Source organism: Arachis ipaensis, chromosome B03, assembly GCF_000816755.2.
Source record: "Arachis ipaensis cultivar K30076 chromosome B03, Araip1.1, whole genome shotgun sequence".
In the NCBI taxonomy this organism is placed as follows: domain Eukaryota; kingdom Viridiplantae; phylum Streptophyta; class Magnoliopsida; order Fabales; family Fabaceae; genus Arachis; species Arachis ipaensis.
This window is the reverse complement of record NC_029787.2, coordinates 101,784,172-101,835,171: the sequence shown is the minus strand read 5'-3', so window position 1 is coordinate 101,835,171 and position 51,000 is coordinate 101,784,172. Positions and strand designations below refer to the sequence as shown.

At 37.4% G+C, this 51,000-nt stretch overlaps 6 protein-coding genes and 1 pseudogene across 6 annotated transcripts; all 7 read right to left on the bottom strand.

Annotated features, from left to right (window-relative positions):
• Positions 5,912 to 7,185, bottom strand: LOC107633456 (uncharacterized mitochondrial protein AtMg00810-like). The gene is made up of 3 exons (XM_016337082.1): positions 7,056 to 7,185; positions 6,220 to 6,867; positions 5,912 to 6,033 (listed from the first exon to the last, which is right to left on the bottom strand). Exons 1-3 carry the CDS (start codon positions 7,183 to 7,185, stop codon positions 5,912 to 5,914), a joined length of 900 nt encoding a protein of 299 aa, XP_016192568.1.
• On the bottom strand, positions 13,541 to 14,345 carry LOC107634571 (probable E3 ubiquitin-protein ligase RHA1A). The gene has a single exon (XM_016338008.2). It carries the CDS (start codon positions 14,173 to 14,175, stop codon positions 13,726 to 13,728), a length of 450 nt encoding a protein of 149 aa, XP_016193494.1. The 5' UTR covers positions 14,176 to 14,345; the 3' UTR covers positions 13,541 to 13,725.
• On the bottom strand, positions 16,610 to 22,256 carry LOC107633455 (annotated as a pseudogene).
• On the bottom strand, positions 25,805 to 26,260 carry LOC107633454. The gene has a single exon (XM_016337080.1). It carries the CDS (start codon positions 26,258 to 26,260, stop codon positions 25,805 to 25,807), a length of 456 nt encoding a protein of 151 aa, XP_016192566.1.
• Positions 27,002 to 28,758, bottom strand: LOC107633452. Its single transcript, XM_016337079.1, has 4 exons — positions 28,492 to 28,758; positions 27,943 to 28,438; positions 27,319 to 27,402; positions 27,002 to 27,228 (listed from the first exon to the last, which is right to left on the bottom strand). Exons 1-4 carry the CDS (start codon positions 28,756 to 28,758, stop codon positions 27,002 to 27,004), a joined length of 1,074 nt encoding a protein of 357 aa, XP_016192565.1.
• On the bottom strand, positions 36,742 to 38,067 carry LOC107633451. Its single transcript, XM_016337078.1, has one exon. The coding sequence runs from the start codon at positions 38,065 to 38,067 to the stop codon at positions 36,742 to 36,744; it is 1,326 nt and encodes a 441-aa protein (XP_016192564.1).
• On the bottom strand, positions 38,082 to 39,368 carry LOC107633450. The gene has a single exon (XM_016337077.1). The coding sequence runs from the start codon at positions 39,366 to 39,368 to the stop codon at positions 38,082 to 38,084; it is 1,287 nt and encodes a 428-aa protein (XP_016192563.1).

Sequence of the window (51,000 nt, the reverse complement as noted above, 5' to 3'; positions counted from 1 at the left end):
CTTTCAATCCTTGGCTTAAATAGCATCGTAAATGAGTTGGATTGGGCCCACAAGGCTTCTAAAATCGCTGGCCACGTTTGCATTAAGTGGGTCATGTGCCACCATCGGCGCGTTCGCGTACCGTGCGCGTGCGCGCCCCTATGCGCGATGTAACTATGGCAAATCTTATATCGTTTCGAAGCCCCGGATGTTAGCTTTCCAACCCAACTGGAACCGCATCAATTGGACCTCTGTAGCTCAAGTTATGGTCATTTAAGTGCAAAGAGGTCGGCTTGACAGCTTTCCGGTTCTTCCATTTCTTCATGAGTTCTCCAACTTTTCATGCTTTCTTTCTTCATTCCCTTGATCCAATCTTTGCCTCCTAAACCTTAAATCACTTAACAAACATATCAAGGCATCTAATAGAATCAAGGTGAATTAAATTTAGCTATTTTGAGTCCTAAAAAGCATGTTTTCACATTCAAGCACAATTAAAGGAGAATATACAAAACCATGCTATTTCTTGAACAAATATGGGTAAAAGGTGATAAAATCCCCAAAAATCAATACAAAACAAACCGTCAAATTGGGGTTTGTCAACGGTTCATCGTCAAAATGAAGTGGTGATTCAGAGCTATAACTTAGCTGGAGAGTTATTCGTCGTAAGCTCTTCAATGGTAGTTGTTAGTGTCGAACCAAAAATAGATGGGGTGTACTTACAAAAGAAATTCAAATGCTCAAGTCAGTAGATATTTAGAGATATAATAATTCTCTTGTTATATCAAAAATAATATATTCGACAAATTTTTGATGTCGATGAAATACGACATATTTGGTGAAAATAACTCTTAAGTAAGTCAGATTTTGACAAATAAAAAAGGAAAGTAAAGTTATTTAAATTTTCGTAGGTCGATCAAGTTCCAAGTGTAAAAAAAATAATGCCTTGTGTTTTACATGGTCAACAGACAAGAATTAAAAGGAATGGAAGCAGTTACAATTTGCAAGGAAACAACTACTAAAAGTGCAAAGGAGCAGTTCAAGATTAAGATGTTTCACAAAGGGACGATGAGTAGAAGAAATCATTTAGCAATTATTAAACATTTTTATGAGCACCCCTGAAAATCAGACACCAGTCACACCACATAGTAATATTGATCAAGAAAGCATACCTATTGGAGGGGTGATAGTACAACTAGATAACTCACCCTCTTCTACTTTACCCAAAAAAAAAGCTGGTATTACTACGCCAAAACTATATACTGCTATTATGACAGATCTTGAAAATCTTAGACATAATGTGCCAACATCTATCTCACATATGGTTCCTTGTGACCCCTTCTCTTGATTCTAAAATCATAGGTAGTAGATGGATTTTTTTCCATCAAACACAACCCGAATGGTGATATTATGAAATATAAAGCTCGGTTGGTGGCTGAAAGCAATCACCAAATAGATGGCATTGACTTCGATCAAGTCTTTGCCCCTGTGATCAAGCCTACAACAATTAGGGTAGTATTAACAATGGCATTGACATATAAATGGATAATAAGACAATGTAATTTCAACAATGCATTCTTGAATGAGTTGGTTTTAATGTCACAACCTCCAGGCATTAATTCAGGTGATACTACTAAGGTTTGTAAGCTTCATAAATCTCTCTATAGGCTCAAACGGCTTGGTCTATAAAGCTGCATTCCACTCTATCTTCATTTGGATTCTTCAATACAAGGTCTGATCCATCCTTTTTGTAAAACAATCTTGTAATCTTCCTTACATTCTAGTTTATGTAGATGATATTTTAATAACTGGAAATGATGCTAAAACTATTCAATCCAGCATTGATTAGTTACATAGTAGTTTCTCTTTAAAAGATTTGGGTGAATTTAGCTATTTTTTGGACATTGAAGTCACAAAAACATATTCTAATTCTTATCATATATCTCAAAGTAAATACATTAGAGATGTTCTCCATAAGGCTGGAATGCTGGATGTGAAGGGAGTGCCAACTTCTATGATTACTACTTACTACAATCAAACTATCAAAACATGGTGATGATGTCTTTGATAATCCTTCTATATAGACCAATAGTTGGTTCTTTACAATATGCAACTTTAACAAGACCAAAAATTTCATATTCAGTAAATAAAGTAAGTCAATATATGCATAGACCATTGATTTCTCATTAGAAGTGTGTAAAACATATTCTAAGGTATTTGGCAAGAAGTATAAATTGTACTATGTCTTTTCATGCTTGCACTAATTTGAGAATGTTTGCATTCTCTGATTCAGATTGGGGTTCTGATATCGATGATAGGCGCTCAACGTACAGATATTGTGTTTATATTGGTTCAAATTTGGTATCTTGGTCTAGCCGAAAACAACCAAGTGTCAGTCGAATTTAGGGCTGTACATGGTTTGCTTAATCCAAAAATCAAACTTGTTTTTGGGTTAGTCAAAAATATAATTTGGTTAATTAACCAAATTGGTTTTATATGATAAAATTGGTTATTAATCGGTTAGAAAATTCAAAATTGGTTTTTAATCGGTTATAAAAATAAAAACTAGTTTTGAAAAATAATCAATTTTTTTAAAAAAATTCAGTTTTTACATAGAAAATTTGAATTCTTCAAAAAAAAAATTTAAAAACGGTTTTTAACCGGTAAAAACCAATTTTAACCGGTTAAAAATTGGTTTTTACAAAAAAATCGGTTAACCAATTTAAACACAAGAGTTGCATAAAATTTTGTTTTGATTTTAGTTAACCGATTAAAAATCGATTTTTAAAATTTAGTTTTAGTTAACCACTTTTTAATAATATAGATATAATTTTTAAAATTATTTTATTAAATTAGTTAACTAAAATGTGGTTGAGTTTTTAACTGGTTAACCATAATTAGTTATTTTATGTACACCCCTACAGTCGATCATCAACGGAAGCAGAATATAGAGGCTTGGCAGCTGCAGATTCTGAGATAATTTGGATTCAAAACTTGCTTCAAGAACTGAGAGTCACATGTTCTATCACTCCAACACTGTTTTGTGATAATATTAGTGTTGTTCTATTGGCTGCTAATTCTATACTTCATAACCGGACAAATATTTTGAGTTAGATTTACATTTTGTAAGAGAATGTGTAAATCAAAGAAAATTACAAGTAGTTCACATAAAATTTTGGGTCAGGTGGCTGATATATTTACCAAGTCCCAGTCCATTGATTTCTTTGATAAGTTCAGATTCAAACTCAAAGTTACTCCAAAAATAACCTTGAGTTTGAAAGAGGCTAATAGAAGATTAATCTATAACAATCAAAATGCTCAGCATGTAGACAAAGTAGTTAAGTAATTGATGGTTCTAGTTGAACTTGAGAAGGGGGGTTGAATCAAGTTGGCTTAAAACTTAAAATTTCAAACTCTGTTTTTGCTGTTGCTCGAGTTGCAGGAGATTATTTGAAATTATCTCATACGCAGAAAATTAAAAGTGCAGAGAAGAGGAGAAAGAGGCCAGCATGTATCCTGGTTTGGATTCTTTGTACCATGAATCCTATATCCAGTCTCCACCATAAACCATGGTAGAATTTTCACTATAATTCTTAGGTTACATACACCAATACTATTGAATTACTCCCTAATTCAACTAGTATCTACCCCTAAGCTTTCTTCACCAAAGCTTAGCAACCCCAAAGTGCTATCCCAACTTGGAAGGGGAATCTACACAGATTCAATTCTCACCAAGTGCTAACCCAACTTGGCAAGGGGAACTAATCCTAGTTCATAAACCCAAATTACATCAGAAAAACAAACAGTGGCTATTTTTGCATCACTCTTGCCTTTTCTCTCTTGACTTTTGAACCTCACATAATTGCCTTTTCTCAAAACAGAAAATAACGCAAGACAGCCATAACAATAAATCAGAATTAAGCTTGAGTAGAAGAAAGAGATTTCAGCTCTGTGTTAGAGAAGGTGCTCTGAAAGTGTGTGCTCTCTTCCTTAACCTGAAATGTTGGAGTGAGGCTTGTTATATATCTTCAGCTTGGCTTCATGGTAGCTTCATCCTCTTTGCTTTTCCTTGCTGCCCGTTGGACTGGTCCTTGATGGCATGCAGTCCTTTCTTCATCCTGCTCCACCTCCCCTGCTGTCCGAGGAGCTCCACCACTACCTCTGCTGTCCTTGGTGTTTCTTTCTTCCTTGGCATGTTCCTCTTTTCCATTCTCCTCCATTTCTTTGCTGCAGCTCTATGCAAGTTTGTGTTTTGTATAACCACAATCCACAGCAGTGCTTTGCTGATGTCCTTGGGTTAGTGTGTGTGCCCTTTGTGTCCTTGCTTGCTTTTACAGAGCCACACTTGTCCTTGCATGATACAGCTGTCCTCATATTTCTTTTTTAGCAAATATATACATAATCATTTAATGTTGCTGAACGGTGCTATGAGGAATTGTTGGACTTGTTTACTGCACTAAGGAACAATGTGAGCTGTTTTTCTATTTGCTATGATGGGCTGTTGCAGCATAAACTAGTATACTTGGGCTTGCTACAATAAAACACCCATTAAACCATATTGGGCTTTCAACCCAATTAAATGTTTGTCATCATAATTAACCCAAAATTAAACTAGGCTCAACAATCTCCCCCTTGATGACAAACATGATAAAATAGGGAAATTAAAGACTAATTTGAAAGTGTTAAGAACACTTCCCTTTGATGACATTTGGATTGTGAGTTGCTCCCCCTCACTGTTAGCATTACTCCCCCTTGATCATGGCTTACTTCTTAACCTGGGCAAAACTTAAAAACAGCCAAGACCAATATTTCCAAACAGTATATCACAGTAATGAAAGAACAGAGCAATTAACACTAATCTCAACACAGGACAATTCACAGCAAATCATAGCACCACAAATCATATCATTGTTCTTAACTATTACTATTAATCCCTAAGCCAAAACTAACATTCCTTTTCTTTTCTCCCCCTTTTGTCATAAATGGAGGAAACGAAAAAATAACCTACACAAAATTTATTAGTGGCTGGTGCATATAGTTTAAGTAGCAGAGTAGTTAAAGTCTTTACAGTCATCCAAAATATTTAACAAGTTCAAAAGGAAACTAAGTCATAATCACAGATGAGATAAAATGAGCTAGGCATCAGAGTTGGATTCATCAGAGGTTCCATCGTCCTCCCCCTCATTGTCAGATGTGGTGAGGCTAACCTCAACATCCTCCACAAAGTTCCGCAGAATGTGAATCCTTCCTTTGGTCTTTTTGAGAGTATTTTCCTCCAAAACTTGGTTCCTTTTGTGCTCAGCACCATGATGGAGAATAAGGTCAGTCAGATTTATGAATTCTTCAAGCACATTCTTCAGAATGCGTATCATGACCTTGATTGTAGTGGAGGTGGAAGGGGGAATCAGAGGGAACATCAGTGCTGTCATCAGTTTGGCGATGCCTAGGAGCTGTTTTCTTTACTGCACCACCCCCTTTGATATATGAGTTACAATCTTTTGCAATTTCAGCCCCAAAATCAACATTGTAATATTGAAAAATTTTTGTAAGAAGCATGCGATATGGTAATGCATTTTTGGTACTGACACAAGCATACATATGCCTTACAAGTAAATAAGCAAAAGAGATGGGAATTTTTGAAAGCAGTGCATACAAAACCAGAGTGTCACAGAATGATACACGTTGAAAATGAATATAAGCCCCAAAAAAATTTGAAAGCCCATTTTTAGTAAAAATTGAAAAAGCCCCAAAGTGTTCAATAAAGAAAAGCCCATGAGTGCAGAGACTGCTTCAGCACTAGACGACCATCATGTATTGTGTTCAGATTTGAATCCATTGGCTTCATGGTGATTTAAAGAAGTTTGCTCATCATCTGCCAAAAAAATTTCACCGCGATTTATGAGATAAAACATAAAAGATCTCATAATCAGAAACATTACGAAAACAGGGATGAAATAAGAAAGCCCAGTTCAGTTCTCAACTTGCAGAACATCTCCTCTATCAATGGTTTGGTGAATATATCAGCTAGCTGACCTTCAGAATTAACAAACTGAATATCTAAATTTTTATTTTACACATGTTCTATTATAGAATGAAAACGAACTTCAATGTGCTTTGTTCTTGAGTGCAAAACAGGGTTTTTAGAAATATTAATAGCACTCATGTTGTCACAAAATAATGGAATATTTGAGACATTCAGTTTATAGTTAGCTAGTTGAGTTTTCAGCCATAATAATTGAGAACAACAAGAAGAGGCTGCAATATACTCAGCTTCGGCTGTTGAAAGAGCTACTGTAGCTTGCTTTTTGCTAGACCAAACAATGAGAGATTTTCCAAGAAAGCAGCACATGCCACTTGTGCTTCTTCTATCAATTCTATCCCCAACAAAATCTGCATCACAGAAACCCACTAATTGAAATGAATCAGTCTTAGGAAACCATAAACCATAATCAATGGTACCAAGCACATATCGGATGATCCTCTTGACAGCTGAGAGGTGGGACTCCTTAGGCTTTGATTGAAACCTTGAGCAAACTCCAACACTTTGGATGATATCAGGCCTTGAGGATGTTAGATACATCAAAGATCCAATTATCCCTCTATGGCGTGTCTCATCAACATCTCTACCATGTTCATCCTTATCAAGCTTGATGTTAGGATGCATGGGGGTTCCCATTGGCTTAGCACATTCCGGCCCAAAATTCTTGACAAGTTCCTTTGCATATTTTTCTTGATGGATGAATATGCCTTCTGCAGTTTGCTTAATTTGCAAGTCTAGAAAGAAGTTGAGCTCTCCCATCATGCTCATATCAAATTCATTGGTCATAAGCTTAGCAAAATCTGCACACAAATCCTCATTAGTCGAACCAAATATAATATCATCAACATAAACTTGCACAAGAATAAAATGATAATGATAGTTCCTAATAAATAAAGTGGTGTCAGTGGCTCCTCTTTGAAAATCATTTTTCAATAAAAATGAGCTAAGTCTCTCATACCAAGCTCTAGGAGCTTGTCTCAAACCATATAAGGCCTTAGCTAGTTTGAAAACATGGTTAGGAAAAGATTTGTTTTCAAACCCAGGTGGTTAAGCCACATAAACCTCTCTCTATCTATTATGCCATTGAGAAAAGCACACTTTACGTCCATTTGGAATAGCTTGAAGCCACAATGAGCTGCATAAGCAAGTAGCAATCTGATGGCTTCCATTCTAGCTACAGGCGCAAAGGACTCATCAAAGTCGATCCCTTCCTCTTGATCATATCCTTGAGCAACTAATCTAGCTTTGTTTCGGACTATGGATCCATTTTCACCCAGTTTGTTTCTGAAAATCTATTTAGTGCCAGTAACTTTCTTTCCATTTGGGTAAGGCACCAATGACTAGACCTAATTTTTCTCAAACTGCTGCAATTCCTCCTTCATAGCTAACACCCAAGATGAATCAGCAAGAGCTTCTTGGATGTTTTGAGGTTCAATCTTTGATAAAAGAGCTAAGTTGTTGGATTCAACTCTTTTCAAAGATGACCTTGTTGAAATACTTTTGGAGGGATCACCAATTATGAATTTTTCAGGATAATTTTTCAGAAACTTCCATTCCTTGGACCTTCTGATTTGTGTTGAAGATCCAGGTTCCTCTTGATCAATAATAGCTTCTGCATCAGTATTTTCTGCTGTGACAGGAGATAATTCCAAATTATCTCCTGCAGAATTGGAATTTTTGCAGCTAACAGGTGTAACTTCATGAGAACTTGGATTTTGTGGAACTGGTTCAGTGTTCTTTGGTAATTCATCTTCAAAACCTGGACTATCATCAATGCAAACACTGGGAACATTGTTAGATTCACAGAATGTAACATGCATGGTTTCCTCGACAGTTTTGGAGTTCTTGTTATAAACTCTATAGGCCTTGCTATTAGTGGAATAACCAAGAAAAATCCCTTCATGTGTTTTAGGATCAAATTTTCCTAAATTTTCTTTGATATTCAGAATGAAACACTTGCAGCCAAACACATGAAAATAACTAAGATTAGGAGGATGCCCTTTCCAAAGTTCATATGGGGTTTTCTTCAAAAACTTTCTAATGATGGTTCTATTTAAAACATGGCAAGCTGTATTCACAGCTTCAGCCCATAAGAACTTGGGGATTTCATATTCACATAACATAGCTCTAGCCATTTCTTGTAAACTTCTATTTCTTCTCTCAACAACACCATTTTGTTGAGGTGTTCTTGGACAAGAGAAGTTATGTGGTATGCCTTGTTCATCACAAAAAGATTCAAAGTATTGATTTTCAAATTCTTTACCATGATCACTTCTTATTAAAACAATTTTTGAACTTTTTTCATTTTGAATCTTTTTGCTGAACTTTTCAAAAACAGAAAAAGCCTCATGTTTATAAGCAAGAAAGAACACCCAGCCAAATCTAGTATAGTCATCCACAATTACCATGCCATAACTCTTTCCTCCAAGATTTTGAGTTCTAGTAGGTCCAAACAGATCAAGATGCAACAACTCCAGTGGTTTCTTAGTAGAGACATCTCTCTTGGGTTTGAAAGAGGTTTTAATTTGTTTACCCATTTGACAAGCATCACAAATGATGTCCTTATCAAATTTTATATTTGGAAGACCTCTAACTAAGCCTCTTTTTACAAGCTTAGAGATTTGAAACATGCTAGCATGTCCTAACCTCTTATGCCACATCCATTTTTCAGATTCCATTGAAGAAAAACAAGTTACATTTTGAACCTTTAGATCATCTAGAGTGATTCCATAAATATTGTCACTCCTTTTGGCAACAAATAAAACAGCCCCTGTTTTCTCATTTATGACCCACAATCAGATTTTCTAAAGGTTACAGCATATCCAAGGTCACACAATTGACTTATGCTCAATAGATTATGCTTTAACCCATCTACTAAAAAGACACTATCAATGCAAGTTGAAAAATCTTTGCCAACCTTACCAATGGCAATTATTTTACCTTTACCATTATCTCCAAAAATAACAAATCCTCCATTATACTTGTTGAGTTTAATGAAGAAAGTATCCCTTCCGGTCATATGCCTTGAACATCCACTATCAAGATACTCCATGTCCATTTTCTTCTTGGATGCAAGGCAAACCTGCATGTTCTTCAACTAACCTTAGATATCCAAATCCATTTGGATCCTTTGATGTGAAATCTTCTTGGTTGCCCAAGAGCATTATAATCATGAACAACTTTATATAATTTACTATCATTACCAAAAGACTTAAGAAAGATGAAACATTGAGGAGGATCATGACCATTTCTATTGCATTTGTAGCAATGATTCTTGCTTACTGATTTTTGAGTTTTGCTGAATCCTTTTGGTTTGAAAAGCTTGGAAGAGGAGGCTTCAGATTTTTTAAAGTTTTGTTTGAAAACAGCCTTGTTTTCCTCTATGAATCCAAGTCCAGATTTTTCAGATCCAAACCTTTGACTAGCAAGTAGTTTGTTCAGATTTTGAGAACTTTGAACAAACTTTGCTAAGTCTTCATTCAAATTTTTTATTTGTTCATTCAGCTTTTTGTTTTCAGAAATCAAATCAGTGGAAACAGTAACTTCATGCTTGAGTTTGAATTTTTCTAATTCAGTTCGCAAGGCAATGTTTTCTTCTTTTAAAAACTTTTCATTACTAGTTTCATTTGCCTTAACCTTTTTCAAAAGAAGATCATTTTCTGTCCTCAAAGCCTCATTTTCTTTCTTGCATTTAGCATACTTATCCAAGAGTTTCTTAGAGTTCACAGAAATGTCTTTGATAATGTAGTGCAGTTCATCAATAGATAAGTCAGAGAGATCTACCTCATCTTCATCATTATGATCTGCCATCAGACATAGTTGAGCTTCTTGATTTGAGCTCTCTGAGCTGGTGTCGTTCTCCAAGTCCTCCCATGTTGCCGTCATCACCTTCTTTTTGTCTTTCTTGGATTTTTCACCTTTCTTAAGTTGAGGGCAATCTGACTTGAAGTGACCAGGCTCCTTACAGTGATGGCAAGTGAACTTGACTTGATCTTTCTTGACATCTTTGGATGAAGAGCTTCTTTTGCCTTTGTTTTTGTATCTCAGTAGTCTTCTCATTTTTCTTGCAAAGAGCACCATTTCCTCATCTAAGAAACTGTCATCAGATTCTTTTCCTTGGGCTGTCATTCTTGATTTTAGTGCTATACTTTTCTTTTTGTCATCTTTGTCTTGAGACATGTAAGTGGTTTCATAAGCCAGTAGCTTGCCTCTCAGCTCATCATAGGTGATTTTGATCAAATCATTCCTTTCAGAGATGGCTGTGCTTTTCACTTCCCATTTCTTAGTAAGACTTCTCAGAATATTCCTTACCAAGGTTTCTTCAGAGTAGTTTCTTCCCATGGCATCCAGATTGTTGATGATTATTGAGAACCTTTCGAACATTTGATCGATGCTCTCGTCCTCTTTCATACTGAACATTTCATACTCCTTCATTAGCATGTCAATTCTGGTCTCCCTCACTTGCTTAGTGCCTTCATGAGTGAGTCTGAGCTTATCCCAGATTTCTTTAGCCGTTTTGCACCTTGACACTTTTCTGAACTCTTCAAAACTGATTGCACAGTGCATCAAGTTGATTGCCTTGGCATTGAGTTCAACCTTTTTCTTTTCTTCATCTGTCCATTCACTGTCTTCCTTTGCCACTACTTCTCCATCAGCATTCTGTTTGGTGGGAACGTCTGGTCCGTTAAGAATGATCTTCCAGATGTTGTAGTCGATTGATTGCACGAAGATTCTCATTCTTTCTTTCCAGTAGGAATAGTTGCTGCCATTGAAATAGGGAGGTCTATTATTAGACTGCCCTTCAGTAAGAGTGAAAGCCACGATGTTGGGATTCAAGTTGTTGGCCATAGATCTTTACTCCAAGCTGTGAAGCTTGCCTTTCTGAGACCTTGCTCTTGATACCAATTGATGGTTCTAGTTGAACTTGAGAAGGGGGGTTAAATCAAGTTGGCTTAAAACTTAAAGTTTCAAACTCTGTTTTTGCTATTTCTCGAGTTGCAGGAGATTATTTGAAATTATCTCATACGCAGAAAATTAAAAGTGCAGAGAAGAGGAGAAAGAGGCCAGCATGTATCCTGGTTCGGATTCTTTGTGTCATGAATCCTACATCCAGTCTCCACCACAAACCATGGTAGAATTTTCACTATAATTCTCAGGTTACATACACCAATACTATTGAATTACTCCCTAATTCAACTAGTATCTACCCCTAAGCTTTCTTCACCAAAGCTTAGCAACCCCAAAGTGCTATCCCAACTTAGAAGGAAAATCTACACAGATTCAATTCTCACCAAGTGCTAATCCAACTTGGCAAGGGGAACTAATCCTAGTTCATAAACCCAAATTACATCAGAAAAACAAACAGTGGCTATTTTTGCATCACTCTTGCCTTTTCTCTCTTGGCTTTTGAACCTCACATAATTGCCTTTTCTCAAAACAGAAAATAACGCAAGACAGCCATAACAATAAATCAGAATTAAGCTTGAGTAGAAGAAAGAGATTTCAGCTCTGTGTTAGAGAAGGTGCTCTGAAAGTGTGTGCTCTATTCCTTAACTTGAAATGTTGGAGTGAGGCTTGTTATATATCTTCAGCTTGGCTTCATGGTAGCTTCATCCTCTTTGCTTTTCCTTGCTGTCCGTTGGAGTGGTCCTTGATGGCATGCCGTCCTTTCTTCATCCTACTCCACCTCCCCTGCTGTCCGAGGAGCTCCACCACTACCTCTGCTATCCTTGGTGTTTCTTTCTTCCTTGGCATGTTCCTCTTTTCCATTCTGCTCCATTTCTTTGCTGCAGCTCTATGCAAGTTTGTGTTTTGCATAACCACGATCCACAGCAGTGCTTTGCTGATGTCCTTGAGTTAGTGTGTGTGCCCTTTGTGTCCTTGCTTGCTTTTACAGAGCCACACTTGTCCTTGCATGATACAGCTATCCTCATATTTCTTTTTTAGCAAATATATACATAATCATTTAATGTTGCTGAACGATGCTATGAGAAATTGTTGGACTTGTTTACTGCACTAAGGAACAATGTGAGCTGTTTTTCTATTTGTTGTGATGGGCTGTTGCAGCATAAACTAGTATATTTGGGCTTGCTACAATAAAACACCCATTAAACCATATTGGACTTTCAACCCAATTAAATGTTTGTCATCATAATTAACCCAAAATCAAACTAGGCTCAACAGTAATAGTCCATGCATACATGGGCTCCTTCATCTTATAATAGAATCTTGATGATATTCTTGCTCTACATCTATATAGGAAGAGTGCGTGAGCCTTGTATACACGCTTCAGATCAATAATCATTTTCATTCAGTCTTAGTAAATTTTCTCCCATTTAATTTCTTTACAAATCTCTTTAATAATGATTAAAAACAGTCTAAAATTAAAGATTAATTATAGAGATATTTATGAGAAAAATTTTATTTGATAACTAATTTATTGTAACTTTCATGTACAGGTAAGCATAACCGAAGGTCCAATTCCTATATGAAATAGAAGATCTACAGCCGTTAGCTCGCTGCTCCGCCAAAAATCGGTTGCCAACAAAACTATAATTTAACTGTGACTCCACCAAATAAATAATATAAAAAAGGGTCTCGTCTGTTAAAATTTAAGATGGCGAGTAAGCAGGGGAAGCAAGTAATTAATTAAGCATGCTTAATTCATGGAAATTATAATTTTCTTTGAAACACGGAGCCTTATTTTATTGCAGTTGCACCAGGTCACACTACCGATTTTATTATATTAATAATTTTGACTAGGTTGCGTGGAATGGAGCCAGACAGGACGAAGAACGTTAACATAAGCAGCATTCATTCAAAGTTAAACAAACACCTTGTCTCATAATTTATCGATTCTGCCCTCCTCTCCTCTATTCAACAAACCACGCCGGCTTACCTTTTCTCAGTCTTATTTAATTTTGATGAGACATGAATGAATTGATCACGTGTAAGGAAGTAGAAGCTAGCCAGCTATTACCATATAATCATAAGGATAATGTTAGGTAGACAAAAAAAAAAAAAAACAGCAAAAACTTGCCTTATTTAACATTAATTAATTGTCGCAACAATTAATGAATGCTAAATAAGACAAATTATGACTGTTTTTGGCTGATTTTCTTTGGTTACCAAACATTTCTGAATCATAATTGATTCCTCAGGTTATTTGCCTTACTCCTAACTTTGAAACCAATGAATTTAATGACTATCATTGTCAATTTAATGACTATAAATCATAACATCAATTTTATTTATCAATCTCTTGTTATGAAAAGAGCCCTTTGTATCACAACAAAGAGATATACTCACATGATTAATTTTATGATTTATATATGACTTGGACACATGATTAATTTTACGATTTATATATGATTTGGAAGTCGGAATGTCTTTTATAGTAGTCACGATCTTCTTTGTCCAAGTATACCTACCAAGTTCAATTTTTTCTAAGGCCAAATATAACTAAGAGGATTATCTACACTGGAACAATAATCTATAAGCAGAGAGAGGAAGAATGCAATGCAATGCAAGGCAACTGGTAGCAAGCCAAATCCAATTCTGTATATGAAAAAGTAATCTAAACCGAGATGGATATAATACCAATTCAATTAAACTGTAGGAGCCGCGGGTCCATTTGGAGGAGCTGAACTATGTACACACATAGATACATAGGGAAATGAAATGAAGAGATTAAGAAGAAGAAGAAGAAGCTAAGCATGAAATTCGGGAATGGCAGAAGCAGCCCAGAGGCCGTGATTGAAGAAATCATCTGGAATGAAGGGTGTCCGGCACAGAGGGCACGTGCTCTGATCGTAACCCATCCAACGGTCCACACAACCCCGGTGGAACACGTGCGTGCAGTTCACCAGCCGTCGGATCTCATCCTCCTGCTCGAAGTCCGTGAGGCACACGGCACACCTCTCAGGCGGCTCCACCAGCTCCGAGAACTTCACCACGGGAAGGATCTCTCTGATGAGGAGCTCCGACACGGGGTGGAATTGGGGCATTGTGTTATCGGTGTCATCGGGTTCGAGGAAGTTGGGGAGGCCCGTGTAGCTGAAGAAGGTGAAAATCAACCTTCTTATGTAACCCAATACGGAGAGGATTTGAAGAACAGGCTTTGGGAACAGAAGCTCTGTGTAACCCACTGGGAATCCCATATAGACGTCCGTTTCTGTTTGTGAATGGAAAGAATGAAAGCTAAACACTCAGCGACACCTGCCTATATATATACTACTCAGGTTTTAGGCTTCCCTCTGGAAATACCAATAATGCCCTTTGTCTTTTTCCACACTCATCTAACTAGACGACATTTATTAGGATTAGGGAACAACAGAGTAAGACCTTTAATTTGACGTTGAAATTGTTTTAAGACTCCTTCAAATAACTTCATTTTGTAGCGTCAAGTTAATGCCACCACAACTCATCATTTTGAGGTTTCACGTGGTCACAATAATAAACCAGTACCTAGTATAGCTAGAACCTTTCGTTCGAAATTGAAATCCCATCATCATTTGAATTTACTTCCTTCATCTTTTTCCTAGCTGTGCATTTTTTGAAAAACAAGTTCAAATCAGTTAGTTGAAAACAACGGGTTGGATGGGTTATTTAATTAGTAAGGATGTGGTTGCAGTTGCAATAATTTGTTGTTGAGCACCGTACCATGTCATTTCAGGGATCATTTGGTTCATGATGGTCCCTTGATAGTGATAGTGAAAATTAATGACTCTAGTAGTATATGACGAAGTTGAGCACATCATCCGTGAGCGTGAGTTGTTATAGTATATCTGGAGTTGAAATGTCCCATCTCATGATCCCATTTGAAAGGCCACTAAATTGAATGCAGCACTTTTGTTGGGGACAGGTGTCAGCTGTGTGATGGATGATCATGTTACTCTGGTACTTCTTGGATCAAGGAATTTCTTCAATTTCGATTTCCCATGGTGTCTGATGCAGCCAAGACATCATTGGTCCACACTCACCACTCCCCATTCATCATCCTTGCCTTCCTTTGTCTCATCTCAACCTCAATCTCAATATTGCAGCTTCTTCTAAAATCATATTTTTCATTTTATATGGTTCTGAATAGTAAATTAAATTTTGTGACTATGAATATCTTAGATATATAAGACAGTTCCATAAATAACTTAAGAAATTTCAACAAAGTTATATTTTACTAGATATTATATATTATTTACGTAAAAATATTTTTATGATGTGAGTAACCACCAATCTTTATGATATGGTCATTTACCAGATAAGATTAATTATTTTACCAGCCAAATATAAACCATGATGAATTCTTAGCAACATAGTACTTCCCACTTCAACTTCTTCTTGTTTTCGTTTTGTTATGCCTATATATTAATTTGATTCTCACCACTACTACTGACGATTAACAACTAAGCTAGTAGTGTGGTCATTGGAGATAAGTTATTAAAAAAATGGCGGGGAGGGTTATCGCTGCTAATTCCAAAACCTTTAATGTAAGCAGCATCAGAAGTTGCCTGCCATTAGGGTAAAAAATAATTAAATGTAAAACATAAAACAGAGCATAGCCTTTACAATATGCTTGTCAGATACTGTCTCTGGCCTCATCATATATAATGAAAAAAAAAAGGTGTTTTTTACCAGCAACAAACAAGTTGCACATATTTAATGAAAGCAAGGCGTGTAAACGGGTTCTGATTCGTCATCACTATTTATATCTCTTAGAATGGCATGGCATGTGAAAGCACGTTGATGATGGCTAATGTAGAAAGAGCTATTCAGCTATATACATATACTAGTAAACGACCCGCGGGATAGATATTGAATCAATGTAATAATCCAATTTACGTATCCTTGTAATAAAAACGATTAACATATATAAAGTGTAAAATCTAGATGCATTTTGGACACAACATTCACCTACATTTGTCTACTGTGTCTAACACGCGTGTCTACTCTATCCAACTGTCTTAATAAAAAGTAAAAAAATTTTCTTCGGACACACTTAGCGTGTCCAATCTCATTCTTAACATATATCAATAACATATTAAAATATCATTACGATTTATCTATTTTATATGTATGTGTGTTCCTGTGTCTTATAAAATTTTAAAATTTGCATATTGACATGTCCCGTATTATATCATGTCCCATGTCCATATCAATATCCATGCATCATAGTGTAAAACACAATTGTAAGTCGTGTTTGGTTAGGATCTTTTCAGATATAAATATAACAGTGACACAAATATATAGAAAGATATAATAACAAGGATATACAAATTTTTATTACGTTTAATAATGATACACAAAATATATTAGTCTAAATCAAATATCAATTTTATTTTCATACAATATAATTGCTACTTTACCAATTACCAGTATTACCATTATTTTATCCACTTTTTATTTTTCTTATTGGAAATTTTGTGATGTTTTTTAATAATGTGAAAAATTGGGCCAAAAACCCTAATAAGCCAAGGCAAGTTTCGCATTACGTAAATAAGCCAAAAGCAAAATCGTTTCAGCAATGAGCCAAGGCCTATTTTAATGTAATTCGAACCAGTATGGTTCAAACTACATTCCTTAGTAAATCGAACCAACTTAGTTCAAATTAGGAGGAGAAAAAGTTGAACGTAATTCGAACCGATCTGGTTCGAACTCAAATTGCACATAATTCGAACAAGGCAAGTTCGAATTATACCAACCATAGCTAACCATGTAATTCGAACCAACCTGGTTCGAATTACCCTTCTCGTGACTCCAATAGTAATTCGAACCACCCTGGTTCGAATTACTCAAGATTCGGCTATATAAGGAGTTTGAATCAGCCTCATTCGAACCATTCTTCATTTCTCCTACCCCACCAAATCCCAGAGAAAATGACCTAGATTCTCTCCGACGAAGATCTGAACGGAATACTCTGCTGATGGGGGACGATCCGGCACGATTATATCGCTTGGACGGAGTTACTCATATAGCCGGGGTCATCAACGACGAGGTTAGTACAGAAATAACTTCGTGCTAGTGGTATATGTGACTTAGTGGTTTTGCCTTTGGTTTTAGTGGCGGTTTATGTTAGCGGTAAAGCGTAGTGGTATTGCTGGTGGTTTAGTTGAGAGGTTTAGGATGCGGGTTAGATGGTGGTTTAGTTGGTGGTTTATTTAGTTAGTTTCTGTTGGTGGTTTATGTTAGTGGTTTATGTTAGTGTTTTACGTTAGTTGTTTAATGCTAGCTGTTTTACGTTAGTGGTAGGTGTTGGTTGTTTTAGGTTGGTGGTTTAGTTGGTGGTTTATGTTAGTTGTTTTATGTTAGTGGGATGGTTTAGTTGTTTTATGTTAGCTGCTTCATGTTAGTAGTTTATGTTGGTTTTTTTTATGTTGGTGGTTTATGTTAGTTGTTTTATGTTAGTGGTTTGTGTTAGTTGTTTTATATTAGTGGTTTGTGTTAGTTGTTTTATGTTAGCTGTTTTATGTTAATGGTTTTAGTTAAGCTGTTTTATGTTAGTGGTTCTAGTTAAGCTGTTTTATGTTAGTGGTTTAGTTGTGTGGTCTATGGTAGTTGTTTTGCATGTGGTTCTCGTTCATGGATTTTTATGCGGTTTGATTTAGTATGATGTTTTGTTGATGATTTATCGTGTTGGTTATGTTTGTCATTGGTTATGAAGCTGGTTCTAATAATGCGGTGCATGTCATGCGCAGCCTCAGCGATGCATCAGGAACATGCGACGGCAGCAGGGCATGCGACTGGATGACAGATACGTTCCGTACTTGCAGATGGCCGGACTATACCATCTTGCAAGGCTAAACGATAGATGGTTCCGGTTAGACGAGGCCCTTGTCAGTGCATTCGTCGAGCGATGGCATCTGGAGATGCACACGTTTCATATGCCATTCGAAGAGTGCACAATCACACTTCAGGACGTGGCATACCAGTTGGGTTTGCCAGTGGACGGGCGTTACGTGAGTGGCTGCCTATCAGAATTTCAGATATACATCCAGGGTGGCCGTCCAGCCTGGGTGTGGTTCCAGGAGTTGCTTGGAGTGATTCCTCCTCCCAGCCAAGTTCAGAAGTATACAGTGAACTGCAGCTGGTTCCAGGAGACTTTTGGTGAGTGCCCCGAGGGAGCCGATGACAAGACTGTGCGGCGATATGCCCGTGCGTACATCATGATGTTGTAGGGTACGCAGCTGTTTGCGGACAAGTCCGGCAACCGCATTCACATCAGATGGCTTCCCTACATAGCTAGGCTGGAGAAGATGGGTACCTACAGCTGGGGTTCTGCAGCACTGGCATGGTTGTACCGGTGCATGTGCTGAGTGGCGAACAGACATGTGGTCAAGTTAGCGGGCCTACTTCAGCTACTTCAGTCTTGGATCTTCTAGCGATTTCCTCGGTTTAGGCCTGCAGGGTATGAGACGTTCAGCTGGCCATTGGCCTCGAGGTACTCTACTCAGCCTTCTCTATTTCAATTTAATATGCATAACTCCATGCTCATTAATAATGTATTACAAACCCTAAGCACACATTTAAGTAGCCATAAGACATATGTATGATGCAGGTGGTCAGGTTACAACCCTTCCGGTAGCGAGAAGGGTCCTAGAGTGCAGATGTGGAGGCTGCGGATAGACCGGTAGCGAGAAGGGTCCTAGAGTGCAGATGGTGCAGGGGCTGTTGCAGTTGCTGGTGGTAGTACCCATGATGGCGGACATGGAGGTGAGTGGTATGGGTTAGGTATGGGTGACAGGGCTGACACTGGTGATGCTGGGCTTGGAGCGGGGCCTTTTGGAGATTACTTCGTTGGTGTACCAGGCCATGACCAGGCTCTTCAGGAGAGTACCCCATGGGTTAGTCCGGGATCACAGTGGGCAGATTTTCTTGCCGCAGATACGCTTGATGCGAACTTCGGGGGTTCACACTTTCTAGACGAGATTACTGTCATTATGCAGGAGGACGCGTCTGTCCGGAGGCGTGGTCAGAGTTCCGGCACACAGGCACATTTAGATGTCGATTTGAACGAGCCTCCTACGACATCTGTTGCTGACCATTTTGCGTTGGGAGGTACCCCACCCTCCGCCTACACCGCTGCATCACGTTCAGTTGACGGGCCGTCTGCGGCACCCGTCCATTCTACGCCACCTGCACAGCCTGCCCCGGATGAGGAGGAGGATGAGATCGAGGACGAGGAGCCACTTATCCGCTGAGGTCATAGGACACGGGTACCCCGTCGTTGCTTTACGGGCTCGCATCTGTTTAGATGATTCATGTTTCATGTATGTTGGATTTTCATTTTCATTCATGTATGGTGGCCGTGTGTAGTTTTGTTGTTATTTTAGCCAACTTATTTTTTTTTTGTTCATGTTGTTGTACTTTGAAAACAGTTGTTTATTGGTTATATCATTGACTATCATAGTCATCGCATTAGATAACAATGTAATATGTAGATTTATTTATTAAAATTTGCATTCACCAAACTTGTAGAAATACTCAAAGTGAAACATAACATATTCAATAGTTAACGCAGCATCCACAATACAACGCACAAAGCTCAATAAATTACATGAGTGCTTAAATAAAACATCGAAACGCGAAAATTAAAAAAAAAAAGTGCCAAGACTAAGAACATGGCGACTAATGGCCCCCTGTGTGAGACGATCCAGCTAGCTGTGGGCAACTTCGACGTGTGTGTCTGGATTGGCGACATAGGCCACACCTCTTTGGCCGGTTCGGATCTGCCTCGTCCATATTCATCCGTATCCTAGTGGACCTCGGACGACCCTCTCTCGCACGCCTCTTGTCAAGGTCCGGCATCACAATGGGCCCATCGTATGGTGGCCAGAAACCCTCCGGGATCAGAGGTGTGAATCCCATGCGATACACACTGAATACCGAACTAATCCGATACACACTGTGAACATAAGAGGTCCAGGTAACCCGTGAGTAGGCACAACAAGCAAGTGCGTGTTGACACGGGAAATGAAGTGCCTGGAAGTACCCGTAGTCACATGTCTGAGAGGCAAGAGATACTCTGTAGCTACCCAATGAGAAAGAACCAGTCGGAGTGGTCTCTGCTACGGTGAACTCGGAGTTATCCCGGTCATACAAAGTCACCGTGAAGCACCTGACCATCTTCAAGTTGGCCTCAATACACTTCACCAAGTGCTGACTGAATTGTTGTCCGGTTCCCATCTGGGCCTCAGCCTCTCTCCCCTTGCGAACAAAGAGTTCCGCAAGCCTTCCATATGTTGCCTTCACCAGGGAGCATACAGGGAGGTTTCTGACACCCTTGAGGATTAAGTTCACACACTCGGAGATATTCGTCGTCATGTGACCGAATCTCCGCCCCTCGTCACAATGCTGAGTCCACAAGGAATAATCAATCCGGTTCGCCCACTCACACATTGCCGGGTCTTCAGACCGCAAAATATCAAACCAGTAATCAAACTCAACCTCAGTCTTGGCATACGCGGCATTCACTAGAAGCCTATGTGCGTCTTTGTCCTTGAAGGTAAGGGCAAAATTAGCCGCTACGTGTCGAATGCAGAATGCACGGTATGCAGATGGAGGTAACCAACCTCCGTCAGGAGCCTCAAGCGCAGCCTTGATGCCGTTATGCCGGTCCGATATAACCAGTAGACCCGGCTGCGGTGTCACGTGCTATCAAAGGTGGGAGAGAAAGAATGTCCAAGACTCTGCATTCTCACCCTCTACTAGTGCGAATGCAACAGGTAGAATGTTGGAGTTTCCGTCCTGTGCAATCGCGATGAGCAACGTTCCCCCCGTACTTGCCGTACAGATGGGTGCCGTCAATGCTAACTAGCGGCTTGCAATGACGGAATGCCTCGATGCACGGTGGAAACGTCCAGAAAAGTCTGTGAAAATAGGCTTGAGACTCGTCTACTTGTCCACCAACTCGAACGGGGCTCGTCCGTAGGACTGCAACAGTACCAGGCATCGTCAACTGGACTCCCAACACCCACCTGGGGAGCTGTATGACTCATCCCAGTCACCGTAGATGATGGCAATTGCCTTCTGCTTCGCCATCCAGACCCTTCTGTAAGTCGGCCTAAACCCAAAGTGTGCTGCCGTGGCATTTAGGAGCACCTTGATGCTGACGGATGCATCAGCCCTACCATTGGCATAATGAACGCCGATATCACATGATAATCCAAACTCCTGTGGTCACTCGAGATGGAGGTGGCAAGGCAAGTGTGAGGTCCATTGTACCGTTTGACCTCCCAAATGCCCTTGCGTTGCCGGAGACTCAGTCGAATCAACCATGTGCACCCATTCCCAAACTCAGAACACTTGCCCACATACCGGCGATAATCAGACTCCACTACCTTGTACTGTACCCCTCGCCGGATGCTGTAAGTCTTCACACTTACAGGGCCTCATCTTTATCCTGAAATTGCTGACCAACCTGGAACTCTGTCAGACCAGCAGTCCCTTCCGCATCTCTAGCTCTGAATCCAACAGAGTGCCCAGAAACCCCCTCCTGCCTCATGGCATCCAAGTCCAAAGAGAAAAAATGTGGTGGATACTGCTGTGTGCCAGAGCTAGAACCACCTACCGCCAGTGCAGGCTCACTCGCTCCGATATCATCGCCGCTGTCATCATCAATCATATCCGGCTCGACGTCATCATCCTCTGCATCACCCAACAATCCGTCTCCAACGCCAAGCGGTGCAACGCCTTGTAAAGCGTTCGACAGAATATCAAATGATCCTACCTCGTTGCCTACGCTGTCATTTAGATCAACAGCAAAAGACGGGGAGGCGACAGGTTGGACCGCTAGCTCGTACACAGGGACGGAGGAAGAAGCAACGGCAGGCCTGGAACTAGAACCGGCTGCCATGGCTAAAGTGGTGGTATTCCGGTTCGAACCCCCTGAGCTGGATACCACATCAACCAGCTTTGCTAACAATTCTGGTGTCCTCACCTCCGGAAACTGCCGCCGACAAAGAAACATGACTTGCAAGTCCTCATCACTACCAATCGTGAAACAATCATACTTCACGGTATCCTGGAGGACCATGATTGGAATGCGATAGAAAAACTTCTTAACCCGCTTCGCATCTTCCAGACCAAGCTTCATCAGCACAGATCTAACAAGGTCATCATAGCTCGTCGTAGGACTCACGACAATACAGAGAGGATCCTTATCTGTGAACTTCACACCGGAATGAGTTTTCCTCTTAATGGATCCTCTGTGATGAACCAAAACAACAAAACTCTCCTCACTAGCCATCTTACACCCTCTAATGAGAGCAACTCACGTTTACAACCATATATATACTGCTCTGTCTCCCACTAATTCGAACCAGCCTTCATCGAATTAGGGATTGTGTAATTCGAACCAGCCTGGTTCGAATTACTTGGTGCAGCTTCTCTCTCTATAATTCGAACCACTATGGTTCGAATTACGTGCGTTGCTAGTTCGAACCACCCTGGTTCGATTTAGTTAGATCTCTATTTTTGTAATTCGAACTGCTTTGGTTCGAATTATTACTAAATGCAGTTCGAACCACACTGGTTCGATTTATATAAATATATGCTTTGGCTCATTATTGAAACGATTTTGATTTTGGCTTATATACGTAAATTCGGCCTGGCAGTGGCTTATTATGGTTTTTTGCCCTGAAAAATTAGTGTATTTTTTTGTGAATGCCACAAATTTGAGTGTTAAATTTGTAATTTTTATTTATTTTTTAATATCACAAATATGAGGGTTAGATTTGTGATTTTTGTTTTTTAAAAAAAAATACAAATTTAAGGATCAGATTTATATTTTAGTATTAAAAAAAATTTTAAACATACAAATCAAACCTTTCAATTTATTTAATAAGAATTCTATAAATAATATAATAACATGTATAAAGGATAAAGTTGGTAAAAGATAAATAAAGATGGAGTATTGATGGGTAAAAGCCCGTTGGTGAAACGCAGAAGCTCAAAATTGTAGCTTCTTGTAAACGTGGTTTTGAGAATAAAATCACTTCTGCGTTCATGGATCAAAAGTTTGCCAAACAAAAAATTGAAACTTTCAAGAAGGCTAAACGTACTTCTTCTCTTGTAACGTATTTGCCAAACACACCCTTACAATTAGAGCTAAAAACTATAATAAAATACTTATTGATTTGAATTTGAATTTTAAATAAAAAAGTCAGCGAAAATTTTACAGACATTTTCTTTTAAATAATTTCAAATGTCAAAATTATTGTCTTTCTTATCCTCAAATGTTTTTTCACTCCCAGAGAAACAAAAGCTGATAGACAAAAAAGGGCATGGATTGAGTAGGCAAGCTTTCTTTATGACATCGAAACGTCAAAAATCAATTTGACTGATAGTGCGCCAAACACGGCAAAATAAAAATGTTCATTTTAATGGGTCTTTTTTGTAATTGCATAAAAAATATAGAGGGATCATTTTTTAATTTTTTAAATAAATATATTTAACTTAATTGTTAAAATTAGTTAGACCCTCAATATTTAGTTAACTATTACGGCCGTCTCTCTTCTCTTCTCTTTCTAATTCTCTTTCTTTTTTTTCTGTCGTAGTAAGCGCTCGTAGTAAGCGCACCGCCCTTTCTATTATCTCCATCATCGACAATTTAAATCTCTCCACGGCCTCTCTTATTCTCTCTTTAGTCGCGCTACCAATTTCTTCTTCTCCCCACTCAGCTATCGTGGTTTTGGCACTGTCTTTCCCAGCACACTCGAAATTTACTGTCCACGTTCCGCTAAAAATTACCGTGACTCGTTAGATGAAATTTGGCGTTTTTAAACTATGAAACTCTTGATTGTTTGAAATTAAAAAAGTGTTCAGTGTAAATCTTTCTTTTAAGACGGATCCAAGCACACCAACAGCATACGTTATGTGATTCTACTGTGTTTTTTGCATTTAACTGGGTAAACAATTGACCGAGAGATTTAAAGTTTAAGTAAAATTTACGTAATTCCATTTTAAAATGAAAGAATTGTACCCAAATTCAACTCAATTCGACGAACATTGCAGAACAAGAGAAAATGTGGTGGGCCCATCATAATGGAACCAGCCAAAATGCCTTTCTAACATATTACTATAGTTAATAAAATTATTTTAACATAATTATTAATTTCTTATATCATATTAATATGATTAATAAAATTACTTTAAAAATTTACTAATTTCTCAGATTATATTACTATAATTAATAAAATTACTAAAAATAACTAATTTCCTAAATCATATTACTATAACTTATAAAGTTATTCTAAAAAATTGCTAACTTCACATAACATCTTACTATATAATTAATAAAATTATTCTTCATATCATTTAACTATAATTAATAAAATTAATATAACAAAATCACTAATTTTCAATACATATATTACTAGTCTAAAAATTATTAATTTATTTTTAGGGTTTAAGATTTAGGATTTAGGGTTAGAGTTTAGGATTTAGGATTTAGGGTTTAGGATTCAAGGTTTAATGGTTGAGGTTTAGAATTTTTTTCTCTTCTTCTCATCCTTGATATACATCTATTCTTTCATTTGAACTTTAAAAATTATTACATATATTTTTTTATTTTTGATTTATTCCTCAAGTTAGTCCTTAGTGGTAACACCTATCAATTTAATAAAATTAATCTAAAAATAATACTTTTTTATAGCATCATATTATAATTAATACTCTAAATAATTAATTAATTTTTATGACAATTATAATTAATAAAATTAATTTAGCAATTACTAATTTTTCATATCATATTATTATAATTAATAAAATTACTTTAAAAATTTACTAATTTATCAGATTGTATTATTATAATTAATAAAATTACCAAAAATATAAGTAATTTTCTAAAGAGTAAATTACCAATTATGCCCCCGAATTTGTAAAACGCTGACATAAATACCCCTAGAATTCGATAACGACAATCATACCCTTGAAAAATTTAAAAACGGATCAGATCTGTCCAACTGTGAGGAGAACTAATAAAATTAATAAAATTACATTAAAATTTTAGTAGTTTCTCCGATTATATTACTGTAGTTAATAAAACTACTAAAAAGATAACTAATTTAAGGTTTAGTATTTAAGATTTAGAATTTAGGATTCACAATTTAGGGTTTCTTTTTCTTCTTCTTATCTTCAATATGTTCCATCCTATTATTTGAACCTTAGAACTTTCTACATATATTTTTTTTCTATTTTCGATTAATTCTCCAAGTTAGCGGCAACACCTATCAATTTGATAAAAATAATCTAAAAAATATTAATTTTTTATAGCATATTACTATATCCTATCAATTTAATAAAATTAATCTTAAAAATACTAATTTTTTATAGCATCTTAATATAATTAATACTCTAAATAATTAATAAAATTAATCTAAAAATTATTAATTTCTCATATCATATTACTATAATTAACTAGTATATGAACCCGTGCTCAACACGGAAAAATTTATAAAAGTAAAAAATATTTTTATATGTTTAAATATTTTAAGAAAAAGCACACAAAATAATAATTATCAAAATTTAAAGTAAAATAATTATATATTAATTTTAATACAAAATTTAAAATAAAATTATAATATTTACGTTAGAATTCTATTTTTTTTAAGACTTCTTTATAAACAATATTGATGGTTGAATTTGCAGATATTCCTACGTGATTTATAAGCAAAACTTTTAAACCTCTCTTACTCTTAACTCTTGAAAATGCTGTATATAGTTGGCCATGTGTAAATCCAATGTGAGATAAAGTTTGTTCCTGAGACTTATTAATTGTCATGGTAAAAGATACTATTACGGAAAACTGTCTTTGTTAAAATCTAATTGGGACAGTTTTATTTGTTGGTACCATATATTCATTTTTGGAATCAAAGCAATATGACCAACATTGTTACCTATTAAGACTTCACATTCTATGACATGATTTTCAAGCTTTTTAACTTGTAGCCTTGTACCATTATAAAGACCACTGGATTGGTCAATATTCCTTAGTAACATCATAGGAACACCAACCTTAAGTATCAATTTATGTAGAGGTAAACCAGAGTAATTTATGCTATTCAGTAATTCAGGATCATAAAGATCTAGTTGACTTTCCATATTCCCTTCATCTATACAAATTGAATCCGAACTAAGATATAATTTTTTGCCTCCAGGAATGATAGTCATCAGATAGTTGTTGACCTCTTCAGCGATGTCCAACGTGGGAGCCAGTATAGTTCTTGCTTTGAAAAAATTATTTGAAGACATATTTTTCAAATATTTGGATAAGAAAAATGAACCAATTCATCAAATGTCTAGTCCGAAGAAGAAATAACAATATCTTCCGGAAGACATATCTCAAATTCACCATCTATATCACTTATTAGACCATCACCAACTTTCAATAACTACTTACTAAATTGCTCTGTCTCATTTTGATCTGAAGAAGTTGTTCCTACAGAGAGTCTCATATTTTTTGTTAGTTTGAGCACCTGATAAAAATGAATTCACAGTTGAATGAACCATATCTTGTCTCGATCCTCATGGAATGATAGGAAGGATTTGTCTAAAGTCTCTACCTAGTACAACCACGTTTCCTCCAAAAGACAAATCTTTGTTATATGTTAGAGAAAACTTCTTGATATCACCCAAGTATTTATCGAGCGCTTCATAGCAGTACCTACTAACCATTGGAACCTCATCCCAAATTATAAATTTGGCTTTCAATAGCAAAATTGCTTGAGGAGAACCAGGTTTGATGTTACATATAAAATCCTCAATTATATTCAGTAGTATTTTGAACCTTGAGTGTACCGTTCTTCCATTGGAAAGAAGTAAAGAAGCAATAATACTTGAAGTAACGTTTAACACAATATCATCCTTTTGAGTGAATCTCAGCGGACGTAAGGTTCCAGAGAAATATTTTTTCAGTATCCCTATGACCATACACAAAGAAAAAACCCCTTCACCATAATATACAGCTGTAACAATGTTATCGAATGCATGTTTCTACTCAGGTATTGCGATGGCTAACATGTCTGAGGCATTTTTCTTTAACTCATCTTTGTTAAAGTTTATCTCTTCCCTGATAACTCTTTCGGTTAACAAAGAACTATCAACTTTAGTTGCTAAAGGCATAGGATGATAGTCTTTCAAGGTTTTACTATAGGAATGTAAGATCTTGTCTATATCCATTAAGCACAACTGCTTAATCTCATCATCTAACATGGTTAACTCTGCATATTATACAATACTGTAAAAATTTAATCAAAATAAAAGTGATCAATAATAAAAGACTTTTATAATTGTAATTAATAAAAACTCACCTTTATGTTCATCACCGTTCTTTGTCGATACAAAAAATATCATCTGAGAGTTCATGCCAATATCTATCTCAGACATGTTCTGGTCTTGAGATATTTTTGGATGTTAATAGAATGACAAACAACCTCCTGACATATGATCCTGAGGCTCACGAGCTTGCTTCCTTAATTGCATCCATGAATTCTCTATCATCTTGCAAGAGTTCAAGAGCGAAGCATGCATCTCTATAAGTAGCATGAATTGTTCCTCCTACTGTTCTTATATCTCGAAAATCTATACATTCTCTTTGAGTATTCAAGAGAAATTGTTGGTAATATTCTTCGATATTTGCTGCAAAAAACTTTGTTAAAATTCCACTTCTAAGTTGCTAAATGAATTAGGCTACACAATTTTAATTATTATGTAGCTACACATGCGTATAAAATTATTTTTTCTAAAAAATAGAGAACAATGCTAAAATTGTATAATCTATAGAGTATTAGATTATAACTGTTGAAAGTTATTTGAACATTTACTTTCTAGTATAGATAAATCGAATAAAATAGACGTGAGGTACATGCTGTTAAGATTTTAAATTTAAATCATCAAATAAATAAGATCAAAATTAAATATAAATTCATCATTACCTGCAGGTACATGAGTCAACCTTCCGATTGCAAAGCTTTGCTTTTGAGGAAACCACTTTGAAGCATCGTCCTTCCAAACAAACTTGGTTGAAAATTCAGTATAAGTCAGACTTCGAGCATAGGGATATGACATATTCGCCGCCATCCATACCAGAAATATGGACTTATGAGATACTGCTTTTTTGACGATATCATTTACATTAGAAGTTTCACTATAAACCACAAGTTGCTCATCCTCCAAATGGAATGGAAGTCTAATCACAAATGGTTCTTTCTCTTGGATTTCGTATCCAAATAAACGACAGACTACCTCACATGCCGAAGTGTACCTACAATCGTAGTAATTTCTAATTTCGTCAACAACTTGTGTGGCTTCTGACGAATCACCAGCGTTGTATAGGGTAGCTGTTATGCAATCATTACCCTTGTGTACATACTTAAGATACTTAATAGAACTTGTTTGGCATGTGTATCCCACATTTATGTGGCACCGGAACTTGAGAGCAAAAATTCTAGATTATATGAAACAATAAACTTATTATCTAGTACACATTCTCTTTTCTTCAATGTTCGACTATTATCAGTATGCCTATATTTGAAAAATCCAGCTTCATCAATGAGTGTTCGCTGCCTAAACTCTTTAGGATAAAACTTTGAACAGGATCCATTCTTCATGCAAGTTGAATTCTTGTTGTACGGACCACATGGACCATGTACCATGTAATTTTGATTTGGCCTTTTATTTTCATCAGAAATCTCAGCCGTTATATGTTTGTCTATGTCATCTGGTGTTTGTGGCTTGAACTCGTTACTCATGAATAAAATGATATGTGCATGCGGAAGCCCTCTCTTTTAAAACTCTATAGTACAAACATCTGAAAATTGAAAAAAAATAAATGAGTAAAACATTACAACATAAAATTTTAATAATGTGTTGCATAAACACAGACTTACATCCTAAAATTTTGCCAAAGATTTTTCTTTCATTTAGGTCATCAATCAAACCATCAAGCTTGATTTTGAAAACTCGACACAATATATCAGGGCAGTCTTCTGCCTTCAATCCAATGGGAGTCACTTCTCTTTTTATCTCATCCCATTTAAGGTTACATGTTATAGTGATAAAATAGCTAGGATATCCTAGAAGTGTTCATGGATCGGATCTGATCCGCATATCCGCGATATTTATCCGAATCCGATCCGAAAATTACAGATATGGATTCGATCCACACACTTATAGAATCGGATTGCGGATTTTATGTAGCTATCCGCATATTCACGGATCCGTAAAAATAAATAAATAAGTAAATATTCTTCTTATATTTTATTTTAACTAATAATTATCATATATGTTGTATTATTTTAATATTATTATTTAAGAAAAGTATGTTTAATATTATTTTAAGAGTAAATATATTTAAAAAATAGAAAAAAAATTTTATTAATATTTTTTAATAAAAATAAGCTTTTAAAAATATTTTTGTATTTTGCGGATATATCTGATATTCAATCCGATCTGATCAGCAAATATCCGGATCGGATCAGATCCAAGCTTAAAAATTGTAGATATTAGATCCGATCTGATGATTTTAGTGCGGATCGGATTGAAATTTCGGTCATATCTGATCCGATCCGATCCGCGTGCACCCCTAGAATATCCTGCATATATGCAAATTACAAATGCATCTTTGCAATTATTCATCATGTACCTAGGTCCATCGGTAAAAGTACTGGAAAGAATGATTCTTCTACCAAGCCTTGCAGCTTTACATCCCTGTTTATTAGACTTTTATGCAGACATTTGTATTTGTCAACCCTCAACTGTGGTTGTTTAAACCTAAAAAATTTTAACCTCTCTGATTTCACCATTGTGTAGGCATCCATAAGAAACTATTGGAATAATCTTTTTATCTCAGAATTAACGGAAATTCACCCATCCTTTTCTATAGGCGAAATAAAGAATTGTCGTAAAGTGATTGTTTTGTTTTTCTTTGAAGGCCTAGCAGAGATAGAATTTGATGTTGCAATACCCAACTAAAACCTATCCTCCCCATACAGAAACAATAATGGATATTGCAAAGCTAAATAAGATGGGTGAAAAACATCAATCCGTTGGAGCTTTCTAGTTTGACTCTCTATAATAATATCTCTATCTTTGCTTAGTTGTTCGACATCACCAACAATCAATGCAGCCACTTCAGATGCAGATGGGAAGTTGTATGTCTTGTCATCTGTAGTCTTTTTACTAATCAACTTAAGTTTTATGTTTGTGCAATTTTCCTGTTAGTACCTATCTCTTGCATAGTAAAAATTCTTTGCCAAACTGTTATATTTGTCTAGCATATTTTTTAATGTTGTCACAATTTTTCTCTCTCGCTCATTTACAGCTTCATTGGAACTGCAAAGAAAAAAAACACAATAAATATATGTTATTCTCTCTCATAGATAAAAAATAACTATTTGACTGGTTGCATAAAAATTATCGAAGTGTGCCTATCCGATTATCAATCTCATTTTCTGTGTCATAGATATATATAACTGGACAAATGTTGGTCGTAGACTATCCGGAGGAAGTAGACTACCAATGCTAATATGCTATAGTAGTTTTGACACCCAAGCTTAAAAATTGGAGGAGCAATCCCATTATTCACCCCACGGTCAATTTTTTTGGCTATTGATGTAAAACAAAACATTGAATTAAATGCCTTTATATTTTTCAGAAAATTAATACTTCTTTGATCTCCTTCAGTATGAAGCTGAATGTGCTCATTATCAGGAGGCACAGAAAGTAGAGGAAGTTCAATCTTTCCTTCCATACAACATAATGAAAACTTTGGTTACAGTGACTGTTTGGATTTAGCAAGTCTTTCATCAGACCACATCCATACTTTACAATGTTGACATTGATAAAAAAGATCTCCTATATCCTACACACCTGCTAAATGAACTCTCTTTAGATACTCAGTTATCATACCAATGCAATTTAGTCTATGATGTACACAAAGATACAAATAAACATAAAGATAAAATTTATACATAACGTCTAAAGTTTCTGAAGATGGTATAAAATAATCTTTTAAATTCACATTCAACATTGAATTATCATAAGCATTAACAACTACAATAAATAAAAATTATAAAAAGTAAAAACATATATGTTGATGTATTACTAATAATTCATATTTCTTGCAAGCTACCAACTTAAATTCTTGATATAATAGAAAATTACCTTCATAATCAACAAAAGGATCAACATTTTGGCCACTTTGTGTATCACTGCTTAGTGGGTGCACCTTAACAGTCGATAAGTGTATATCTTCATAAAGTTGTGCCAAATTAATAGCCACCAAAGTAACAACAAAGGAAGATTGTCTTTTTTGCTTCCCATTTATATTAGAATTTCTTGACAAAAAGTTCAATTTTATTCAATTAAAAGTTAGACACTATAGAAAAGAAAAGAATATAATAATAGTTACCATCTTTTCTAAATTACATTCCTGTTAGGCACGGTCTTTGGGAACCGCAGTGTGACGGAAGCTAATTTTGCAGAACGACTTGCGTTAGATTATTGGTGAGTCCTTGTACACTGGAATATGCTAGAATTGTAATAAATCTATGTTATATAAATGATTTCCGATGAAGCATACTTTTTTTAAATATTGGTGCATAAATCATTTGGTAATCATTAATTATACGTATTATTTGTTAAGACAGACAGTGGAGTTCTTGTCAATGAGAGCCTCGTTGGTAGAGTTAAGAATTATTTAGATCTTATCTCTAATGGAGAAGGCCTTACATAAGTAGAAGTAATATTTTCTTGTCCAATTCCATGCGACGTATAGTGTACACCATACATAGAGAGTTGCTTTCCTATAAATGAGTAATGAGAAATATATAAAACTTTTTCGTCGTTAAACTGATATTTCAAATGTTAGATAAATATGAGTCAATTATAATAAAAAAAAATCACTTTTATCTCCACCTGATTGTAAACTGAAAATATTAGATGAGGTATCAGTTTTTTGACACACTGTTTTTTAACTTGCAGTAATATGTTACACATTTTCATGTAAATCGAAATTTATATTATTATTATTTCTCCAGTTAGTATAGAATTTTATGTATTAATTTAGATTAAATAGTATATAATTTTAAATTATGATTGAGTATATCTTAAATAATATTAAATAATTAATTAACTTAAATAATATCTAAAGATTTAAAGATTGCATAGTTTTAATGTAATTTATAGTTTATTAAATATAAATTTGAAAGAAAGACTTTTATAAAGATGAATGTTGTTCATAGTTGTTCAATCACTAAATTAAAATTACAAATTATGTACAGTACAAACTACCTCACTAATATTCTCAGCAATGATAATAGCTTAAATTGTATTTCTAATAAAAAAAGAAAAATAAAAAAAGTCTCACAAAGAACACTCACCAAAAGTACAAAAAAGAGCAAACTCATTATCATCAAGTCTTTTTCATTTTTTTGCCAAAATTATCCTTCATCTTAATCTTGCAATCTTGGATTGTGTGAGTGGAATGAAATACATTATCGTTGTTAATTCACTTATCCACAATGTACGACAATATTAGCGAAAGTCTTCTCTTTCCGGTCTGCTATTTATCTCCTCTAGTCACATTAACATCCCCGATCGTCTTCGACCTCCTCGCCGGCACAACCCCGTCGTCATCCCATCGCCGTAGGAGCAACCAGTCTTCTCGTCTTCAAAGCTCTTATGTCACTGTCCTGAAGTCGCCAGTCCGAAGACACCGTTCTCCATCGCTAGCGTCTCTGCTTATTGGGAGATAAGTTCAAAAAGGGGGCTTTGGGTCGGCGGGTTGAAATGGGAATATGAGATACGGGTAGGTTTAATTTGGATTAGCATATTATCAGGGACGGACCCAAGCATACAAATGAGGGGGCACTTGCCCCCATGATGTTTTTAATTTTTGTTTTAAAAGATATAGTTATATATAATATGCCCCCATTTCAAATTTTAAATGACCCCATTACAAATAAAATAAATTCAATTAGCTAAAATTTTAAATTTATTATTTTATTTTTTTATCATTTTGACTATTATTTAACCTAATCAAATTTAATTATTGTACCGTCAATTCTTTATTCTCTTAAACCCTCTTCTTATTTTTATATTTTCAACTTTCTTTTTCTATTTCTTGTCTAATGATCATCTTCTCTTCATCAAAAAGTAAATTTTAAATTCTCCAATTTTTTTTATATAGCTCTCCATGACTCTATGTATCTTTCAATTTCATTATTTTTCTTTTTGATATTTTCAATTGTAATTTTTAATTCAAACAATTATAGTTTAGGTATCAATCTAATATTTTATTTTTTTCGTGACTTTATATATTTTATTTTATTCTCGATTTATTCATCCTTATTACTTATTTTTTATCTTTTGTTCTATTATATGTACCTATGTTACATATAAAATTTTAAAATGAACTAATTAATTTACTAATTTAGAATATATTTTTTATTTTAAAAAATAATGATAAAAATATTTTAATTATAATATATAATTAAACAGATACATAAAATATTAGGTAAAAAACCCAAATGAGCCAAGGGGAGCTCAGTTTAACCTAAATCTGCCAAATCAAATTTCGATACGTCAATCCACCAGAACAGATTTTTATATAATTCGAATCAAAAGGATTTGAATCCAATTTGCAAGTAATTCGAATTGATTCAAATCGAATTACTATCAAAGACTATTCCCACGTAATTCGAATCAATTAGAAACGAATTATGCATGCAAAATTCCTTAATAATTCGAAACAACTTATTTCGAATTATGTTAGAGTAGTTCGAGTCATATCATTTCGAATTACTTGGAAAACGGCACTTGAGTGAAGTTCGAATCATATTGATTCGAATTAGGTGAATTTGGTGAGACTTAGTAATTCGAATCTACTTGATTCGAATTACACAGATTTCGGCTATATAAGGAGTTCGAACCAAGTTCATTCGATTCACTTTAGCATTCTCATACCCCACCAAATCCCAGAGAAAACGACCAATATTCGGGCGAGTAAGACCGGAGCAGCATATTCAGCCGATGGGAGATGATCCGGGGAGGCTTTATCGTTTGGATGGAGTTGCTCATATCGCCGGTGTAATCAACGAAGAGGTTAGTGATTTATGATTATGCGCTATTGATAGTGTTTTTTTGTTAGTGGTTTATGGTACTGGTTGATGAAAGCGGTTTATGATAGCGGTATTTCTTCATGGGTTATGATAGTGGTTTTATGATAGTGGTAGTAGTTAATGGTTTTTTATAATGGTTTATGTTATTGTTAGTGGATTAGGTTACTGGTTTAGGTTAGTGGTTTAGGATAGTGGTTTAGGATAGTGATGTAGGCAAGTGGTTTTCGTTAATGGTTTTTTATAGCGGTTTCTGTTAGTGTTAGCGGTTTAGGATAGTGGTATAAGCCAGTGGTTTTTGTTAGTGGTTTTTTGTTATTGTTATTTCTTAGTGGTTTTTGTTTAATGGTTTTGTATAGTGGTTTCAGTGACTGTTAGTGATTTAGGGTAGTGGTTTAGGGTTGAGGTATAGGCTAGGGGTTTTCGTTAACGGTTTTACTTGTTAGTGATTGTTGTTTTTGTTAATGGTTTTTGCACGTGGTTTATGTTAGCAGTTTGTGTATACAAGGTTGGTCGCTAGCTTAATATATGATGTGTCGCACGATTTATTTTTTGGTTCTTTATGAAACATATTGTATACGTTAGTGGTTTGTGCATCTGTTCTAATTATGCGGTTTATCTACTACCCAGCCTCGGCGTTGCATATCCAGCGTTAAGCGGCAGCAGGGGATGCGTCTTGATGAGAGGTACGTTCCGTACTTGCAGATGGCCGGATTGTACCATCTTGCGAGATTGAACGACAGATGGTTCCGACTAGACGAGCCCCTAGTCAGTGCATTCGTCGAGAGGTGACGGCCTGAGATGCACACCTTCCACATGCCGTTCGGAGAGTGCACCATCACGCTTCAGGACGTCGCTTACCAGCTGGGGTTGCCAGTGGACAGACATTACGTCAGTGGTTGCCTGACAGACTTCCACCTTTACATTGAGGGTGGGAGGCCAGCTTGGCAGTGGTTCCATGAGTTGCTCGGTGTTTTACCTCCCGAAAACCAAGTTCAGAAATTCGCAGTCAACTACACCTGGTTCTAGGAGACATTTGAAGAGTGTCCCGTAGGGGCTGATGAGGAGACAGTTAGGCGCTTTGCCCGTGCCTATATCATAATGTTGTTGGGCACGCAGCTGTTTGCCGACAAGTCCAGCAATCGTATACACATCAGATGGCTACCCTTTGTTGCTAGGCTTGAGGAGATGGGTGGCTACAGTTGGGGGTCGGCGGCACTAGGTTGGTTGTACCGGTGCATGTGCCGAGTCGCCAACAGACATGTCGTGAAGTTAGCTGGGCCGTTACAGTTACTGCAGTCTTGGATCTTCTGGAGGTTTCCTTCTTTTAGGCCTACTGGGTTTGATGCGTTTAGCTGGCCCCTTGCCTCGAGGTACCGTTATTGTTTTGTATTATGTATCCTTATTGTATTTATTTTCAATTGTGCAAGCAATTTCGTGCCTTGTAGAATGAGTCATGAACGCGTTAAAATGTATAATTTCTTGCGCAGATGGTCTGGTTACAATCCTGGGATTAGCAACAAGGGACCTCGTGTACAGATTAGCAACAAGGCTGGATCATGCTATGGAGGATGTCGAAGACGCAGGTAGGGGTGGCGGGAGACGACGTGGGCGTGGAGGCAGGAGGAGGGGGGCTGCTGCTAGAGAGGGTGCCCATCAGCCTGGGGGGGATGCAGCTGGAGGAGGTGATGGGGCGGGGGTTGATAGGCCCCGTCAGGGGGGGCATGATGGTGAGTGGTATGGATCTGGTATGGGAGATCCCACGAGTCACACTGACGCTGGGCTTGGGGGTGGACCTCTTGGAGATTATTTCGTCAGTGTTCCCGGTGATGACCAGACACTTCAGGAGAGTACTCCATGGGTGAGTCCGGGCTCCATGTTTCCAGACTTCCTTGCTAGTGATGGGATTGTCGCCGAGTTCGGTGGACCGCATTTCCTTGAGGATATCCAGACCATCATGCAGGAGGATGATGCTGCACGAGGACGGGTTCACACGACAGGGACACAGGCACCGTTAGATGTAGATTTGAACGAGCCTGCCACGGTACCTCCTGTGCAGACTTTTGCCCTGGGTGGGACGCCAACATCGGCCCAGACTCTGGGGTCACATTCAGTTGCCGGCCCGTCATCATCCAGACCCGTGCATGTCCCCCCCAGAACGCCGACACAGCCAGCTCCGGATGACGAGGATGACTCCATTGAGGATGAGGAGCCATTTATACGGAGAGGTCAGAGGACACGGGTTCCACGCCGTTGTTTCACGGGGTCACACCTCTTTAGATGATTTGGGGATCGTGGTGTATGTCGTCTTGTTATGTTTATGTTATGTATCTTTTTTGTTGGTTATCAGTGTTATGTATGGTTTCACTAAGGTAGTTGTTCATGCAGTAGTTACTTTGATGTTATGTTATGTATTATCAGTCATCCCATCATTTCCATGATTTTACTCATTTAACTTAACTACATAATTAGAAAGACATTCAACAAGCATATCTTGTACGAATGACAACTTTCATGACTTATAAAATACAACTGAGTTCCACCTAGAACATTGATTGCTAACTGAAATAAAATACAGCTGCTGATACGAAAAAAAAAACAGACACGCCAATGTTCCTATTCATTCCCAGCTGTCCCAGTGGGTCGTCCGGCTTGCAAAAAACTCTGACGAGTGTGTCCTGGCTGCCTGCAGAGGCCACATCTCTTTGGCCGGTTCGGATCTGCATCATCCATGTTGGTGCGAATGCGGGTGGACCTCGGACGACCCTCCTTCGCACGCCTCATGTTCGGATCCGGTATAACGGTAGGCCCGCCATAAGGTGACCAGAATCCCTCCGGAATGGGAGGTGTAAATCCCATCTGATAGACACTGAAAACGGAACTAAGGCGATAGACCTGGTGGACATAAGGCATCCAAGTAAGACGTGAATAAGCACAGCATGCCAATGCATGAGGACACGGGAAATGAAGTGCTTGGAAGTATCCACAATCACAAGTCTGAGACCCTAGTGAGACCCTGTAGGTACCAAGTGAGAATGAACCTGTCGGAGTCATCTCTGCCACCGTGTACTCCGAGTTATCCCTGTCATAAACAGTCACCGTGAAGCACCTGGCTGTCTTCAGGTTGGCCTCGATACACTTTACTAGGTATTGACTGAATTGTTGTCCGGTACCCATCTGAGCCTCGGCTTCCCTCCCCTTACGGACAAATAGCTCCGCCAGCCTTCCGTATGTGGCCTTAACCAGCGAGCACACAGGGAGGTTCCTTACCCCCTTCAGGATTGAATTCACACACTCAGAAATATTGGTGGTCATGTGCCCGAATCTCCGACCCTCATCACAGTATTGTGTCCACAACGAATACTCAATTCGGTTTGCCCAGTCACACATTGCCGGATTCTCAGAGCGCAGAATGTCAAACCAGTAGTCGAACTCCACTTCGGTCTTCGCATATGCGGCGTTCACAAGAAGCCTCCGGGCATCTTTTCCCTTGAAGGTGAGGGCGAAATTAGCTGCAACGTGTCGAATGCAGAACGCCCTGTATGCAGCCGGAGGTAGCCATCCCCCATCGGGAGCCTCAAGCACTGCCTTGATGCCGTTATGCCTATCTGAAATGACTAACAGACCCGGCTGAGGTGTCACGTGCTGACGAAGGTGGGAGAGAAAGAAAGACCATGACTCAGCATTCTCACCCTCAACTAGTGCAAATGCCACAGGGAGTATGTTGGAGTTCCCGTCATGTGCAATCGCGACAAGCAACATTCTCCCATACTTGCCATATAGATGGGTGCCGTCAATACTCACCAAGGGCTTGTAATGACGAAAGGCCTCGATACAAGGGGGGAAAGTCCAGAACAGCCTATGAAAATAAGCATGAGACTCGTCCAGCTGTCCCCCAACTCGAACAGGACAAGTCCTGAGGACTGCTACAGTGCCAGGCATCGTCAACTGAACTCCTAACACCCACCGAGGGAACTCGTTGTACGACTCATCCCAGTCCCATAGATGACTGCAACGGCCTTCTGCTTCGCCTTCCATACCCTCCTGTACGTAGGCCTGAACCCAAAGTGTGTGGCCGTGGCATTTAGAAGCACCTTGATGTTGATGGATGCATCAGCCCTAACCATTGGCATAATGAATGTCGCTATCACATGGTAGTCCAGACTCCTATGGTCGCTGGAGATGGAGGTGGCGAGACAGGTATGCGGTCTGTTGTACCGCTTCACTTCCCAAATGCCCTTGCGCTGACGGAGACTCAACCGAATCAACCATGTGCACCCATTCCCAAACTCAGAACACTTTCCAACATACCTGCGGTAGTCAGACTCAACGACCTTGTACTGGACCCCTCGGCGGATGCTGTAAGTCTTCACACTCAACAGCGCCTCATCCTTATCCTGAAATTGTTGCCCAACCTCGAACTCTGTCATACCGACAGACCCTTCCGTATCTCTAGCGCCAAATCCAGCCGTCTGCCCAGGATTTTCGTCATGCCTCATGGCATCCAGGTCCAATGATGAAAAATGGGGTCGGTACTGCTGTGTGCCAGAACTAGATCCACCTGTAGCCCTTCTCGGATCAGTCGCTCCAAGATCATCGCCGCTGTCATCAGCGATCATATCAGGCTCGACATCATCGTCATCTTGATCATCAAATAATCCCTCCCCAACACCGGCCGGTGTAGGACACTGCACTTCGGTCCGAAGATGTTCCTCATATCGAACCACGTCTCCGACATTGCCGCTGATATCAACAGCAAACGATGGGGAGGCAACAGGCTGTATCGGTGGCTCATACACAGGAACGGAGGATGAAGCAACCGCAGGTCTTGAGCTCGAGCCGGCAACCGTGGCTATAGTATTGACATTCCGGTTCGAACCACCCGAGCTAGATACCACATCAACCAACTTTGCTAACAGCTCTGGTGTCCTTACCTCGGGAAACTGCCTACGACAAAGAAACATGACCTGTAAGTCCTCATCACTCTCGATCGTGAAATAATCATACTTCACGGTATCATGGAGCACCGTCGTTGGGATGCGATAGAAAAACTTCTTAACCCTTTTAACTCCTTCCAGACCAAGCTTCTCCAGCACAGAGCTAACGAGAGCATCGTAGCTGGTGGTTGACCTCACGATAATACATAGAGGATCCTTATCAGTGAACTTCACGTCGGACCGAGTTTTTCTCTTAATCGATCCTCTGTGGTGTACCAGCACTAGAAAACTATCCTCACTAGCCATCTCACCTCTTTGATGAGAAAAACTCTGAGTTCACAACATATATATAGAGCTCCGGTTCATGGTAATTCGAATCAACTACATTCGCACTATATATTTATAATTCGAATAAAATAAATTCGAATTACAATTCCTTACTGATTCGAAACAATATGTTTCGATTTATGTTTCGTCAAGCCTTTCTTAGTAATTCGAATTAACTGAATTCGAATTCCTCTTTAATAATTCGAAACGAGTTGTTTCGAATTACTTGTTTCTCATGCTTGCATATAATTCTAATTAAGTCATATCGAACTACATAGGATTTTAATTCGAAACGTATAGATTCGAATTATATAATAATTTGATTCTGGTTGAATGATGTCTAGGAATTCAGTTTGGCTGATTTCCGTAAATTTTCTTCTCCCTTGGTTTAATCAAGTTTTTTACCCTATATTTTATATTAGTAATTTGACAAATCAAAATATGTCATCCGATATTTTTTTACAATTAAAATATTTCACAATTAATTAATTACAATTATAATAAATTAAATTGATATTTAAATATTTAATCAAATCAATTAGTTGATATAATTAAGTCATTGTAATAAATTATATTGAATGAGTTAAAATAATTAAATTGGGAAACACTCTCCGGAGTATGCCACGCCAGCGCCATCATTAAGTGTAGAAATTTGATTTTTATATAATAGAATAGATAAAATTACTAAAAAAGAACTAATTTCTTAAATCATATTACTGTAACCTATAAAATTATTCTTTTCTTTTTGAATGAACAAGCTCAACACAACAAGTGGAGCGATGAGAATAAACAAATAGGAGAACACCAGTTAAAGGCAGTACATGATACCCCTTGTCATCTTCGGCATTGCCATCAACAACAAAAGGGATCCACACCTAGCCACTCCTTAAAGTTCATGAACGACTGGTAGATAATATCGTCAACCCCTTTTCCTGTATTCTGAAAGATCCTCCTGTTCCGTTCAAGCCAGATATTCCATATTATAGCACAGAAAGATACCATCCACCTTTTGCGTTCCTGCTTACTAGTTGATAACTCAGTCCAGCTCTGAAAGTGTTCCTTTAGTGTCCCTGGGCATGACCATTGCCTCCCAGCAAACGTTAGCCATGCACACCAAACCTGCCAAGAAAACTCACAAGCAAGAAACAAGTGGTGACCAAATTCAACACCTTTATTACACAAAACACAGACCACATCTTCTTGGTTAGCCAGTCCCAACCTACTCAGTCGCTCCTTTGTATTGACCCTTCCATATTATTCTAAAAAATTACTAATTTGACAGAACATCTTACTATATAATTAATAAAATTATTCTCCATATCATTTAACTATAGTTAATAAAATTAATATAACAAAATTACTAATTTCTAATACATTTTATTTTAATAATTAATAATATATACTATTTTTAAATTTTTTGTCAATAATACATGTTAAGAATAAGATTGGACATGTTGACACGTAATGATATTAGGTGTGTCCAAACGTGTCTGGAGAAAAAATTTACTTTTTATTAAGACACCGTTGGACACAGAAGACACGCGTGTCAGATAAGTGTCGTATTTAAACATGGGGACACGACAAATCAAAGAAGTGTCCGTGCTTCATAAGTAGAATGTAAGTTACTACCATTGTTGCCACTACCATTATTGCCACTAGCAATAAATTTAAGGTTCCTAAAAATGTAAGTTACTATATGTTGTTTTCATTATAAATTATGATACCTTTTGAATTTATTTAGTTCATAAACTAATGAGTATGGCTTTGGTTCCTAAAAATGTACGTTACTATATGTTGTTATTTAGTTCATATACTAATTTATTTTTTCTATTTTTCTTCTAAAAGTTTACATAATTATTTATATCTCTAATTGGTATTGGTTAAAAATACTCTGTTGGGTTTTGTTATCTACATACACCAATATGAATTTTCTTGGAAGATAATTTTACAGTTGGGTTTCTTTATTTGCATTCATTAAACCTTGCTTCAACAAATCTTGGATTTGTGTTTTTCTAATACTTCTATGAAAAAGTGATATATGATGATAGGCTGCTTGAGTTTAGAAAAAGTGTGATGACATTCAAAGGTCCCAATAATAGATGTGATCATGAGCATAAACATAAACTCAAACAACAAGGTTAGTTGATCCTCCTTCCATGGTTAGTTTAGCTGTTTTATACTATTTATACCTTTCTGCAACTGAAATTCTCAAAATCACATCTAGCTGTGTTTCTGATTTATATGTCATTCGAAGTTGACTTGATTACTTTTGGTATTAGGCATACTGGTCAGAGGGTGTAAAGCAGAAAGCAGAAGAGAAAAGGTAATTCTAGATTTTTTGCTCTGTTTGCTTACTCTATTAATTCCAGAATGTGTTGAGTGTGCTTCTGTGATTGAATTGCCCAAGTTACACTCACATAACTTCTTCATCTTTTGCTCTGATTTATTTTGTTCGGAGAATCCAGAGAAGTGGAGTAGAAAATTGGAAGGATAATTTCCCTTGCCCTTGGTTTGGATGCCAATTTCTTTGATCAGCCAAAAATGCTTGGAGAGGCAATTGCAGTTCTGCATTTGCTGCAATATGAAGGTTTTGAATCGTTACTATTTTATCCTATGCTGTTTTTGTTTAATTACTCATGTTGCAAATAAAGCATAATTTTTTGGAGTGCTTTTGGATTATTGATCCAAGTATCCATATTTATGATTTTAAATCATCTACTCATTCTATCAAGCATAATTTTTTTGTGCTTATTCAAACTGAACATGGACACAGCATATACTTGAATGACTATTGCTGAAAACCTTTGAGGATTTTCTGATTTAGCTTTTTATTTAAAAAGCAATTAGCATGTTTAATCATTTGATTTATTTCAACAATTAAGCTGTAGGTAAGTTGAGAAATCAAATAGACTTCTGCAATTCATTTTTAGTTTCTTATATTCCAACTTATGATTAAGTCATCATAGCTTAGACAATATTCAGCAACAGATGATTAGATGACACTAATTTTATCTAAAGAAGAATATAACATGAACTGCAATGTTAATAATTTTAATGTAATATATTTATGATATATGAGTTGTGAATGTTGTTCCATTTCAGCAGTGAAATTTTTTTGGTAAATTGTTATAGCTACTTCTATTTTAATCTATGTTCAATTTTTGCACTTGCATGCTTAAAAGAATTATTGAATCCTGACTTTTAGTAAGGTGTTGGAAACAGAAGTATTCTATTAAAAAGTGGAGCTCACATTGTGTTCCACCACCTTGAAATGACGTTAAAAAGGAACATAATGTCTTTGTACAAAATTTGCATATTTCATGTTGATTTTGTAAATCGTGATGACAAAAAAATTTTAAATTCGATGTCCTATTTAGCATATAGCGATTTAATTTATGTCTTATTAAAATAGAGATTCCCATTGTAACGTCTTTTCATATAAATGCAGCTTATTAAAGGAGGATGTAAAGCTCCAATCTACATGGTAATTTACCTTTTTTTTTATCTTTAGTTTAGGCTAATAATGAATTTTTCTTTCGTTCACTCTCCTTTCCTCTTTGATTGATGATATCTTTTAATTTTTTTCAATGCTTACTAATTATTGGTTTTTTCAAAGTTGCATAATTTAGTTTGTGATGTAGCTTATTTCCCTTTGTGACACCTTACGAGTGGTGAAATTTATTTCCTAAAATATCTCACCTTTAGGTCAATTTCTGGGATGAATGGGAGTGCATAAGAGGTAGAACAATAGAAGAGGTGGATTTCGGCATTGATGATCAGGTCATTTCAATTGTCATAATCTCATCCATTTTTCTCCTTTCGTAAATGTTAAATAAAAAGAAACAGAAATAATAAATATGTTTTTCTTGGTTTCACTTCAAGCAGTTAGAAAAAAGAATTGTGTGTTTTAACGAGTGTTTTTGCATTCTTTAAGCAGAGAAAGTCGACCTTATGGAAGTTGAAATACTTTATAAAGAAGGTTTCAGAAAATCAAAGCAAGAATTCATGAATCACGGGTGGCAATGAAATCCATAACAAAAACAAATGTAAACAAGAGTTATGTGATGCTATTGCCAAATGTTTAAGCTGTGTTTGTAGGTCACGAAGGCCGCTCATATTGGATCAAAGTTTAGGATGATTAGGTATAACATATTAATGCATAAAAATGGTGTCTAATTGTCTGATTTATTTTCTAAAAAAAAATAAAAATAATCAATGAAATGGAATTTAGCACGCACGCTTATTTTTGTCGATGATTCATTTAGTCTAAATGACATTTAATTAAATGACTTTTTAGTTATATATCTGTTCATACTTTAGCCCAGAATAAAATCAGGCTAAAAAAATAGAGAAAAGGACAAATTGATTCCTGATTTTTTGACTAAAAGACAAATAGGTCCATGACCTTTTAAAACGGGGACATTTTCGTCCCTCAAGATTGGAAAATACATTTCGATCCCCCACGTTTTAAAACGGGAGACAATTATACCCTTCCGTCCGTTTTGGGCCAAAAATGGCAACGGAGCCAGCTGACATGGAGGGGCACTGAATGACATGGCCGTTACGCTCGGTGAGGTGGATTGGGACGAAATTTAAGTGAAAAAATTAGTCCCTGAAGTGCCAAACGACACCGTTTCCACCAGTGAGCCCTATTTCATCCAAACGCAAGGTGGAAGTCATGGCCGCTGCTTGTGCGATCGTCCATGATGAGCGAGGGGGGTTCTTCATGCACAAGACCTGGACGGGGATCTTCATCCGCTGTTGCTGGAGCTTGTGATCGAGATGGGGTTGCGCCGAAGTGCTTCTGCGGCGTTTATGCCATTCTTTACAAGTCAAGAACAGCATCTAATCCCAATAGAATATTTTTCGGGTGTCCATTCTTCAAGGTGAGCAATTATTTTTATAGTAGTTGGATGAGAGTGTTCTGTGTCTAATTATGGTGTAATCTGAAAAATTGCTCCAGATTAAAGAACGGTGTTGCCGGTATTTTGTGTGGCTTGATGAACACTTGAAAAAAATTAAGGCCATGGAGTCTGAAGCATTGGGTGCTGTGGATGATGTTGGAGGTGTAGACATTGAAGATCATGTGGTGCGAAGTCAGGAATTGGAAGAAAAAATTTAACTGGTGCGAAGCCAGGAACTGGAAAAAAAAATGAAAGAGTTGGAGAGGAAACTGTTATGTATGGAGAAGGAGAAAAAAATGAGTATGTGGCATATTGCTTTGATTAGTGTAGTTTTTGTTGTTGCTGTATGTATCTTAAAGTGGTGAGGATGATGAGTTGATGTACAATGTTGATGATGTAATGAAAATTGCCATTGTTGGATATTCAATGAAAATTGCCATTGTTGAACAAAAAATAAGGTAGTAATTCTGTGAATCAGCTATTATATAAGGTAGTAATTCTGCATATATTATGAGCAAAATATGAACAACAATGTATCTGTCTTAATCCAAAACATAAACAAGTTTGCCACAAAATAACAAAACATCTGGTTGGCATATAAACAAGTTTGCCAAACTACAATAAGTAGACAGTGTTGTTTAATTTATACTGAAGACTATGACAAAAAATAGAAATTCATTCAGTAATGTTCAGTTCTTCTGATTCTTAGATCTAGGAGTTGGGATGAAATTCATTCCTATGGCCTCACTGCCAGCGACTTTGAAGGTCTCCTTTGATGTAGCGACACTGGCACTGGTGCTTTGAGTCTGGGTTGTATCTGGGGGTGGAGTTGCAGGTGGATTTGAAGGTGGATCTGCACTTGCTCGGGGCCTTCTGATTGTCTGCTTGGGTCTGAATTTGGAGGAAGTAGCTGGGGTTTTGGGTTGCCCCATTCTTGGCTGCTGGGATGGAGGCTTGAATGGAATTTGGACTGGAGCGGATGGTGTTGTTGCTGCAGCATTCTGGCTGATGACATGATTCTGCAAAAGTAACCGACTTATTCAGTTGTTCAAATGCATTGACATGAATAAAGTGATTGTGATTATGAGTGTATTATTTAGGGTGGGGGATGCTTACTGTAGACTTCTCTTGCACAGCACTATTCTCAGCCAAACTTTCAGTCTGTGTCTGGCTTTGATCCTATGCAACATAGATCAAACAAGGAAAGAACATGGACAAATTAGTCCTTAAAAAAAAGTTAATAGGACATCGTAACCACTGACAAAATTTAAAATGTACAGATCGATCCTAAACAATAGCAGGGATACCTCTGGTTGAGGGGCTGATTGTGATATGGGAAGCTGCTCCAAGGGTTCTGTGTTTGCATCAGTCTTCTTAGCTTTTTTCTTTTTTGGTTTCCAGTTTGGGTTGCTTGGTGCTCCCTTACATGTCTTGTAGTTGTGGCCTTTCTCATTGCACTTGCTGCATGTCACTTGAAAGCTTCTCTTAAGCTTGTCACCCTGAATATGAGCCTCAGCAGGATCCTTGTTGCGATTGTGTACTTTAGGCCTCCCAATAGGTCGCTTGATGGGTGGTGGAGCAGGCCTCAGCTGGTCAGTGGTTACCCAAAATTCCTCACTTGGAACTGATTTTATGCAATGTGCATATGTTTTGTGAATAGATTCCATACATAACCAAGGATGCACATAATCATCTACCTGGTCATGCCTCTTTCTAATTGCAGTAATACCGTAAATGCATGGCATGCCTGAATCAAAACCACATACCATATTACCTATCATTATATTAGATCAGCCCTAAAATCATTCAGAACATATTATATAGCAATATATTATATCATCACTAAAAGCATTCAAAACATATATATTACCTAGCACTATATTAGATCAGCCCTGAAATCATTCAAAACATATTACCTAGCATTATAGTAGATCAGCCTTAAAGAAAATCACTCAAAATTAAAGATATACCGGTCAGTTGCCAAACATTGCATGAACAAGTGTGTTTGATCAAATCCACATCTACTTTGGTTTGCTTTCTGCTAACTTGAAATCTCTTTCGTTCATTATCTCCCACCCATTCGGCAATCCACCTGCTGCTGGGTTTTATCAGCCTCTGCAACCTTTTCTCCTGAACGGGTGCAAGCTTTCCACTATGGTGCTCTAACAGCCTAATATGCTTGGTCATTCTCCGCATTAGGTAGCACCTAATTTCCTCACACATAGTCAAAACTGGCTTCATTCTGTACTTAACGACTTTTGAATTAAATACCTCGCACATGTTGTTAGTTAGGTTATCCACCTTGGGGCCATGACTGAAGAAAGCCTTAACCCAAGTGGCTGGTTCAAACCTCATCAGATACTCCCATGCTGCCTTATTCACCCCCTTCAGCTTCTCCATGGTCTCTTTGAACTCTGGTTCAGTGGTGCACCTAGCACAGTCCCATACGATGTCTCTAATGTGCATATCTTTGAACCTATTTATGAAGTTTTTCCACATGTGCATCACACAGTTCCGATGATGTGCTCTCGGCATTACCTCCTTTAAGGCTGGTAGCAGACCCTGCCAACACATAATATTGCATACACATATATGCAGCAGTTTAAATTGCATTCAGTAATTTACAATAACTTCAATTACAAACACATATTTGCAGTATTCAAAATATCATTCACACCTATGCACTAATATCCATTGCAAACACATATATGCACTAAATTCCATTTCAAACACATACATGCAGTGATTTAATATCCTACACCAATATGCAGAAATTTAATGTCTACCACATTCATGCATTATATTAATATCCTACACTAATATGCAGTAATTTAACATGATACACTAATACGTGATGACAAGTCATCTTAGCCTATTTTAACTAGTCTTTTTCTTTTGTTTTCATTAGAATTATGCACTTTCTTGAGCTCTAAGCAAGCCAATTTGGTAGATTTTCATGTTTCCTTTGATTTAATCAACCATGTATGAATTCATGCTATTTCATGAGGTTTTATACTATAATTGTCACATATTATGAAAGAATGAATATCTCATGATTTTAAGCATAGCTTTGATGTGTTTGGTTGATTAATGATAGGTGAAGAAAGCTTGGAGAAAGGTTGAAGCAAGAAGGAATAGCTAGGAGTAAAGAGAAGACAATGGAATAAGTGAAATTGAACCAGGAAGCAAAAAGCTGGACCTAAAGTTAGCCTCAAACTTTTGCACAAACTTTTGGGTGAAAAGTTAGCCCCAACGTTAGCCCCTAACTTTGAGGCTAACGTTGGCACATAAAAATCACCCCTGGGAAATGCAACTTCAGAGAAAGATACAATGAATCTTGAAGGAATGAAGGCAGTCATGAATCAAAGCAAACAGCTACATCAGCAAACTCAGCAACAATTGGAGTCAATGGCTAGATAACTTGATTTTCTCCACTCCACTACAGTGAATGCACAGTTCCCACCATGGAAGCCACATTCTTATCTAAGAATGAGGGAACCTCAACATCAGGAACCAAGGAACTTCAACTACAACAGCCATTTCCCAAACTTGCAAAAACCACACTGCCCACCCTTCCAACCTCAGATACCTCACAACCAACAAATTTCACAACACTATCATAGGATCACCAATTTGGAGATCTTAATAGAGAAAATGATGACACATCAAGGGATGATAAGCAAACACCAGGAGGCCTCACTCGGGAGAATTGAGAGGCAAATGGAACAACTAGCTAAGAATCTCACAGAAATGAGTGAGAAAAGGGCTAAAGGAAAAGAATCACTCATCCAGAATGAGCATCACAAAGCAAAGCCTCACTTAGGAGGACAAGGGGACAAGGAGAAGGAAGCCTAGAATCTGAACTAAGCAAGCACAGGGGATGTCAAGCTAGTGACAATAAAAGAGCGCTTGTTGGGAGGCAACCCAACCTGAGGTAGTTTTCCTTTCATAGTACATTTCTTGCACTCTAAGTTTCTGCCATTTAATTTCTTGTTCTTTAAGATTCAGCAATTTATTTCCTGTTCTCTTTAATTTCATGTCGATTACCAATTCCCTTTACTTTCAAGGCAATTTAAATTCTGCAAATCACAAATCACTCAACCAAATCTTGATTCGCTTGACTAAATTAACCGCTAAGCTAAAATTGCTCAATCCTTCAATCCCTGTGGAATCGACCTCACTCCCGTGAGTTATTATTACTTGATGCGACCCGGTGCACTTGCCGGTTAGATTTGTGTTGTTTTGGGAGAGATTCGTTTCTCCAACAAAATAACTCATCAATATGCAGTGATGTAGAAGTCTGACCTTTTGTTGGTCGGACATAAAGTTCCAACCAAATTGATGTGCATCACCCAGATCTTCCTGAAGCAGTGTGAGGAACCATTTCCAGGATTCCTTCGTCTCCGATCTTGCAACTCCATATGCTACTACGTAGAATTGGTTATTGGCATCCTGTGCCACCGCTGACAGTAGTTGGCCTCCATGATATGTCTTTGAAAATGCTCCATCTAGATGGATGAAAGGCCTACACCCAGACTTAAAGCCTTGCTTACAACCCTCAAAGGAGATATATATTTTGTCAAAGACAGGTAGGGATTGAGGGATTGGGATCACATCAACTCTTGCAGTCGATTCCGGATTACTCTTAATGATCTCCATGGCATAGTCCCTAAGCTTCCCATACTGTTCCTTTTCATTTCCCATAATCCTCTCTTTGGCCTCTTTCACTGCCCTGTAGACCATCTTCGGATGCAACACTAGATTAAAGTCTTCTCTAATAAACTCAATTGCCTCATTAGTAGTCATATGAGGTTGACTAGCCATTCTCTTCTCCACTTTCTTGCTGACCCAGTGTTGATCAGCTGCATTGCTGCCCAGGTCTCTAGCACATGTATGCTCTGCCTTGTAAGTCTTTACCTGATAACATAACAATATTTTGTTGTAGGATAGATGTGCTAGCCATGGACATTCTTCACCTCTGCAGCCAACCCTCACCCTTTCTTTATCATTTTTGATCCACAGCAGTTCCCTCCCTTTAGAAATGAACATGTCTTTTACTACTTCTTTGAACCCATCAATTGTTGCAAACTTTGTTCCTATCTCGAACCTACCCTCCCCGAAACCATACTCTTCATTGAAAACTGGAAACTCATGCTTTTCTCCCTCATCCTCTGAAGACACTGGTGTGTGGAGTTCCTCTGATGCATACTCATAAATCGGATCATCATCATCTGAAACCTCCTCACTCACATAGAGTCCAATTAGAGGTAGATCCCTGGGTTGCATATTAGGAAGAGGTTCTTCAGCATCTACAGCAGGCCTACTTCTTTGTTGATTTGCATTAGGCCCATTCCTTCTGGGCTTCGGAGCATGCCTGGTCTTTTTGGGCTTTTCTCTTGGCCCAGTTTCTTTGGGCTTGGCTGTTCCTCTGGTCTTCATAGTAGACCCATCACCTTTGGCAGCACTACCCCTTGCATTCCTTACTCTACCTCTATTTTTAACTCCACTTGACTCTGCCCCTGTCCCTTCTTTCACACTGCTATTTGTCTTTGGCAGAACCTTCTCCTTTCCTTTCACACTTCTTTTTTTCCTCATCCTATCATCGTCTTCATCAACACTGGAACAGTCCTCATCCGAAACAGTCTCTGAGTCACTCGGAGGAGGTTTATACATTTCATCCTCCTCACTTTCTTGCCCATCAGCTTCTGTGGATGGTGATGGTTGGAGCTTTCTCATGATGCTATCCACATCAATTGGGTCATCAAACTCTTCCACCCCTGCTTCTGCCGCAGTAGCTTCATCCACTATCTCTGGCTCATCAACTGGATGGTCGAAGTAAATGTAGAATTCATCCGTCGTTGAATTCTTCATCTTATTCTCTCAGAGTTCATTGATGCCTGCATCTCCTCTCAGAATGTGCAGTCCACCCTCAAAATCACTGCTAGTTGGGTCAAACCAATATACTGTCCTATATGATGCATACCCCAAACCCTTGAACAATGTCATCAAATCCCCAAAATTCACAAAGTCTAAGTCCATCTTCGGAAAATTTTCAACTTTCCCACCAATATACTCAAGAGTTCCACTGGGTTTTCTAGCAAAACGGCCTCCGTGGTGAAAAACAGGTACCACATACATATCATCCATCTGCATTGTCCACAGGTAGATAAACCAGAGATTAAACTCTACCTAATCAAAATTTCTAAATCAGTTAACTTCACATACATTTTTCTCATTCTTTTACCCCAAAACAAAAAAAAAAACCTGCAGTCCCTGGTGCACGAAATTGTGATGTCCAGGCTCAAACAATCCCCGGCAACGTGAGCAACTTGGTGCTCTGATCTCAATACATAATTGTCACAACTTCGATACAACTAACCAGCAAGTGCACTGAGTCGTCCAAGTAATACCTTACGTGAGTAAGGGTCGAATCCCACGGAGATTGTTGGTATGAAGCAAGCTATGGTCACCTTGTAAATCTCAGTCAGGCAGATATAAAGTGATAATGGTGTTTTCGAATATTATATAATAAAATAGGGATAGAGATACTTCTGGTTAGGAGATCTAAGAGATATTCATTCTAGCTTAATTCATGTAGAACAGAAGTGTTTGTCAGGCACGCATTCATAAAGGAGAAGGATGATGAGCGTCACATATAATCATCACCTTCATCACGTTCTTGGGTGCGAATGGATATCTTAGAAGAG

Bases quoted from the DNA above. Each gene is read 5' to 3' on its own strand.
- LOC107633456 (XM_016337082.1), bottom strand. From the start codon at position 7,185: ATGGAAGCCATCAGATTGCTACTTGCTTATGCAGCTCATTGTGGCTTC. The intron at 6,868-7,055 runs GTTTGAAAACAA...TTCTTGTGCAAG, and splicing joins TATGTGGCTTAACCACCTGG to TTTATGTTGATGATATTATA. The intron at 6,034-6,219 runs GTTCTCAATTAT...ATAAAAATTTAG, and splicing joins TATTGCAGCCTCTTCTTGTT to ATATTCAGTTTGTTAATTCT.
- LOC107634571 (XM_016338008.2), bottom strand. From the start codon at position 14,175: ATGGGATTCCCAGTGGGTTACACAGAGCTTCTGTTCCCAAAGCCTGTT.
- LOC107633454 (XM_016337080.1), bottom strand. From the start codon at position 26,260: ATGTCTTCAAATAATTTTTTCAAAGCAAGAACTATACTGGCTCCCACG.
- LOC107633452 (XM_016337079.1), bottom strand. From the start codon at position 28,758: ATGAGTAACGAGTTCAAGCCACAAACACCAGATGACATAGACAAACAT. The intron at 27,403-27,942 runs GTAATGATGAAT...AAATATCTCAAG, and splicing joins GTTGACTCATGTACCTGCAG to ACCAGAACATGTCTGAGATA. The intron at 27,229-27,318 runs GTGAGTTTTTAT...TATAATATGCAG, and splicing joins GAACGGTGATGAACATAAAG to AGTTAACCATGTTAGATGAT.
- LOC107633451 (XM_016337078.1), bottom strand. From the start codon at position 38,067: ATGCCTGGCACTGTAGCAGTCCTCAGGACTTGTCCTGTTCGAGTTGGG.
- LOC107633450 (XM_016337077.1), bottom strand. From the start codon at position 39,368: ATGGCTAGTGAGGATAGTTTTCTAGTGCTGGTACACCACAGAGGATCG.